General features: G+C 36.0%; 1 protein-coding gene across 2 annotated transcripts; it reads right to left on the bottom strand.

Moving 5' to 3' along the window:
* Positions 1 to 14,741: 14,741 nt before the first annotated feature.
* LOC149797915 (ufm1-specific protease 2-like) lies at positions 14,742 to 61,948 on the bottom strand. 2 transcript variants are annotated; one of them, XM_089962959.1, is made up of 14 exons: positions 61,687 to 61,944; positions 56,526 to 56,664; positions 55,864 to 55,955; positions 50,546 to 50,753; positions 49,545 to 49,759; positions 48,833 to 48,920; positions 38,635 to 38,786; positions 36,984 to 37,086; positions 35,128 to 35,274; positions 30,105 to 30,283; positions 29,182 to 29,280; positions 25,416 to 25,518; positions 21,219 to 21,343; positions 14,742 to 15,478 (listed from the first exon to the last, which is right to left on the bottom strand). In XM_089962959.1, exons 1-14 carry the CDS (start codon positions 61,732 to 61,734, stop codon positions 15,392 to 15,394), a joined length of 1,785 nt encoding a protein of 594 aa, XP_089819085.1. In that variant the 5' UTR covers positions 61,735 to 61,944; the 3' UTR covers positions 14,742 to 15,391. The 2 variants fall into 2 exon arrangements, with proteins under 2 accessions (XP_089819085.1, XP_089819087.1); XM_089962961.1 differs by lacking the exon at positions 21,219 to 21,343 and having other exon boundaries at positions 61,687 to 61,948.
* Positions 61,949 to 72,089: the final 10,141 nt, after the last annotated feature.

Below are 72,089 nucleotides of genomic sequence, written 5' to 3'. Positions count from 1 at the left end.
CCGTCAAATAAATGAATAAATACATAAATAAATAATGCTCATTTCACTCAGTTTTGCTTGTTTTTGTGTGGGATAGGGGTACAGAAATAATATATATCTCAAGCCTGGTGCATTTACATGAATATGAATAACTATGCAAAAAGCGATTACTGTTTACCTCGGAAATAAATAATACAAAAATCCTTTCAGAATTCTCAACAGCTAAGCAGCATAATTTCAGATCACCCTTTCTATGATATTTACACAATGTGGGTACCAACCCTATACAGTTTTGAATTTTGAATTGTACTGAACCTTAAAGATGAATGCATTGAGAATTAAAATTATATCACATTTAAGCCAGAAAAGTCTTTGTGAATGGTAACTTCGACCTTTCTTCTTTTCTCTCATATGTTAGTGTTAAAACTTGAAAGGCTAGAATTTATGACTCATTGAGATTGACCCCGACATTGCTACTCTGTCCTAAGAAAGTAAACATTTGGGCTACCAACCATCACCGCTTGATAGGAACCCATGCCAAATTATCATTTTCAACAGGGAAATTGATATGCCAGTACTTCACAGATTATATGCTGTCTAAGATCTGACGAAATAAATGATTATTTTGGGAAAAATTTAGGAACCACTGTTTACGATTGGCCAGAGTAAATTAAGGCGTACACTTTAAAAATAATGTGAATTTAAAATGACGGCCTTAGTCGAAATTCTTTAGTCTAAAAATCCTGAGAGGAGTGAGTTGCCTAAAAAGAATAGTGCTTTCCTCGTTAAACAAAAAAGGTGTCCAGGCTGCCGTCTTGTAAGAAAATGCAGGGTGTAGTGCTAGGACGCACACATTATGAAAGAGAACAGCATTAATGTAAGCAATTTTAATTTCTCACGTCATTTTCTATTTTTGGTTGTTTGTTTAATGCAAATGTGTCTGATATGGCTAGGATTCATATTATATACCGTTTATTCAATTTCACGGAAATCTGTTGATGCTCGAGTTGTTATGCAGTTTTTCTCTTTAATTGTACAGTTAGTAGTTCATTCATAGCACTGACGATTGCATGCTAACCAAGTTTTCATATGTGTAGGATTTCATAAGGTTATATGAAATAATTTCCTTTGTCTGTTAGGACGATACTATCATGAGTTAACGATAATCGCATATTTTTATCTGATTTTGTAATGTTTAAATAATCTTGCAAGTTATGGATTGCTGTGAGCTAAAATTTTGCGACTTTAATGCAATAGTAATTGAGCATGTGGTAGGGTAGGTACAGAGATAAGGTAACGATAGATATACCGCTTTCGCGTTAATTATGGCTTGTCGTTGTGAAGATAGGTGATGTTTTATCGTATTAGTTCAGAATTTATGCAGTTTGGATAGCTAGTATGCTTCTGAGTAACGTAAGTGAGGGAATTTTATAAACACGTTGAAAGCGGTATATAGAGAGATTAAGGGGTAATTTTGTCCTTTAAGGAACAGCTTTCTGGGTAGAGATGGGACAGTCCGAAGACGGAACTCCGAAAAAAAGGAGTGACAAGTTCAGAATAAAGGACTAGGAAGGCTCGAGGAAATAGGAAGACGTTGATACACGGTCACGGGAGGAAAGTGATCCAATCAGTCGTGGATATTGCGCTCTTTTCACCACTCGTTATTTTGATGAAATAAATCCAAATAAGACACTGCTCTTAAATTATGTTGGTATAATTTAGATTTAATTGGAATTGTCGCTATGAATTTGATTTGATTCAATTTGTTATTTTTCTTGTCTAAGGGGCTCGTATTGCATTATTTCTTCCCAATATTCTTGCTCAGTTCTCTGTTGAAATTCTATCTTTCCACTCCCACTGGGCCGTAATATCGAGGGAGGTAACCCTCTAGATAACGCCAGTCAAATCCAATTAACGAATCCTCTTACCAAGAGGGCGAAGTTACAAACCCATTATATTCACAAGATCTCGATTTTTTAGGTGAAAATCTGGCTAAAGGTCTAAGATTGTTTCTAGCAAGTTTTCGATTTATGGGGGGGGGGAATCGATACAATGTTGTCTTCCAATTTCTTCTGGATAATATAAGGTACAAGATCAAAGATTATTATTTAATGCTCCGGAAGTAATCTGCTGCGCATTAAGCAATGATTCTCCCCTAAAAAGCGTTTGATTCACCTTTTTCTGTGTAAAATTACAATGAGTGTACTTCACTTAAATAATGTATGCCATACATCAAACCAATTTATTCGCTTTTATTGCAAAAATGCCACAGAGGAAATGATTAGTGATCAGAGAAGAGCGAAAGGGACACTGAAATTACAGTTGGTAAGTGCTTTAGCAGCACTAAATGGGATTCCCTTTCTTTTATTGGACTAACAATGGTAATTTAAAATCGTGCATTACTTTATCCAGTTGGAAGACGGAATAACATTCAGTGCTAATGACGCAGCTACCTGCTGTAAACTTACGTTCGATTCTTCCTGTCGATACAAAATGTTTCATAGACACAAAGGTATTTTGCAACCAAAACTGATTTTATTTTAACAAATCTTAATGTATGCTCCTTTATTTCTCTCGAAACAATGTGAAAGACACTCTGTAAGGGAGACGTAATGTGAAAGACATTCTGTAAGGGACAATTGACGCGAAAGACATACTCTGTGAGGTAAAATTAATACGACACTCTGTAAGTGACAATTAATGCGAAAGACACTCTGTAAGGGACAGTTAGTGTGAAAGACACACTCTGTAAAGGAGAATTAACGTGAAAGACATTCAGTAAGGGTGAACTGATGTGAAAGACACTCTGTATGGGACACTTAATGTGAAAGACACTCTGTAAGGGACACTTAATGTAAAAGACACCCTGTGACACTTAATGTGAAAAAAAACACGCTGTAAAAGACAATGTGATGGAAACTCTGTTGGGGGCACTTAATGTGAAAGACACGTTATGTAAAGGACAATTAATGGGAAAGACTGTAAGGGACACGTAGTATGAAAGACACACTCTGAATGGGACAATTAACGTGAAAGACACTCTCTAAAGAACAATTAATGTGAAAGACTGTAAGGGACACGTAGTATGAAAGACACTGAATGAGACAATTAATGTGAAAGACACTCTCTAAGGAACAATTAATGTGAAAGACACATTCTGTAAGGGACAATTAATGTGATAGACACGCTCTGTAAGGTAAAATTAATGTATGACTTGAGCTATTCAAGCAAAGTATACTCCTCTGAGTGCCGATTTGGGCTTGAAACGACTGCAACGGTCTCGTTCTCCATAGTAAGCTATATTTACAGTTAGACGTATAAGGTAAGCGCTGGAAACACTTAAAATGCAAGAGGTTTCAGTAGCCTTGCCTCCTGTCACCACTGGGGGTTTAGTACCACAGACCGCTCGCCTACTTGTATAGACACACACCCCGCCCCCCAAATAATGAAGCTCTGCAATCGCTCAGCATAATTACCATATTTTAAGGGAACTGTATATTACACAAAGATGTATTATTAAAGGGTTTAGCATCTTGCAATACAGTTTTTACAGAGTTTTTGGTAATTACCAATCAATAATGAGTATCCAGTACAGAATATACTTGTAACCAACGCAATGCATGAACCAACCAACATATTCTCATGCAATTTGGTGTGCACACGTATATCACACACACACACACACACACACACACACACATATATATATATATATATATATATATATATATATATATATATATATATATATATATATATATATATATATATATATATATATCTTAATGGGTTTTCTCTCGTCAATGTTCGATACAGTTATGGCCCTTGACAATTAATATCATATCTTAAGGATATTGCTTGTAACCGGCATAGTTAATGAACCATTCAGCATTTTCTGATGCAATTTGATATGATCATTGTCTCATAGCACAGTCTCACATTTACATTTGATGGGTTTAGGTGCGTGTACTTTACTGTGGACAGCGTTAAACCATGTTGAGCAAATAACTTGGTCTTAACATAAAACTTGGAATGCTGTTTGCAATCAGGACAACTCAAGAAACAACAAATTCTGATAGCTAGTTTCTTAGACTTAGTTATACTTTTTTATCGGTTTTGTGTTGTCTACACCAATGTGGACAGAGTTATGTCCCCTGTCAATTAACTTTTACATCTTACATGGGATGTTGTTTGTAATCAATAGCCATTCCAGTGCAGAATGTTGTAAACATTGCTCAATAGATCCAGATCTGATTTTTATGGTTTGTTGGTCTTCCATACAATATTAGTCATAACTTGACAGTCTGTTACTAAAATTAAAATATAAAATGTGGTAAACAATAGGTAGAACCGGATTTTCATGGGGACTTTCCAATGTTCTATACAAGGATTGAAATAAATATGTTCTTTACAAAACTAAAATCAATGATTCAAGTCCAAAATGAACTTGATATTGGATAAACTAAAGTCCAAAATACAACTATCCATAAAATACAATGAATATAAAAACACCAATACAAATTAAATATACATAACAATTCATACCACCTCGCATTATGATTTTACAGATTCACACCATCTCACATCATGATCCTATAGACTGATACCATCCCGCATATCTTATAAATTCACACCATCCTGCATCATGATCTTACAGATTCACACCCTCTCGCATCACGATTATATGGATTCACATGGCCTCGCATCAAGATCATATAAATTCACACCATCCTGCATCATGATCTCATGGATTCACACGGTCTTGCACCACGTTCATATAAATTCCCATTATCCTGCATCTTGATCTTATAGATTCACACCATCTCACATCAGGATCCTATAAATTCACACCATCCTGCATCTTGATCTTATAGATTCACACCATCTCACATTAGGATCCTATAAATTCACACCATCCTGCATCTTGATCTTATAGATTCACACCATCTCACATCAGGATCCTATAAATTCACACCATCCTGCATCTTGATCTTATAGATTCACACCATCTCACATTAGGATCCTATAAATTCACACCATCCTGCATCTTGATCTTATAGATTCCCCCAGTCTCTCACCACGTTCATATTAATTCCCATTATCCTGCATCATGATCTTAAAGATTCACACCATCTCACATCAGGATCCTATAAATTCACACCATCCTGTATCTTGATCTTATAGATTCCCACGGTCTTTCACCATGATCATATAAATTCACACCATCCTGCATCATGATCTTACAGATTCACACCCTCTCGCATCACGATTATATGGATTCACATGGCCTCGCATCAAGATCATATAAATTCACACCATCCTGCATCTTGATCTTATAGATTCCCACAGTCTCTCACCACGTTCATATAAATTCCCATTATCCTGCATCATGATCTTAAAGATTCACACCATCTCACATCAGGATCCTATAAATTCACACCATCATGCATCTTGATCTTATAGATTCACACCATCTCACATCAAGATCCTATAAATTCACACCATCCTGCATCTTGATCTTATAGATTCCCCCAGTCTCTCACCACGTTCACATAAATTCCCATTATCCTGCATCATGATCTTAAAGATTCACACCATCTCACATCAGGATCCTATAAATTCACACCATCCTGTATCTTGATCTTATAGATTCCCACGGTCTTTCACCATGATCATATAAATTCACACCATCCTGCATCATGATCTTAAAGATTCACACCATCTTACATCAGGATCCTATTTATTCACACCATCCTGGATCTTGATATAATAGATTCACATGGTCTTGCACCATGTTCCTATAAATTCACACCATCCTGCATCATGATCTTACAAATTCACACCATCTCACAACAAGATCCTATAAATTCACACCATCCTGGATCTTGTTATAATAGAGTCACATGGTCTTGCACCACGATCGTATAAATTCACACCATCCCGCAGCATGATCTTATAGATTCACGCCATCCTGCATCAAGATATGGATTCACATGGTCTCGCATCATGATTATACAAATTCACATTATCCTGCATCATGATCTTATTGACTGACACCATACCACATCATGACCTTATCTATTCAAGCCATCTCACATCATGATTCACAACATGTCACATGATCATATAGATCCACACCATCTTACATCATCATCTTATAGATCCACACCATCTTGCATCATCTTATAGATCCACACCATTTTGCATCATCTTATAGACCGACACCATCTCGCATCATCATCTTATAGATCAACACCATCTCGCATCATCTGATAGATCGACACCGTCTCACACCATCTTATAGATCCACACCATCTCACAACATCATCTTAAAGATCCACACCATCTCGCATCATCATCTTATAGATCCACACCATCTTGCATCATCACCTTATAGATCCACACCATCTTGCATCATCTTACAGATCCACACCATCTCACATCATCTTAAAGATCCACACCATCTCACATGATCATCTTAAAGATCCACACCATCTCGCATCATCATCTTACAGATTCACACCATCTCGCAAAATCATCTTATAGATTCACAACATCTTGCATCATGAGAAAATGTTACTAGCATCCTATTTTCTGCGACTTTAAAAAAAAATGTTTTGCGAAATACGAGTTTGGGTTATTTAATCATATCACGAAGACTTGGTCAGGATTATCAATTTGTATTGTAAGAATACCGACATCTAACAGGGGCAGCGTATAGTGTGTTATCCTCTGGTATAGTTGTAAAGAACGTACGTACATTTGCAAAATGGTCATCAATGGAATGGACTCTACAAATATTAATTGTATAACAGTGAGGATAACTTCTTGTACCACTTTACTAAAACTAAGCTACTCTTTAAGATAAAATAAATCTATTTCTAAACATTACCAATGATTCTGAGCCTATTCCAATTACATAATTTAATTAAACAACATTCCAAAGTATTTTGAACTTTCTATCCCATTCAGATTGACAATCGACATGCTTTCTTAAACTATTATTTAAAATAGATGCCATAGCAATTTAGTTTGCACCTTTAGCAATTTTACACAGAAAAAGGTATGCTTAAGTCATTTCTAATTAAAATAACACCAATCATCTCTTCTATTCACATATTTAAAAAATTATGTGTGGTCAAATTATGGGTGGTCGAAATGACGAAATTGCGATTCATTTCATTTCAAATTAGAGACAATAGATGGTTGCAAGCAGGGAATTTTTCAGAATTTGATTTTCAATATGGATTATGATGTGACCAAAAGATGAAATTGAAGAAATGTTACATGCTGGACCATTGCATTATTCATTGTTAATGAGTTCGGCTGTGGAATTTTACAAATTGATTTAATAGACTATAAAATAATTTCTTAATTTGGGAATGATCTTGTTAAAACTGAAAAATGTTGTGTTTGAATACTGGCAAGTTTTCATTGAGTAATTGAATCCTGCTTTGTATTCATACATTTAGGTTGTTATCAATTGTTATGTAAGGTACAAGCAATGCACAGTTTAGTAACTGTAGATGATGGAAGCATCATCGTTATTTTGTGCAAACCATCTTTCTTCTTACAGTCACAGTGACCTTGATTTTTGGTCTGTAGAGTCAGAAACTTTTATGTTTTTTCCATAACCCAAAATCAAGTAATCAGAAATGTCTAGTAGATATAAATTGTGGGGAACTTTAGTTATTGAACAAAAACCATTTTTCTTCTTGCTGTCAAAATTATCAATCCCTTCAACTTCTTGATCCCAAAATCGATAGGGTTAATCCATAGCACTTAGCATACCATCAACACAGTTTGGTAACTGTAGATGGAAGACAAATTTGTAACAGCCAGATTGATATCATTACATAAAACCTTCCGTATTATGGAAGGCACATAAAATGGCTACTAAGACCTTTAAAAGGAAAAGTCATTTACACTCCCTGCCCATGGTGACCAACTTATAAGCAGTTTAAACACCCACCCATAATGTCTAAACTAATTTTATCAATAAAAAGGAGTTTGTGTCTGTCCTGTCCCCTCTGTGGCCCTGCCCCCTGGATCGTAACTAAAAAATGTTTGAGATCCTAACCCAAGGTGGCTAAGTGGTTAAGACATTGCACTTGTAACCTTAAAGTTTCTAGCTTGGATTTCCTAATCAGCCTGGATTCTTGTTAATATCCATGGATCTTGCCCATAATCAAACTTCCCCAAGATCTTGATTCTTATAAGCTACAGAAATGATGGTCTCTAGAAGTGTTCACAGGCAATTAAGTGCAACAACAATCTTATTGGTGAATGTCATTCATAATTGAACATATTCCAAGATCTTGATGATATATGATTTCATAATTTTTGTATATATCAAAATCTGCTGAGAAATATGGGATCTAGAGTGTTCATAAGCTCTGACAGCTAATCACATCCAAGATGACCTCATTAATACACATGTAGTAGCTCATTATAAAATATCACAGAAGCTTTGTCATTTGGTATGTGTACATCTTAAGATGGTCATAACATGTACCAAGTTTCAGCCATGATAAACTAAAGGATTAGTTGCTTTGTCAGAAATTTTCATTCAGTTGCAAGATTAAACAGCTGTAACTCGAACAAAAAGTGTTTCAAGTCAGTAATTTTCCAATCTGATCATCTTCAAATGATGACAACATGTAGGCAGTTTCATGGTGATCCAGGGAAAACTGTGAGAAATGTTTTCACAAGATTCTGTCCTACAATGAATTAGGCTCCAAGTCATAAAAGGCAATAAGTCTAATAAAAATCACCAGAGAACTGTGAATTGTTATGTGCATCATTCTGCAGATGGTAATCAGATCATTTCCCAAGGTTTCAAATTAAGAAGTTGTTCTTAGTCCTACCCTTAATGCATATACACTTACTGGGCATTAAAAGGAGAGTTATCTGTGCTGGCAGCTTAGATGCCTGGGTCTGTCCTTACTTCCCTGTCACCCTGCCCCTGGAGTGGTAACTCAGAAACCACTAAGATCCCCACCAAAGGTGGCTCAGTGGTAAGGCATTGGCCTCATGACCAAAAAGCTGTGAGCTTTATTCCATTATCAGCATGGATCCTCATTAGGATGCATGGATCCTCATTAGGATGCATGGATCTCACTCATAACCAAAGTCATCTGAGATCTTGATGATATAAACTTACATACCAATCAATCTGAAATATGTCTTCTAGAGTGTTTATAAACTCAACTAGTCTGATGCTATATGTCAATAATCTGCATAAATGTTGTTCACAACTTTTTTGTTTGTTTGAGATCTTGAAGGTATAAGTGCACATACCAAGTTTAATCAAAATCTGATCAGAAATGATGCCTCAAGAGTTATCACAAAAAAGTGTTGATGGATGGACTGACCATGGATGCATGGTGGTAACATAATCTCACTAGGCTTTTGGTCAGGTGAAACAAACATCAGGAATAGTTGTATTAACAAGATTGTATCAAAGCTACTGAAAAAAAAGGGCAAAAATTGTAGGAGACAACTGATTTGTTGAAATCTGCATATTCAAATGATAATCATACGACTTACAAAATTTCAAAACGATAAAATAAAAAATGTGACATTAACTGCATTCACAAGACTGCATTAAATTACTGGTTAAAATGGGCACTAACTCTTATACAAAACTGCAGGAACAAAGTTATTTGTTGATATGCACCATAATATTTACCAAGCTGAATCCATCAACAACTTCTGGACTAGTTGCACTAAGATGACTGTGTGTCAGATGGACAGACAAGAGGACTGACATGGTTCCCACACTTTTCTAAATATAAATTTCCAGGTCTTTTCCAAGATGAAATTAATGTTTTTAAGGTTAACATATGACCACTACTTAATGGAATTAAAGAACATTTTGGATTATAAAACATGCTTTTTCCAAATCTGAAGATGTTTCTCTTTCAAGACTCCAAAACATATATGTCAAAAAAGATGATCATGTACAAAACCACAAAATGAGTCACACGAAACAAGTCTGACTTTAGTCCTATAAATTGACATTTAAAGCCATTTCAATGTACAGAATACAAATCCTAACTTTGCTTTGCTGACCTGCATTATGTTGCTACATGGAAACAACATAATGAGCATAAATTATTTTGTTTCCTTTCAAACCTTTACTTATAAAGAATTCTAGAGCAATATATGTGCATGTTATACAAAGTAAACATTAACTATTACAGTATGAAAAAAAAAAACAATAAATGCAAAGTATTAGAATCTTATCTTGTAATGAAAAAAAGTTTAACCCTGAATTAATGTGTTCCAATATTTAAAGACATTTACAAAAGGGTTGATTTAAATTCTGACAAAAGACCTTCAAAATCATTTACTGTTGTATAAACAAGGACTGATTTTTCTGTAAAATCAACTTGTCTTCTTGTACTTCAAAAAATCAGTCCCCAAACATGTATTGATACATGGCTCTTATAGTTTCTTAATATATAATAAAAGGGATTAAAATTTCCCATTTCTCCTGTGTTCTATTTAAGATCTGAATCCAATGCTTCAAGCTACTTGTCACTGTGTAATAGTTTCACCCAAAGTTCAGCTCAGAGATTCAAAATTTTTCTAATCCAGGTTTCCTCCAAATATTCCAACCGCATCATTCAATTTGGACATTTAGGATGGAGTGTGGGTTCAGAGCAATTACATATCAAAATTTGTAATCTGCCGTCACCATAAGCTAGCTTACCAGCGGGCCTAGCAAATTTAAACTATCTTTTATCGTTTTACACCTGCATGAAATCGATAGTAAAATTATTTATTGTATCAAAAATGGCAAGTATTATAATCATTATTTCTTTAATCCGCTGACAGACTAGATGAAACTACAATATTTGAAAAAATGACAGTTGTGAGATTCTGTGTGCTAGTACCAGCTCAAATTTCATCAACTCATTAGTTTTATCGTCTTTCAGCAGAACAAAGACATAACGATTTTAATGCTCACAATTTCTAAGAAATTAAATAATTTTCATCGATTTCATGCAGGTATAACTTGTTTTAATGTTTAAGTTTGCTAGCCCAATTCTAAGCGACTATGCTTTAACACCACCATGTTGACTTCTTGTGATGCTAGACTGGTTTTCATACCTTCCATTAAAAAAGAGATGGATATCGGGCTGTCTGTAAAACAAAAAGTCTACTAGATGAATCGAATCTACTGAACGTTTGGATTGTCTCAACAAATATATTTATGGCAAGTACCCAAATGATCCATACTGTAACCTCATAATATTCTGGTTAGAACTCAATACATTTACCTCACAATCAGTTTAGTTATGACTCAATTACATAACTGTTTCGAGCGTCAAGTTGGGGAGGAGAATTTGCGGGGTTTTCCCGACTTTTGCCAATATTTGCAAAATTCAAGGACTTTTCAGTCAGGAAAAAAATTATAATTTCTCCCAACTTTTTCCTGATTTACAGGTAGCATTGGAACCCTGGACTGATATATTCCCCTACATCCAATTAAAAACATTTTATGCAACTCTGTATCAATTTCGTTACGTTTGAGAATTAAAGAAGTATCCCAAAATGATGTTAAAAAATGTCTGTAGGCTTTATAAACAGAGGTGCCAACAAAATGACTACTGAAACCCACAAAAATGTGAATTGTAATTTGTGATATAATGGCCAATCAGGGACAGCTCTGAAAAATATAGTCTTTAAAATCAATTTAAAACATCTTGCTAATATGAAGATTCAAAGTGACCAAAATGAAGCCAGACCTTTGAATATGAGTATTAAAAGACAATAGGGTATAAAGCTAAAAAAACTGACAGCTAAATATTCTAGAAGTCAAATCATGTGTGATCTCATTATTATACAATATCATATTAAATTTTGTTGAGATTCAATAATAACTAGATCTGCATCATACATGTAATCACAAATATGCACATCCCTGTGCTTCAAGCCTGCTCTTCTCAACAAGTTTTTCTTTTATGGTAAACAACAAACATTCCTCTTCCCTCAGATGCAAGAATACAAAGCTTATATCTTGGAAAGGAATGAAACAGCAAGAGTCTTCACTGATAGTTTATTCCTTACCATAACAGTTTTGGAGACATCACATGGTAGTCTACACATACATCTGCGACTTTAAATATTTATTCACCGCTGTTGGCCCCAAAACCCTTTAAACATTGCAAACTTTTTACTTCAAGATCTTCGTTGTTGTTGCTGTTGTGGGGTTTAACGCCATTTTTCAGCACACAATAGACTATGCATGGCGGCCAGTTTTAATGGTGGAGGAAGAACCCGGGAAGAAACACCAACCCATGAGAAGTTACTGGCAAGCTTTCTCACATACCCACATTGGCTGAATCCTTCAAGATCTTTGAGAATTGAACCTAAGTTTATTCATCACCTTATTTTTTATACCAAACCATGTGAATACACCATTCAAAAACGTGACAGTTTTAAAGACTATCCGATCTTCTTTACTGAAAACTCTTTATTCAGCCCTCTAAGATCAAAGATAAATTTCCATGGTATATATGCACCAATTTATCAATTAGTCATGTTTACTTAATTCTCATATGGTGCATGGCCAGAAAAAGACCTAATTTGAAGAATTCTAGTATGTCTTGTAAGGATGTAAACTAGTATTGTCTTGTAAGGATGTAAACTTGATCGACATAATTTTCTGTGTATCCTTATCAAATGCTGAATTAATCTGATTAGTTTTCAAAATAAAATAGTAAACAACATAAATTCAAGAGAGTCCTTGGAATACTAAATGCCTCTTAACAGGTAAGTGAAAATATTAAATGAAATCAATTTGAAAAACAAAAATTAAGCAAAATCTTCAAAATTCAAAACAGATTTTAGAATTATTATTTGTCTCTCCATCATAAATCTTCAGTTTGTTTGCCTAAGCTGTCATGTTTAATTTACTCCCAATGAATGGGCATATGTCATAAGGTAGTGCTGCATATAAGTTTTCAAAGATTTTTGTTATGCAGTCCTTTATCTCTAGAAAAAGGGGGTACAACCATGTGTTTTTGAGGGCTTCATTATTAAATCCTTAATGAAAATGAAGATTTTATTGAGAGAAAAAATACTAGGCTGCAACATGACACTGCTTCACATTATCAGCATGTTTTTAAAAGAATAATTCCCAATATTTATCAATCGTAGATATTCAAAAATTTGCATTTTTATAAGTGCGCATGTTTTTTTTCCAAGTTTTCAAAAATCAATTAAGGGCTTTCCAGTAAAATACATACATGGGACCCAGGGAAGGCACTTTTAAAGTAGGGTACTCACCCATAGATGCAATTTAAAATTTCTTATCATTTCAATATGAACTCTGTGAAATCAAAGTACCTGGCATATATTTTTTTAAAACTACCTTCCCTTGGTACCATGGATGTTTAAATGGAACAGCCCTACTAAACATTTAATGTTTCTCACGTTTTTATTTTACAGCTGGACTGATCTTTTTACAATTCTCAATCAAGGAAAATTTTGATTTCTTGATGATTGCGGCACTGTTATCAATATGCTCATCACTGTCAGTGGAACTATCTTCATCAATGTTAGTGTAAACAGATTCACCTTCTTGATTTTCTTAATGTTTACCTGAACATTTTCACTCTCAAAAGATATATATGTGAAATTTGGGCTTCTTAATGATTCATGTGGTATATCCGTGGCACAATGTATGCATGTGAAATTTGGGCTTCTTAACGATTCATGTGGTATATCCGTGGCACAATGTATGCATGTGAAATTTGGGCTTCTTAATGATTCATGTGGTATATCTGTGGCACAATGTATGCATGTGTAATGACAGCAAATCAGAATTCAGTAGTTGATAATTTTGTCAAGTACTGTGTACAGTCCAACCCATCTTGAGCAGTCACTCATGTGAAATGACCATAATTATCTTGGTACATGTGTGATCACTACATGCCAGTTCACTTTTCAAAATTGTACATTTTTCTATTTGCAATAAGGAAGTATTCAACTCAGCTGCTTGTATATTGCAGCTGGAGTCAGCTGTCGCAGAAGTAACAGACATATTCCAAATATGGAAAGTGTTAGCCCATTAACTGACAGGTAACCTTTGTTCTAAGACTTGTGACGCTATTTAAGTTAAAACATTGTTCCCATCAATGTATTTACTATAAAAATGTGGTGCTCTATTCCTTAAAAATGTTGAACCACAGAATATTGTATATAAATAAGTAACTGTAGCACTGGTACATTTACCCATTCTTGAATTAACAAGGGTAACCTAATGATTAAATACATGTTAACATTTCACCACAAACTTGGATGATATTTAATGAATATCTGGTATGCACACAGTGATTTTTTTTTCCTCAGACCACAATGCATTTTGTGAATGTAGATTTATCCAGACTTATTAATAATATTACAACATTTTAGGATTCATTTTTGTTCTTTATTTTCGTATAATAATTATAATCCACCCATCCAACAAAAAAGTGTCTGAAAGCTTATTTTGATTTTTAAATTATGAAGAATATTATACAGAGCATACCATAAGCATGATCCCAAAAGCTTGTATAATGTAGTAAACACAGACAGAATTTGTTAAATGGGCAAAACTTTGATAGACTAAAGCAAATATGAAGTTAAAAAAATTGTATTACTCTTTACTGCAAAATGCATTTAGCATGGTCACCAGAGCTTACCTGCCCCTCAATAAAAAGGGGAATGTGGAGAGCACTACGAGTTTTTACCATAACAATAAATTTAAATGCAATATCGTGGCTTTAATAAAATTCTTAAAATAACAATGAACAGATTAACAAAATAAAATTATGCTGACAAATTGATTGAAGGACACTGAATATAATCATGACAAGGAAATGTTTATACATCAATTTGCATGTCTGTATCTAGACAATGCCTTTCTTAGGAAAACAAATGTTTTATGTCAGTGGTCAGTATGAACAAGTAAATGATTTAAAATGTAAGGAACCACTGTTTGGTTATAAGAATGAGTATGTTCCTGAATGCCTAATCAGGAACTTTAACCAAAATTTAAACAATACAGTGTCCTTAATTGCAAAGAAGGCCAAACTCATCTACATTTGATTTTCACTTGGTTTATGTACTAATTTCATGTAAATTTGTGGACTTGACCAAAACACTGATAAGGGAAATAACTGAGACACTATGTCAACTGATTACCTTCATGCTTCTCTGGGCAATGATGGCAGTTTTATTCTTTATATATTTAACTTATAAAAAAAAAATTCAATGGTGAACCACTCAGAGGTTCTTAAATCCTAAGATGTAAGATATTATCCCATAAATTAATATACAAAATATATATCAAAACTGAAATTTTCTATAAAGACATAAGAAAAAATTATGTGCATGGTCAGATAACCACTGCAGGTTTTCAAATGACTATTGGTCTCTGAGGCATACACAGGTTATAGTGAGCAGTCTTGTCCCAGAACTCTGGCCCTTTCCAGCCACACCAACCCTGAAAATATTGGAAAACTTTGTGAGAAAAACAATTTTAGGTTTTACTTTAAAAGAAAATTCCTTGAGAATTCTGGCCTGGCAGAATCTTTAAATTAAAAAAATAAAGTCCAAGTCTATGAATAAGGATAGGCTAAATACTTTAGAATCAAACATCTTGGAAACTTATTTGATATGGAACGACCTTAAAAGTATTAAAACAAATATCTTGGAATTTACAGTAATCATGCTTGCAAAATGAGCCCTTGCAGTGCCACCATAGTGATAATTAAAATAATGATTTAATAACTGCAGCAATAATGAATGAAATTAAAATTAATGAGCTTTTACTAAAGTGCCAAGTTCACTACACATAATTTGCCCAGAAGGGCTTTAAACAGAGCATCTGTTGAAAAAAAAAACTTGTTTGGAGAAGATGGGCATTCAGGGGCTGTAACTTTTCAATGTGATGTTGATTGATTGATGGTTGATGGCATTTTCAACACAGTTGATGGCATTTTCAACACAGTTGATGGCATTTTCAACACACGCTGAGGATATGGGAGCTAAGTGCCCTTGCAAAGGACACAATGAGGAGCCAACCTAAAGAATCCCGATCCCTTGGATTGTGATTCTAATTTTTCAAGAGAAAAATGTCTGGAGTCCCAATTTACATTAGGAGAATAGGTAACTGGAGGAGGATATACAAAAGCATTCAACCTCTACCATAGGGACTCTTCAAGAGAAAAATGTCTGGAGTCCCAATTTGCATTAGGAGAATAGGTAACTGGAGGAGGATATACAAAAGCATTCAACCTCTACCCTAGGGACTCTTCATGAGAAAAATGTCTGGAGTCCTAATTTGAAGAATAAACTGCTCTTCAAACATTTAGTCAGCAGAACCAATGGCAAGACATTACATCAATATATGGATATCAAGAAATTAATTATATTTTCTTACTGATAAAAAATACAGGCAAAAGCATTAAACCCCCACGCACAAGAAGGTTGTGCTTATGTCAAATGGGGCTGGTGGTCATATAGGATGCAGTCACTGGGCCCACTAGGTTCAATTCTCATAGTTCTTGAAGAAAAAACTTTTATTTGGTTTACTGTGCACAACAGCCAACAGCTTTCATGTCTCAGATCAAAACAATGCAAATGAGATAGTTTCATTCTCAAGATCAAAACAATGCAACTGAGACAGTTTCAATCTCATGATCAAAACAATGCAACTGAGATAGTTTCAATCTCATGAGCAAAACAATGCAACTGAGATAGTTTCAATCTCATGAGCAAAACAATGCAACTGAGATAGTTTCAATCTCATGAGCAAAACAATGCAACTGAGATAGTTTCAATCTCATGAGCTGGAGTTTTTATGAGGAGTATCTGGTTCTTTCTCTGGGACTTCATCAAAAGAAAGAGACATGCTATTATAGTTAAATATTTAAAGATATGCTTAGATTATTGAATTAGGAGTCTGGGGATTGTGTTTTTCTTGAAATTGATTTGAAACATATACACTTCTCATAATTAATTTCCAGTATGAAGTCAGTGTAATACCAATAGTTAGCTAGGAAGCTGAGCTAGCCACCCACAGCAGTAGGCACAATGAGAATGTCTGAAAAACATCCTTTATGCTGAATTGCATCAAGCTGTTTAGTACAGTGTTTTTGAAATTATCACAAATGGACAAGGCTTACATTTACATTGTGAGCACCTTTGTGTGTCAAAAATGAAAAATGAATGAGTGAATTTGGTGCTGGAGTGCTTGTACTTCTTTTTCAGTGAGCCTACATTGACTTGTCAGGGCAAATAAAAGATACTCTTATCCTTTCTTTTTTTTATAGCTATCTCAAAATATGTCCAGTTGTTACCTTGCTGGTGTACTCTAATTTTTATAAATTTTCATAATAGGCAGGTTGATGGTTGGTTGGTTAATAGGCAGGTTGTTGGTTGGTTGGTTAATAGGCAGGTTGATGGTTGGTTGGTTAATAGGCAGGTTGTTGGTTGGTTGGATGTGTGGGTTTAACACCATTTTTCATTACATGATAGACTATACAGTGCAGCCAGCATGTTTGGATGAAGAACCTGGGAACCACTCAGCCACCCAGGGCCCCTTAGGCAGGTTGATGCAGTATCAAATGTGTGCATAAAAACTATCTCTTCAATCCATAGATGGGAAAGATAAAGAAATTTTGTATTTCTGGGAAAACTGGATTCAAGAGGAAGCAGAACTTATTTCCTAATGTTAATGTGATTCGAGAATGTATTTAATGGAGAAAATTGACAGCATATGCGCAAAATGGAAAAAGAAAACATAAATGAATATCATGAATGGATTTGATAATCAAGCATATCAGTCTTTACACCGTCTTTTCACCCCTTAAAATTTGCACTATAATTGTTCTCATCAAGGCAGGAAAAAACAAGAGTCCCTCTATGGGATCGATGCTCTTTGGGCCAAAATGATAAGCCAGAAATGCACAGTAAGTTAAAAGTTTCTTTTATACTCGGGCAAATTGCAAAATTCTGTCAATTTCTTTTAGAAAGAAAAAAAAATGTTGATATGGGGCAATCATAGAGAATATCAATCCATGCAAAAGTGTCTCTGAGCCTCTGTCACAGTGACATTGACCTGTGACCCCCAAAACTGACAGTTTATCCTTGCAGCAAGGGCGAGTAATTCACAAAGTATGGCATTTGTACATGGAAGAGAACTAGAGTTATTGTACAGCAAACATTTTCTTCTTTAAGTCAGTGTCCTTGACCTTTTCAAAATCAATGGAGTTCTTCTATACCCAAGTGCAAGCCATCCACAAAGTTTGGTAACTAGACAATGGACAACTTGAGCTATGGTGCAGAAACCTTTTTTCTTGCAGTCACAGGGGTCTTGAACTTTGAACTCAATAGGGTTCTTCCTTACCCCAACCTGAAAACAATAGGTTCATTCCATACCCCAACTGCAAGCTTTCCACAAAGTCTGGCAAGTGCAGATGATGTAAACACCTGCTACTGTGCCATTTTCATTATTTCAGTCAGTGACCTTGAATTCTGTAGCTTTTTAACCCTGAAAATAATAGGGTTCATCCTTGCCACAACTGCAAGCCATCCACAAAGTGGTAACTGTAAAGGTGGACAACTTGAATTATTGTGTGAAAACCAAACTGAGAACATGCAGCCAGACATACAGCATAACATTATGGTTGTTGTATATAAAAACTGAAAATCTGCTATTAGACAAAGGCCCTAAAATCTAATCAGGTCATTTACATATGCGCATAAATATGCCTGCCAAACCTGTATACACTGAGTGTTCTTTGTGCAATCATGTTCAAAAACTTTTCATTTAAAAAAAGCCTTAGTCCAACAAAAATAATGTTAATGTTACATTATAAACCCACCAAATATTTATTAGACCCCTGTGAAGGCACTGTGCCTTAATACCCAAGGGTCTTAATGGTACTGATCTGTGGTCAAGGTTGTTGTTGCTATTTTGGGTTTAATGCCATTTTTCTGAAAAAGATAGGTTATACATGGCAGTCAGTAAACTCATGGAGGAAGAGCCCACAAAGACCCTGGTAAGTGCCTCTGACCCATCAGAAGCTACTGGCATTCTTTCCCACAAACCCACAATGGCCGAGCCCAAGAACTGAACTCATGCGGACAGAGGTGAGATGGCAGTGTTCTGTAAATGTGAGCACTTTTGACCACTCTGCCACCCAGTGCCTAGACCTCTGTTCTTGTCAAGGAGTCCTGAACAAAACCTACTGTACAGAAATCTTTTTATTTCTTTATTAGATTTGACATAACTTTAACCTTTAGTAGAAATGGAAACATGGGGTTGAAATGTATTATTATTGCTCAGCTGAAATAAGTTAAAGCTTTAACAAAAAGAAATCTTCCAAATATCAAACATTCAATCATAAACCAAGAAACTATTTTCACTTACATGATATACAAAAATAACCTATGTTCTCCAGCAAGTATTATCAAACATTACAACCCTTTGCCAATCTTCATGTGAGAGATTTGAAAGACTGCTGTCACAATAACCACACTAGTTGTTAGATTGGCACCTTTTTAACTGACTTCAAGAAAAAGTAATTTTAATTTGTCTTCAGTAGGACAAGATTTTTTAATATGGTGCCATGGTGGCATAATGGCTGTTAGATCAGCACCATTTTCTTTTTGGACCAACCTGACATTATAAAAGTCTTGTAGTCAAAACCCCATGCTGACATATTCAGGAGAAGTAGAACTAACAAGAATGTCAATATGGTGGCCATACTGGATGTAGAAATAGTGCCATATTAACCAAGGCCCAACTAGACTTCATTTGAAGTCTTGCAGTGAAAATCCAATGTCAGTATGATTTTCCATTCAAGAGGAATAGTGATAACATTTTCAAGATGACCCCTGTGATGGCCATTTTGTCTAAGTGGCAATATTTTCTTTGTCTCATTACAGTCTTGGTGTGAAAACCCTATGACAGTATGACTTTCTATTCAGAAGGAGAAATGGGAATAACATTTTAATGATAGCCACCATGGCTGCCATACTGGATGTCCAGGCAGCACCATTTTCATTTAAGGCCAAGCAGACCATGAAATGAATAAGAATGTAAAGTTTCATATGAGGTAGTTTAAGAGAAGCAAAAACAAACTGGTGCCAATGGATGGATGAACACACAATGGATGACAAATGATAAACTTCAGGAAATTTCCATAAGCTATTCTGAGCTATGACCAATGGAACTAAAAGCCACTGCCTTTGATGTGTGTGTGTGTGATTAGGATTTTTAATATAGCTTTAACAATTTTTCAGTCATATAGCTATGATGTCTGCAGTGTGGCAGTTTATAGTGATGTCTAGCACTGGGGCATCATGCTGCAGACATGTAGCATGATGTCCCACCCAGTCACATTATCCTGACACCAGGCCAACCAGTCCTAACACTAACCTCTTAATGCTGAGTGCCTAGCGATACAGTTGTTAGTACCATTTTTGTCTGTCTCTGGCATGACATGGCCAGGGTTCGAACCCACGACCTCCCGCTTCCGAGGTGGGCCTTTGATGTGACAACATAATCACAGTGGTAATACCTGTACAATAACTGATTGGAACAAATATGAAATAGCAATTAAATTTGCTGACAAATGTGTGTGTGTGATTTTGATTTTTTATGTAGTTTTAACAATTTTTCAGTCATACAGCTACAATGTCTGCAGTGTGGCAGTTTAGAGTGATGTCTAACACTGGGGCATCATGCTGCAGACATGTAGCATGATGTCACCCAGTTACATTATCCGGACACCAGGCCAACCAGTCCTAACACTAACCTCTTAATGCTGAGTACCTAGCAAGGCAGCTCTTAGTACCATTTTGATAAGTCTTTGGTATGGCACAGACTGGATTTGAACATGCGACCTCCCACATCCGAGGCTGACACTCTAACCACTTAGGCCACCAGAATTTATCATAATGTCAATACTGTCTTCTGCATTTTATGCATTTGCTCTCATTAAACAATGCATGTAATTAACACAAAATATGAAAATTATAATTCTCTCCCCTTAACACTCAAGCAAATGATAACAGCTTTGGTAAATGGATTTTCATTTGATTCAAACATGAAAAGTAAAGGAAATGATGGATGGAAGAAACAAATGCAAAATATTAATGCTTTCCTCAGAGCATCAATAAAATAATACCAAAATATGTGTATCAACCTACAACTTTTGACCTCTGACACAAACCTTGTCCTGAATGATCTTGAGATCCTCTGCCCCTGTGTAGTGCGGGTCCAGTATAAGAAAGGTCACGTCCCCTGTGACCTCATTGAAATCCACTCCCAAAATGGTATGTGCAAGAACTCCACCCCCTGATAAAGAACCAAAGATTACATTAACAAGTGATTAAGTACATATTCAACATATACAAAACAACAAATGAGTTTTCAGGACTCACAAAGATTATACTGGCAGTAAAGCAAAATGTAAAAGGAGCTGGCCAAGTAATCTGGATTAAAGATTTTGATATAAAGTTAATCCCCATCAAATTTTTTCAAAATTTGTCCCATGTCTTTTGCAAGAGTCTGGTACGGGTTTTTGTATTTTCATTCAAGGCATTTTAGGGTGAATTTGTACTCTTCATATAATTGTAAAGTCTTCCTCAGTTCTGAAGATGAAAAGGTCAAGGTCACTTCTTATGTAGAAGAAAGAAGTTTGGTGGTTTTGTTTTAAGTAACAGCAGTTACATGGTGGACAAACAATATTTATATACATTTGAAAGGACAAAATTTAAGTGCCTTAGGTCAAATATGAATGCTTAAGGATTTTTCATTTTGGTCACTGACAATATTTGATGGTGGATTGGACCTATTTTATTACATAAAAAAATAGGATTGGTTTGCCATTAGAATGATCTTTGCTACACTGTATCAATTACTACATTGTACTGAATGCTACATTGTATCAAATGCTACACTGTATCAAATTCTAAATTTTCATAGTGATACGGGCAATCTTCTCTCTACAATGAGCAAAATGAGTATCAAGGCTTTTAACAGAGTTAGGTGTTTCAACTTGCACCACTTGAGGAAATTACATTTTTTAGTAAATTATGTTTCCCTGAGAATACTTACAGAACCTCATCAATGTTAGGAAATAAGCTCTGCTCCCTCAGTAATCAGCAATCCTTGAAAGATGAAAATTGTATCTCTCCCAACAGGAAGAAATAATTTACTACTTACCTCCCCTTACCACTCCTAGGTGGCTACCCATCAACTGGTTGTTATCAGATTAAGCTAAACAACACAACAACAAGGATGCGAACATTTGCAGCAATGTGTGGGAGGGTTAAATAGCAAGGTGATCAGATACATATTCTTGGTGAAACATAATATACTAATAAGGTTACATTCTCTACAGAATGCCAGATCACATCAATTTTTAGAGAAAATTATTGCAGGTTTTGGGTTTTGTGGGTTTTAAGATCATTTTTCAGCAAATTATAGGTTATACAAGGTGCTAGTATATCTGGTGGATGAAGAAAATCAATGATCCATGGGAAACTACTGGCTAGCTTTCTCACAAATCCAAGTTGGCCAAGCTGGGACAAACCCATGCGGTCAGAGATGATGTGTGAGTGATCTGTAAAGGCAAGTGAACAATGGGTGAATTCACAATAAGAAGGGATCAACAGTTAACTATCTCTGGTGCCCACTTGTTGAGTAACCAACAGACCTCCTTCTGCAAAATCTCCACCTTCCCTAGATTGGACAGCATTTCCTTCATGGAAAGGAAGATGCAGAAGTGGAGGGACTGGATCAATAAAATTTGAAGTACTTCAAAAACAGCCTGGGTTACCTTTTTTATTTTGCAGAAAATGGCTAGTCCAAGTCTTCTGAAAATTATGGATTCCAGTTCAAACAGGCACACTGTCTGTGAGTGGCAAGTCAGTGAACACTGTTTGGGAACCTGATAAACCAGAAACCTTGCTTCCTGTAACTGAAATGCCTTCAGAGCTGAGGTGCCTGCTGCCACCTGAAATTAAACAAAACAGTTGCAGTTTGGGCAACGTTCAATCTCATCTCTTTTTGCTAAAGAGTGTGTCTCTGTTGTGACAGACTAATTCGGCCCAAATACCAGTGAAGTCAGCTAGGCAAGGGCAATTTTTGTGCTGCTTGCAACCATAAATCCTCAATTCTATCACCAAACAGCAAATGCATAACAAAGGGCATAAAAAAGAAAGTCCAGGAATGATACAGCTTCAATGGTGAGGGCTAAAGACAGACATCTTGTCTAACCAGATCAAATTTTGCAGAATCTGTCTGGTAGGCCAACACTAACCTCTTAATGATGTACCAATGAACTGTGCATGGCCACTGGGTCTTGAAGCTGTCTCTCTACACAATGTAATAAATCAGTGACTTGACCTGACTATGGTAGCTGTTTGAATGTCAACTGGTCTTTCTTTGCTGACAGATCCACAGATGTGGAAATTGTCAGTTGTCAATGGCAGCATAGACGGAGGTGGACAGAACTCCGAAGCCAGAATTCAGGCATAAGCCAGAGAATACCTTTGATCAATGAACAGAATGCCAAGTCTTGTCTGACATTATTTTTGACTGAGCATGGAAGATGACCAAGTCCACAAAGACAGAAGAACAGTCTGTGGGTGTCAAAGCCTGCAGAAGTGGCCAATTTCTGAAACTATATCTCCTGATGTTAATCAGGTAACTGTTGATAGTCTGGAAGTGGTACAAAGCATCCTGGAGTGTATATGTGTGTGATTTTGGTTTGTAATGTAGCTTTTAAAATAATTTCAGTCATGCTGCTACAATGTCTGCAGTGTGGCAGTTTATAGTGATGTCTAGCACCGGGACATCATGCCACAGACATGTAGCATTAAGTCCCCTCCTCCAGTCACATTATCCTGACACCAGGCCAACCAGTCCTAACACTAACCTCTTAATGCTGAGTACCAAGTGAGGCAGCTGATATGACCATTTTTATAAGTCTTTGGTATGACTCAGTCAGGTTTGAACCTGTGACTTCTTGCATCCAATGCAGACACCCTAACCACTTAGGCCACCAGACTTGTCCCAAGCATCCTGGATCATGATGGACTGTGATGGAGCTTGGGCAGAGCTGTCCAGATTCTGTATGCAATACTTCTTGGAGTCCTTTAATGGAGAGTTCATTCTTTTATACCAGTGCCAGGAATACAAAAAAATCCAAGTCAGAGCCAGTGCTTAGACTAGGAATTACGGTTGTCAGGAACTATAATTGTCTTGAAGCCTGGACTGGGTATATCACTGTACCTGGTCTCAAGAGCTGCAGGAACAGACAGATCAAGGCTATGTCAAAGCTGGTGTCATCCATAGTCAAGTCTCGTCTAATGTGACGGTTCGGAATTTGCATTCCCTGGAAAGATTGCAGGAATATGCTATAATGTCCTTCACTGATCCAGACTGGCCACCATACCAAGAAAATACTGGTCCAAAAGGAACTGTTTAGAAGATCTGTTCCCATCATGAAGTAGAGAACAGTGACTGAGAAGACTGTGATGATCTGGCCTGCTTAATTTTCTCCTGGCCACCTTCAAAGTATCTGCTAATAGGAAAAGTGTTAACTTAGGCAGAGTCAGCAGCAATAACGATTGAGTCTTCATCCCTGCTCTCTCACTTGCCTCATTAATTTGTTTGGTCAAGACAAGCTGCCATACATTTTCTATCAAGTCTATACATTACAAGTATGGCCCAAATTGCACCCCCTACAAAGAAGGCAAGTATCATGGTCATCTTTGCCCACTGATAATGCTTGCACCCAGTACACTGTACCATGTCATTGTACTGAGACCTATATTTATTGTGGAATAAAACAAAGGAATATTCAGGTGAAATCAGTCAAGCATCAAATACACATGCAGTGAAAAGGATGCTATTAAAAAACACATTCCTCAATAATTATCTTTTACATATAGGATCTTGTATCATGTAACAACATGACATAATTCATATACCAGGTCAACTACTGATATGAAGAACTATTGACCTTAAGGCAGAGGTTTAAAATAGTGCTGACCTGAATATCACAAGACAATGTTAGACTAATAAAGTATGAATTTTTTGTTGATGACAGAATAGTGAGAAATGGAAATAAAGACTGGAGTATACTTCCCAGCTGTGAGATAACTCCACAGATTCAGTCAAATGATGCAAGGACATTAAGTAAATTTGACTTTGCATGGTTTCAGAATGATTATGCCTCCTAACATAAACAGAAGTAGCAACTAGATAAAGTGTCAATCCATCTACTTGTCATACAATTTTGGCAATTTTGTTACAAAAGACATACATGGGATTATTGATTTTGTGAGGTAAGGTCATACTCCTAATGCAATATGATCTGCATGTAGATGGAGAAGAAACCAATAATTGATATCAGTACCAATCATAATTGGTGTTCCTTGTGTAGAAAAGTGCACTGCAAGTTCTCTTCCCTTGGATGCCAACTCAGCACCAGAATTGACTGCCAAAATCTTCGAAGTCACCTGTGAAAAATAAACAAGATTTTAAGTTTACATTCATGATCATACATCATTAGTCTCTATAAATTTAATTTCTCTATTTTACAAGGATTAACAAGCAAAATATAGAATAATTAAGGTTAATAAATTTTGACTGATATTAGTATGAAATGATTAAATATGAAATATGCTGGTTTTTGCTTAAATAAACAGTTTTTGTGGTATAACCTGAATTACATTCAGAAACCTGTGCTGTTACAAATAATCCTGAAATCATAATTGTATCTTATACTAGTTTAGTTCAATATCCAAGATATACAAAAGACCTAATATACAATTAATCAAAAGTAAACTGTCTCATGACTACGGCAGGTAAAAGAAAGCTCATTTGGGGGGGTAAAACTAACTTAAATTATGCAGTGTTTCAGTCAGGTTTGAGAAGTTAGGGCCAATTGGCCCTCTCATTTTGAAAAGTGGGCCAATGGTGTAATCATAATAGTCTAACCTTGGAATCAGATGAAATCAATGACATGATTCATTTTACCTTTATTTCCATATCAAGCAAGTTCTGGAGAGTATGTGAATGTTGTTTTGCCAGCTAATGCCTCATTCACAATCAACTGACAGCAATGGCATCTGAAGGGCAAGCTTTGCTAACATTGTCACATTTGGGAAAGTCTATATGGTTTGTCTTTTTCATTTTCAATAGGTCTGAAAAGCTATTCCTGGAGTACATTTTGATACAAAACCATCTTGTTCAAAAGTGACCATTTTTTCTATATGCTTCATCATCCACAAGTTATTTTTATTTAAAGTCCTATCTGCCACCATCTTATCCTTCCCACAGAATTTCACAAGATGGTCCAAATTACATATTACAAATGATTATTTTTCTTCATGTGACAGAAGATGCATTCCTAAAGATCTGATGGCAAAGGCTACTTCAGTGGAATTGCTAGGGAATCATTTGCTTGAATTTCCAAAAACACAGTCCCATAATAATGTCTTAGGCACTTCTATCATTTGGAATATTGTCCTTCTCTGACTTGGTTCTAAACTGAAAGAACATCGGGGGGGGGGGGGGGGGGGGAGAGGGAATTTGGTAATAATAGTGGGGGGGGGAGGGAATTTGGTAATAATAACAGGAAAGTATTAAATAATTAAATTTTGTTATTCACCCCAAAACTACATTTAAATAGCAGGAATACACTGCATGTTATTATTACAGTGCTGACTCTTCCCAGCCTGGAAGGAGGTATATGGTCTCATTGACCATGAAAATGTGAAAATACTATCTTTTGCTAATAGGGTACTCTACTGCAGACAGGATACTGATGTTCTGACAACCTGCTGGGCTGCAAAAATCAGGCCCATTATCCCTGTTGTCTGCCAGTGTTATGTATATTGAATTTATAATGTGTGCATGACTTTAGTCCATGATTGAGGTTTGCAAGTTTTGCCTAACTGACTTCTGTCATGCCTGTAAGTTGTACACAAAATGTTCACTAAAATTTAAGTTCAAGACCACGTTTATGAGTTAGTGGAATTTTACCTTAGAATTCATCAGTTTTCCAGAACATTCTATCGTGTCTTGGGTCAAGTTAATATTAGCATATGTAGGACTTGGTAAACAAATTCTTTCATTCCTGTTTAATATCAGTCTTCGGGAGTCTATAATCAGAGTTTGTTGTGTTCAAATATAATTTGAGAGGAATTATTTATTTAAATTCTCAATGGAATTAAAAAATGCTTATTAACTTTTTAGACTAAAACTACTTTGGGATTATTGAGAACTCATTTAAAGACATCCTGGATTATATCACTGTAGTACTTCAGGACATTCAGGATCAATGGAATTCATCTGGAACACTCTATACTTTTGGACTTGTGTCAGAACATTCAGGATTATTTGGGATTTAATTAACCATGCTATCTCTTCTGAATTTCACTTAGAGTTCTACAGAAATAAATTATGTTGAATTTATGAAACTTGTCGGTTTTACTTCTTTCTGTTACACAGCTGAAGGCCACTTGGTATGTTGCAGTCTCCGAGAATGACCCCCTCTAAAGCATTCTATACTTTGAAGGAAAGAGAAGGGGAATAAATGCCTCCTTTGTGTCTGAGATTCACAATGACTAATGTGTTGTCCATGGCAACCATAATAAACTTGTGTCTTATGAGGCAGACAAATCCCTATAATGCTAAGAAAACAACTAACAATCCTTAACCTGATGATGTGAATTGGAGATTTCTGCTGAGATCACAAGCCCTGAAGGACTACCCTATGTGGCTCTAAGTGAGAACCCCAACCCATACTGGAGGTATCAGTATCAAGGAAAAAGGGAGGTTATGCTGCATGTACTGAACTCTGGCCAGAAACTTGTCCTAATTTTGTCAGCACTCAGGTGGTAAAAAAATTCTGGCCACAATGAAATGCATGCTCAAAGATGGTGTTTTGAGGTCTCCACACTGCAAACAGCATAAGCTGCAGGGAATTTATATAAAGTATTATTTTGGGAACTAAGTCTGCTGCTGGTCCCCAGAAATGATATGCAAAGATAAGCATATAATGAAGTTTCCTAAACACCCTTGTCCTGAGGGACAGTGTCAGTGTGCTCTAGTTGGGGTGGGGGAAGGGAACGTGATCTTTCACTTGACTTGTGATGAAATTTAACCCCATGTAAACATAAGTTTTAGAAGGAATCAGATCTGATTTATCCTAGTTGGGGGATAAACCCAAGATGAGTTATTGTCTTCCAACAGGTCCTAAGCAGATCTGAGAACATTGTTTATCAACCAGCCATTGAAATAGTGGATGAAAAAAAAACGTAGCAATCTTAAGTGAATTGCTACCACTCCTTTCACACTGGTCAGAAAAGGAATAAGCACTGATTCCTCTAGGGACTGGAATGCTGGCAACTTCCTTACTTGGGAAAGCCCTCCCTAGACAGAAGGGGGTATAACGGTGAAGAGCAAAAGGCAGGAGACAGCTGACTTCTTGTTGCAGCTATGAAATTGGCAGCTTTCTGCTAGATTCAACCCCTGTTTTAACCACAAAGTGCAGAAAGGGCATCTGTCACGGTGAGTGCACTTGGCACATGACATATAGGTGTGGTGGGTCTTCCCAGAAACATGTTTATGGCCATACTTTCAAACTTCTTGTGGCATGATAAAAGATAAATTTTTTGACATAAACAATGACTTTAACAAAATTTAGAGAATGATACCTACTCTAACACTGGTAGCAATGAAGGGATACATTCATGAAAACACTGCTTCACTAGTGGAAGCATATAAATCAAAAAAATTACAAAGGGGAACAGAAAAGAGTCCATAAATGCAAAGACTGGGGAGAAAAATTCAACTGCTACACAGAAATCTGAAGACAGATAAATTATGCTGCACGAAGACCAGGGAAAAGAAGGATGATATTCTGAATATCAGGAGAATTGACCTTGGACCTGGAACTAACACAAGGAAAAGTGAAAGTAACATAATAAAAACAGGTAATGTACAACAGCTGTTAATGTATTTGTTCTCAAAAGAGCTAGTGGCTACTGGCATTTTCAGGATAAATGTCATAACTATTCCATCTGTTGGGAATAGCAACTTTAATGCAGTACTACCTCATTTTATGCTACATACTAAGGGTCCAATAAAGGTAAGGTACACGACACAAGACTGACCCCAATCAAATGATCCAGGCAGTAGCTGACTTCCATCGATCCAATCCATTTTCTTGAACCAATAAAGTTTGACTCCTTGTCTCCAATGTCCACCAGAGCCTGAAAATACAATTAAGATGGATCCTCAAACCAGCCTAAGAGTCACAAAACTGTCTGAGCACCAAAACTGACCTCAAAACTATAAAGTTAAAACTCATGCTTGGAGCTTCACAGTATCACTGATATTTGGCATAGATTTTCAAACAAAATTAATCATATGATTGTGAAATTCTGACTAGTCTTTTAGGGTCTTTTCATAGCACAACATGATGATTATTTAGTGCTCAGGCAATCAGAGTTAAGTCCCTTGCCCGAAGATGTACCATGGTAGCCCGAGCTAATCTTAGGAGAGGATTTGAACCCAGACCTTACTGGCCATGGCATCTGTCTCCAAAAGTCACCTCTTGCAATAATAGTAAGCCAATTCTACATCCCCAAGCCAAAGGGGGTTTGAAATTTTTGGAATTCTAACCTTACTTGAATCAAAGTAAAATGACCAAAATGTTAAAAATGTAAACAAGATTTCAATTTTTGACAAACGGATATGATGCTAGTGAAAGTACTATATCTTCCAGATAAAGAGGATATGGGTTCTGCCCCAATGCAAAGTATTTAATCTCAGCTGCAATGATGAATCAAGCTGGTACCAGTAACTGCTGAGTGGTTAAACAGACACAGACTGGCATAAAATCCAAAAGACATCTGGTACTGTCATTGCTTCAGACCACATAAATTATGATAATCTAGTCTTTTGCACCTAACCTGAACTAAAAAAGACACTTATATTTTGATATCATGCTCTTTAGAAATTCATATTAAGAAAATGAAAAATATTTTTAATCATGCAACATTGAACAAACACTATCCAAGTAGCACTGGGATACCTGTTGTATTTCTCTGTGAGTGGGTATAGGCCTGTCTGTGTAGCCCTGAAACCTGAACCATGACACTAGGGTCTGGAGGGAACGGTAAGCACAGCCCCACTTGTCATCATCAAATCGGTCCTGCATGTAATGATGATATGTGTACAGGCCTGATACTGTGTACACCTTCCCATCCTTCGCTGGGAGAATAAAACAGAACTGGGTTACTCATTGTTCAAGAAGAAATGTATAAGTTAGATATCACGTTATGACTTAGTTTGTTCTTTCTTAAGGTTAATCCAGGATGTTGAGGGATGTATGGAAGGACATATGTATCAGAAACATCAATAGGCTTCCTTATTTACACTTACTGCAAGCCGTCCACAAAATTTGGTCCAAATCTGTGGTCTACAACTGAAAGCAGTGGTTGGAAACTGTTATTTGTTTCAGTGACCCTAACCTTTGACCTTTTATACCACCAAGCTGATTGATTCTTCCATATCACATGTGCAAGCCATCCACAAAGTTTGGTAACCACAGATGATAGAGAACTGTGTGGAAATAAATCATTTCTCTTCTTGCAGAGTTACCTTGACATTTATCCCAATGACCCCAGATCAATAATGTTCTTCTTTACCACAAGTTCATATCATCCACAAAGTTTGGTAACTGTATGGTAAAGAACTGGAGTTACTGTGCAGAAATCATTTTTCTCCTATCAACTGCACAGACCTTGACCTTTCAGACACTAGATCCCCCCCCCCCCAATCAACAGGGTTCTTCCTTACCCAATGTGCAAGTCATCCACAAAATTTGGTAAATGCGTATCATGAACAACTCAAGTCATTGTACAAAAACCATTTTTCTTCTTTTGGCTAAAGTGGCCCTGACCATTGACTTTTTGACATCACAATTGATATGTATCTTTCTTATCACAAATGCAGATGGTTGACAACTTGTGTTATTGCGCCTCATCCGAACTGGTATATGATGGTCAAATAGATGGATGGACACCATAGTACACTTTGCATTAATTGTTACGACTAACACTAAAACAGTGACTTCAGAAAAAGCAATCCCTATATTTCACCTAAGCTTCACAGGCAAGAAAAAACCTGGAATATGTGTATTTACCATATTTATCTTGGAAACAACAAATTAAACTTGGTTTTAAAAGTCTACTGCATTTAATCCACAACTGCATAGAATATTAAATGAAAATCATGAAAATTCATTCAGGACACTTTATGTAAACATACATGAGATCCAAGGAAATAGTCACCATTTGATGCAGGTTTTAATGCTTTTTTTAATATCATTTTCATATGATCTATGTGAGTTGTAACATATATCTGATTTAATTCATATTTATTTTAATTTGACTGTTTGTTTGTCAGCTTAAAAATTTATTTTTATTGTACATGCTATTATATTATAATCTTGTTTACGTGACTTGGAAATTTTTTCAGAAAATCTGTTTGACCTAACTCTAACTGTAAACACCTAAGGCTGGCCTGGTTCCCGACCTTAGATAAAAATTAGTAACAGTGACAACAGTCACATGAAGAAGTTTTTTTTAAATTTACTTTTATTGTGAGAATGATACGGGTGAGATTGAGGCTGTGTTGGATATGTGAACCTCAACTTGTAAATAGTTTTTGGTGAAGTAAACAACTTTTTTAAAATTTTATTCTCCTAGTTTATTAAGGTCATACTGGGGCAACATGATTTTTTATATGTAAACATGATCACGTGACCCAGTTTACATGGTTCATTGTGTTTCTGTATTCATTGTGTTGGGAGTTATGCACGCGTGTGATATCAGTGTTATTTGTGTGGCACTTGTGCCTATCCATTATGTGTGGAGTTCTGCACGCGTGTGATACCAGTGATCTTTGTGTGGCACTTGTGCATATCCATATTTTTCATAGCCATACATGCATTCAGTTTCTTTATTCCTGGAGGTGTTATTGCATTCTCATGGAATTCTACCCATTTCATGGATGTGATCATCTTGCTTCTCTCTGAATTGGATATGGTAACTTAGTCGTTTCCATTCTCAAATTCCCATAGTTCATCTTTACCGTATTCCAAGACACGCATGGAACCATTCCAAGACATTTTTGACATTTTATCATAATTCATAGACTGATTGCTATATGCTCGTATATCTTTCTTTTACATTATTGTTAATATGCGGATGTTGTATAAACATATTTTTTTCCCTCTTTTTCTTCACTGAACACTGAAGGCTTCCCAACTATTAATTCTTGGGGGACAACATCTGCTGCACATATGTTTTCTTTGGGCATTCACTTCATTCCATTCCGTTTATTCACCCAAGAATCTAATGTCAGCACTATATGGTGTATTCAAACTAAACCACTGAGTGAAGTGCACACAGTTGCCGCTGTCATCCCAACAAACTTCGTTGGATAGCCCAGTCTTTGCTGGGCTCATTCAGTTTCCGCTGAAGAAACTTTACTCAAGGGTTATATATAACATTCTGTCAGGGAGTTTCACAGACCAGCTGTGACCTCTGTACAACTACGTTGTGCCATTCAGTAGCCGCTGAATCACTCACTGACAGAATGAACAAAACAGTTTCATAAGTAGCAGCAGATAGTCCTCCTTTGGCAAACAGTATAATTATAAATAAAAACTTAACTGGATCTGTGTTTTTGTTGTGTATAAATTCCTAGTAAAATGATTGGTTTTTATTAAGGTCATACTGGGGCTACGTGATTTTTTATGTGCAAACATGATCACGTGACCCTGTATTTTGCAATTCAGGCATTTTCGAAATTGTGCATTACTTAGTTTTAATAGTGATGCTTAGAGAGAGATCTGTCTGGGCTTAAAACACTTGATGTCAAGGTGTTCTTTTGTTGTGTCAGTTTGGAGTTATTTTAATGTTTATTCTAATTTTTTGGATTAAAAAGGATTAATTCTTTTTTCTTTCCTGGAAATATATGCATGCTGATACAGAATTTTTGAACAAAGACATTTCTCAAAAATTTTATTCGGATTTCTAACACCAGAGTGTTATTTCTTGTGTCTCTACAAGGAACTGTACACTTCAACACTGTACAGGATACAGCATACGTCATCACCTTCCATCTTGGATTCTTTGTCGGGACTCAAACTTGATTTCATTAGAACATTTCAATAACAGAACTTCTAAAATTGTATTCGCTGATTTTTCTTGGATTATTTTTGGATTTGATTCTTTTAACCATAAGCTCTTATTTGTTCATTTTTACAGTATTTTTCCAGGGAAATAATTTGTAAAATTTTTCAAAGCTTGTTGTTTTTAATATTTCTTGTGTTATTGTTTATTCGAGCATAAACACATAACATAAGAGAGTATCATGAGTGACCTCTCATATATATTTTAAAAAGTGCCATTTATGGGTACCATGTATATTGAAATGGAACAGCTCTCAAGATTTTATTTGCATTTAACTGTATTAAGTTTAAATCAAGATTGTAAATAAAGAGTTCAACAAAATTATTTGTCAATAAAAAGTTTGCAATATGCTGTATTAAAAGTATATTCCTATAAAGAAAAGTAACTCTCCAAAAAAGAAAAAGAAAAACAAGGAAATGCAGAATAAAAGAAACTATTTAAAGTATAGACCAATACACAAAATAAAGTGTTTATATTTGTGTACAGACTGAATGCAGTCTAAAATGTAAAATATGTTGTTGATGCTTACTGTCCTAACATTAATTGATTATCCATAATATTTAAATGTCTTCTTTTACTATTTACTTTCTTCTTGCCATCCTTCCTTTCTATGATTAATCATTTAATTGGCAGCAAAATTTACCTGATAAGTCTAAATATTTAAGTGGACAAATTATTGTTTACAATTCTCTCTATCAATAACCACATATAAACAAATAAACACATACAACCTTAATTAATTTTTAAAAAAGGATATGTTCATTATCTGGACTTTAAAGTAATATAGGATTTAAGATTATCATCTGGACCTGACAGTATCATATCATGGGATATATGGTCATCATCTGGACTTTACAGTATAGTATTATGGGACTGAAGGTCATTATCTGGACTTTACAGTATAGTATTATGTATGGAACTGAAGGTCATAATCTAGACAGTATAGTATTATGAGATGTAAGGCCATCATCTGGACTTTACAGTATATTATTATATGCCTGAAGGTCATCATCTGGACTTTACAGTTTAGTATTATGAGATGCAAGGTCATCATCTGGACTTTACAGTATAGTATTATGTGCCTGAAGGTCATCATCTGGACTTTACAGTATAGTATTTTGTATGGAACTGAAGGTCATAATCTAGACAGTATAGTATCATGAGATGTAAGGCCATCATCTGGACTTTACAGTATTATGGGACTGAAGGTCATGATATGGACTTTAGAGTATAGTATTATGAAATTTAAGGCCATTTTCTGGACTTTAGAGTATAGTATTATATGATTTAAGGTCATCATCTGTACTTTATAGTATTATGGGATTTAAGGTTATCATGTGGACTTTACAATATAGTATTATGGGATTTAAGGACATCATCTGGACTTTACAGTATAGTATTACGGTATAGTATGATGGGATTCAAGGTCATCATCTGGACTTTACAGTATAGTATTATGGGATTTAAGGTCATCATCTGGACTTTACAGTATAGTATTATGTTGTTGTTGTTGTTGGGTTTAATGCCATTTTTCAGCACATGATAGGCTATATATGGCGGCCAGTATTAATGGTGGAGGAATAACCTGGGAAAGCCCCCGAAAGAACCACCGATCCACGAGAAGCTACTGGCAATCTTTCTCACATTCCCACATTGGCCGAATCCAAGACTCAAACCCACTCAGACAGAGGTGAGATGGCAATGATCCATAACGGAGAGCGCTTTAGACCACTCAGCCACTCGGGGCTATAGTATTATGGGATTTAAGGTCATCATGTGGACTTTACAATATAGTATTATGGGATTCAAGGTCATTATACATATTCACAAGGAAAAGAACAATAATTAACTTACCTTTTGGTGGAGGTATTCCAACATGAGGATTTATCAGGTAACCTAAGGCATTTCTCTCCTCTGGGAAAAGATATTTGTTTCCTTGCCTGAACAGGGGTCTATCACAAGGCAATAGAAGTAAATCATGCAATTCCTTCCTTTCTATTTCTACAAACAAGAAAATAAATATATAACAATCAGCAGAGCTTTAATAAAATAGATTTGGTCTGTTCCACTGCTGTGTGCTTTAAGAAATATGAATATATGCATTATAATATATTATTATCATTATTATTATTACTGTCATTGATGTCATTAATAAGCTACTTCCATACTTTAAGTAAAACCTCCACACATACAATGGACAAAGTACAATGTCTAGAATTAAAGTTATTAAGCAAAAACCCTTTTTCTTCTTTCAATCAGTGACCATGACCTTTGAATTTTTGACCCAAAACCTTGGCTTCTTTCTTACCCAATGTGTATTAAACTCATCCACACACGTTTGGTGAAGGTACATGGTCAAACACACTATATTTCATTTGCAGACACCTTTATTCTTCTTTCATTAAGAATGACCTTGGCCTTGCACACTGAAACCCATAGGCTCCTTTCTACCAAGTACAAGTTCAATGACTAGAGATGGTGAAAGAACTAACATTATTGTGCATAAATAATTTTCTTCTTTTGGTCAGTGTCCTTGACCTCTGACATTTTAACCTTGAAATCAATAGGATTTTTCCTTACTCCAAACGCAAGCCATCCACCAAGTTTAGTAATTTTTAAAAAAAATGAAAAGTGCACACAACAACATAACATGACATGATCTGTCTTATGGCAGTGGTGTACAAAAACATATTCAGATTTTTAAAAAACTTTTTTAAAATGTTGCCAGCTGTCTAGGGTCCCTGACATTCTAGATTCTGGACATTTGTTCTGAGTACTCTGAATAATGGAACACCTATCACATTTGTGTAATTATGATTTAGGTGTGCACATCAAAATACCAAGGACTCAAACTATCTACATCAGAACAATATAAATTATCTGGACACATCCAAGGATAAAAAAAAATATTTTGGATAATCAGTAGTCTGAATGGTCAAATTCTTGTGGGAAAAATTAATGGTGAACAGAATTATCTGGAGTAAATGTCCAAAAATTGTGTATAACTGTATTTGTATCATATTAATAATGATACTTTAATACAAAAATTCATGATAAAATTTTAAGTTTGCATTTCACAAAAATTGGACGGCTACTCAGATCATCCATGATAGAAAGATAACATAGGTATAATGGATTGATATTCTTAGGTTGGTGTTAAAACAGAAGTTTCAGAAGGTTCTGACTGATCAAGGTAAATTCAGCTCTTATTTCATTCTGTTCATGTCCTTTCTTTACTACCTGTTCAGTCACCACTGATTGCTGATCAATGTGTAACTGTACAAGTTTCAACTTAAAAATACCTTTGATTGGACTGTTAGAAGTCCTGAATAGCTTCTGATTTTTTTAATAGAAAGTACATATTGTCAAAAAGTCACTCATTCTGCAATAAACAGGTGTTGGAATAAACTATTTTCTCTATGTATTTGCTGTCTTCCTCTCTCTCCTAATTACAATTATATTTACTAAAAATGAAAGTTCAGTTGTTCATAATAAGACTTGTAATTATAACTGTACAAGATTATAATCAATTTTGCTTTTTTTAAAATTTATGTTACTATGTTCTATGTTCGCATTGTGGTCAGCAAATTAGTTTCATTTACAGATACATGGACATTGTAATCGTTACTAACTTCATGGGATGATGTAGTAGGCCATACGAGAAAACATTCCAGATAACTGGCATGTGGATAATCAATGTTTTACTGTACCAAGTTCTTCTTCCTTAACTCCCTTGGGATAGCACACAGTGAACAATGTTCCTTGTCCATCAGGATGGAAATGGAAGACCTCTGGCAATGGGAAACTGTCACCCTAGAAACAACCAGAATGTAATCAGTGATTACAACGCTTGCCTCTATGATGATTTTATACTCTCCTGCAGATATTGTAAACATTAATTATCATGCTGAAAACGATTCTGACTAAAGTGATCTTGAAATCTGGCTAATATAACAAGTATAAAAGACACAAAATGATATAAAAAAAGAGAAAACATTACATACAAAAAATATGAAATATTGACTAATAAAACATGTATAAAAGACACAAAATTATAACAAGGAAAAAAAATTACATGAAAATAATATGAAATATTAGCTAATATAACATGTATAAAAGACACAAAAAAAGAAATAATTATATATGAAAAAAGATGAAACACTGGCTAATATAACATGTATAAAAGACACAAAATTATAAAAATGAGAAAAAAATATTGGCTAATATAAACATGTATAAGAAATAAGAAAATTATAAAAAAGAGAAAACAATTATATGTCATAGTACTTTACTTTTGTTATATGGTGTGGTACTAACAGAGATTCATACCACCAATCAAGTTTCATGATTCTAGAAAAACACTGCCAGAAAGCAAGAAATATAGATGACAGTGACTTAATTTTACAATGTGGGTGTATTTTACTTAAGGATACATCCCTTATCAAGTTTCTTTATGTCAGGTAAAAGATCATACAAATAGGATGCAAAATAACCGATGTGGTAATGAGCTCAAAGCTCAATAATGTGAATGTATGTACAGTGTTAGTCACTTTATCCCCCACTCCAAACTGTTACCTATGACCCAGGAGGAAAACAAATGGCTGAGCTGTAGTGAAGCTTGTGTATGATTTGGATTTTTAACATAGCTTTTAACAATTTTTCAGTCACAATGCTACAATGTCTGCAGTGTGACAGTTTATAGGAATGTCTAGCACTGGGGCATCATGCCGCAAGATGTCCCACTCAGACACATTGTTCTGACACCAGGCCGACCAGTCCTAATACTAACCGGTTAATGCTGAGCACTTCATGAGGCAGCTGCTAGTACCATTTTATAAGTCGTTGGTATGACTTGGCCGGGGTTTGAACCCACTACCTCCCACATCTGAAGCGTAGGCCACTGGAGCAGTGCTGCAATGAAGCTGTAAAATGGATATGCTTTTGTGGATGCCAATACCTGGGGATATACACAAGTTCTCATCAACTGAATCAGATCAAGCTCTAAAACAGTTAATTACATTATCATCCACAAACTCCACTAGATGACAGAGATCCGATATAACTGACAACAGCAAAGTCATGAGGAAGGACCAGACTGACACTCTACCAACTGAGCTACCATAGCTACAACTCCAACCCCCATGAAAGATGCCTGCAACATTGTACACATATACATATATACATACTGTCCACAAACATACAAAACTCAAATGTTTTCTGGGCAAGTACAAAAAATTATGGCATCTAAAAGACTTTTAAGTAAAAGATTCACCAGTAAAGCAAAAAGGAATATAAATCTTTTTCGATGCGAACAAAATCTCTCTACAACAGATACGTGTTTATGACATTCACTAAATGTACCTTGCTATGCTGTATTAGACAAGCCTCCATGGCATAGAGTTGTCTGCACACAGATGAAGCTAATATTTGATGGAGGTCTACCACTGGCGTGTCAAAGTCGACTACAGCCAGTGCATCCACTGACAGAGACAAAGTGACACTCCTAAACGGTGCTTGAAAAGAAAATATGCATATCAATAGTCATGCAGCATATCAACAACCAAATATGAAAATGTAAATACAAAAGGTGTAATTAATCAATGAACTTAATTTATTTACTTTGTAAATGAGTCAAGTCCACCTGCATACACAATAAGACTGATCTGCCATTGCATAATGTGCTGACAGATGAGAGTCTATGTTGCTTGTTGTAACAAACTATACAGGCCAGAGCTGCTGCTGCATTATGTGATAGCAGTTGGACTTGACTTGTAAGCAAGTACATCTGGTACCTAGTCATGTTCAATAAAAAAAAAAAACATGATAAAAATATACAATGATATCATTTATTATGGAGTCAATTTTAAAGGGAACGGAAAGAAGATCCCGTACTTAAAAGACATAATAATTGATGACTTCGAGGGAAAAGATCGTTCTCTGACCTGATAAGACAGTGAAGTATTCACCATAAATGCCATGCCAGCATGTTTTCTTATGTGTATTAAAAAGGTAAAAAGTACTCAAACTTATTTATGTTGGTATGGGAAAAAAAAGTTGTCCAGGTTGTTGCTAATTTGGCAGAATGAAAGTTTCCACCCTACCTGCAAATTTTGACTCTCTGATAGGATTTCCCTATACCAGATAGTGCATTCTATGGATACTGTCATTCCCATTTGTGAATGCAAGTGACCACTACATTGTGTCATTCCCATTTGTGAATGCAAGTGACCACTACATTGTGTCATTCCCATTTGTGAATTCAAGTGACCACTACATTGGCAGCAGTGGCACCATTTCACAAGTTTAAATGTAAGCATCAAAGACAAAGATTTTCTTGTGTTGCCAAAAGCTTTCTTTTCTTATTCACCATGTTCCGTGAAACACTAGTTATATTTTGCATCTAGAGTTATTCTACTATGAACACTATGGACAAGTGATATTTGAACAATCCTATTGTATTCACAATAAGCCATTATGATTAAGATGAAAAGTCATCTATGATAGCAATGTACAGACTAAATTGTTTAACTATCTAACAAGAAGCCAAATCAAGGAGGCATGTCCACTACTGTTACCGTATTTACCGGCCTATAAGTTGATGTGGAGTATAAGTTGAATCAGCAAATTTTCCATCCTTCATTAAAATATAAGTCGATGCTGAATATAAGACAAGGCCAGTTAAATACCTCGGATTGTGTTTTTCACTTCATTCCACACAGCATTGTGAATTTGATCCTATCTGTAACTCAATAACTTTGCCAGTCAAGAACATTAAATGTAACTAAAAGTACATAATTTGTTTCACACAAAGTATTTTAAATGTATTATGTACTTTTAGCTACACATAATGATGCTGACCTGAAAATTTATTGTTACAGAGAGGATAAAACTCGTGATGCTATGTGAAATTAAATTATAATAACTTCCGGCTTCATAAATATTACAAGTATCACTGAATGCTATTTCAGATTACCAGCAATAGCGAAATTGCATCACTAATACTAAAATCCTTTATTCAGTTTGTTTGTTGGTTTTTTTTGTTGGGGGGAAGAGATACAGAGCGAATGATGCATATGTATTCCATCGCCTTATTCTTCTTGCACCTTGTGATCAAAATAAAATATGGTCCGATATATGAGAGCGAGAGAAATTTCAGCTCTTCGTGGATACTTTTTTTTTTACCTTATTGCTCCCCCCCCCAAGTTGCCAAAGCTTGTCAAAGAGAGAAAACATTAATAAATGAAATAGTAAATGTAAACTTTGAAAATATATACCATACTCCTTCAGGGTTTACACATTCACAATAGTTATATCCATATAGACTTCATTAGGTTAAATCCCAAGAATGACTATTTTGCATGCTGTCTAATTTTCTTTGCAAGTATAACAACCTCTCCATTCCCAACAAAAAAAATTTTGTTTAAAGTGCATGTACTCTTTCTCTACTTAGGCGTCAATTGTTTTTGATCTTTGCTCATGCTAGATGTACTTTAAATTGCTGTAGGTTCTGTCAGCAAGTTAAAAAATGTCACTGGATAAGAAATTTACACGAGTAAACACCTGTCATTTCCTTCATTATATTGTACGGTATTCATAATACTCATGGGTAGCATTATTTCCCTACTGGTAGGCTCGCTGATCTGATCTGGTCTGCCAAATCTTGACCTCAAACAGGTGTCAGCTTGGAATGACTGAATACAGAGGTAGCATATTTAATTATCATGTAAATACCACTATAAAACCATGTGATTCTTTAAATAATGGAAGTGACAACAAAAGCTAGAAGGAAACACTTACCTAGTGGTATAAATTGATAATAGAATATGGTACTGCACTTGTACACGATTAAGATCAATCAGGTAAGTGAACAATACAGATTTACAATCATGACGACATCTGTCTGTCTGTCTCTCTCAATTGGGAATATGTTTTATTTGATCAATAGATGCAAGAAGAAAATTGTGATGGAATATATCTTTGTCATGGTTATTAATCTTCTAACTTGTGAATTCTAATGCACATATATGTAATCAAATTTAAACAACATATATTACAAACAACATACATTACTGGTGCATGCTGCTTTAGCTCAATTACATCTGATCTATGTTAATTTATAATACTGACGATCATGTAATTGTTTAAAATACTCACTGTGGGATCCTATATTTTTTCATACATGATCTCTTCCCCAAAATGAAATATTTTGTACACATTATTTTTCATTCTCTTGCAGAATTATTTTCCATACGAAAAATATGACAAAGCAATTCAGATGACATAATCCACATATAAGTTGATTCTGAATATAAAAAGAAGCCGAGATTTTCTAGTCAAAAGTATCGTCTTATAGGCCAGCAAATACGGTACAGTTATCAATTTGAACTGGTGACAAGATTCATAAAAATTAATGTCAATAACTCATAAAAATTCATGTAAAAAATGACCTATGTAATGTTTAATATAAGTAATTTTTATCTACTGGTTTGCTGATATACAAGTCAGAGATGACTGAAGTTATTTATTCAAAAGTAATTGGTTCACATATTTATTTAAACTTTTGACTCATATAAGTAAATGATGTCTACTACCATGTATGCTCGTTCTAACCAATCTTCAAATTCTTGTATGACAAGCTAGAATACCTTAATATAAACCATGTAATAGAAAATCAGCTATAACCCAACATCAGCTAATCAAATATTAATTTTGCCCCCCCAACCGACTTTACTAGTGGCATATTTTAGCAGTTATGACATTGGTTTTTTAAGCAAAATGTACACGTTTTACAGTTTATTTTATTTGATTTTTACAATTTCTTTCAACCTGTAACCTTGATTGTCTACATACTATTTTTGTTCCTATTTTTCCCTATTGCAAAACTAAAAAACATGCTTTCAATTTTAATTGGCATGCAGTATTATTAGCTTATTGTCTGTTCATCTTAAGTGCCTGATTTAGATACAGTGTGACCCTGCTATAGAGCGCTCCATTATAACACGAATTCGGATATAACACAGTTGTAGTGTGGCTCCCAAAATTTCATATACATGTATTTTTCTTGTACACAAAAAAATCTGTCTTAAAAGTACGAAAAAAAACGTAAAAACTTTATTATCATTTTGGGGAAGAGATCGCGTATGTTGTTGGTGTGGGGTTTAACGCCATTTTTCAGCACACAATAGGCTACACATGGCGGACAGTATTAATGGTGGAAGAAACCAAGAAAACCCCGGAAAGAACCACCAACCCACGAGAAGCTACTGGCAAGCTTTCTCACATACCTACATTGGCTGAATCCGAGACTCAAACCCACACAGACAGAGGTGAAATGGCAGTGATCCGTAACGGAGAGCGCTTTAGACCACTCGAGGCCCAAGATCGAATAATGAATAATACAAGACGATCGGTGTGTGGCTCCTGAAATTTTGTATGTATTTTTCTCGTACACAAAAAAGTAGTTTCTTCTTCTTAAAAGTACAAAAAATAACGCATAAAATGTTTATTCTGGGATCGCGTAGGTCTTCGCCAATGTCGCAAATCTGGATTGTTTTTCCTTATTGGCAGCAAAACATACCATGTGGTGATTTTCTTTTATTGGCAACGCTGATGGCTGTTTAAACTTTTATATACAACCATTGGTTTGGAGTGTAGAAATTCAGAGGCCACATGAAAGGAAGCCACAAACTAGATATAAAATGCACTGAAATTTATCTATTGTTTCATAAACAAATTCTTTGTCCATATTGACAAACCATCTAAACAGTGCATTGTTATATTATAATCCGCTTATCATGACATCTAGCATGAGTACTGTATGTTGTGAAATATCCGCTTTTTTGTTGTTGACATTTCTGGTAATGGAGATCAACCGGACGAGGTATTATCTTGTAATCTATCTTTCATCGTATTTTCGGCCGCTCGCTAGTAATTAATATATTTACAAAGACTGACATTTGTATGTGGATGGTAAGTAAAATTCCTCTTCTTTTCACTCAGAATTAAACCCTTCAGAAAACTCACATTTTCTGTAATAATCCCTGTCATCAAACCTGAACACCTGTGTCTCTATCATCCGTTGACCCTTTCTTAATTTTCAGACGCATGTGTGGAAGGCAGCATCACGCTGCTACCACAAATGTAAAAATTAAAAAAATAAAAACTACATCTTACTTATTGGTTTATTCAATAGGCATGGAGGGACAAACGACGGCCTATTCTTTTTATAAAATGTACCCAGATAAAATAGTTTGCTGAAATTTCAAAGGAAACAGATTGCCTTTGAAGCACCTATCGTTATGAAAATGTACTCAGCAAATGGAGAAGAAACAAAATCGGTCTCAATCATGCAATATGATTATCTGATCTTGCCACCGCAATAAGAAATGGGCATTTGTTTCGTTCTCCAAAGATGTCCTTTAGCGGTGACTTCAATAACGCATGCACCCTTCATCAAAGAAAGCTGACTACAATCTTTCAATAAAAACAAAGAACTTTTCATTAAAGGAAGTCAGTAACAAACTTAAATGAAAGTGATGGAATCTGATGGATTTTTGCATTTCCAACAGCGGCTTAAAATGCAAACTTTTACCGACTTGGGACATACTGAAAAGTAAATGTGCTTCGTCATTTGTTACGTGATTGCGCTATATTTTTCCACTAAATTCAGACCAATATGACCTGTGACAAAATTATTGAATATTTTAAACCTGTGTGTGTGCATATTTTCAATGGAATCAATTGTATTGTGGATTCAATGTATATGATGAAGTTCGCGGGTGAGTACATGGTATTGATACAATTCATGCTATACATTAGACATGTATATATAAACAGTATTCACATATATGTACCAATTCTTGGTTCTCTAAATAAAGTAAACTATTATATATGTCTTTTCTGTTTTCACTACAGGTGTATTTCTTATTTAATATGCATCGATTTAAGATGGTAACTGTGCCAATGACGCACGTATTTTACCGCCCACATTTATTACCTACACCCCTTCCCCACAATTTTTTTTGGGTACATGCATAATTTTCTTCAGCTAAATGACCTGGTTGCTTATAACACGGTTCAGTCTATAATGGCCGCTATCACTTAACTGGCTTGAAGTAGCTGTTCCCTTTTTTATTGCCGTTTTCATGATATTTGTGCTTGTTGCCTTTTTTCATCTACGTTATTGTGTTCATTATGTATTGGCTGTTAAATTCACATGTGTTTCTTCATCTCCTTGTTTTGGAAATGAAAGCAATCAGACTTTTTCTCAGCTGTCTTGCTCCACTGTTTTTGACCAAACAGCCATATGTGATACTCGCCAGTCAACCCGTTTATGCTACGATGGACCCTCATTAATTGCTTTAAATGACCAATTCTTGGCTCTCCACACTACATTGTGCTCTAGACTAAACGAACTGGGACTACATTCATCATTACCTAAATGTAAACAGAAGCAAAAAAAGAAACGTTGTTTCAAAGCTGGCCGACGTAGAACAGGAAGAAGAATTCCAGCTATCTCTCTTATTTCAGCTCAACAATTTAAAAACCAAAAATATCGACCGTTAATTTAGATAACCTAATTCAAAATCCCTATTAATTCGTCAACCTTTGTGTCAACTATCCAAGAAATACCTCTGCGCATTGCATTATTCAATGCCCAGTGAGTAGGACCAATGGAAAAGCGCACAGAAATAGTTAATTTTATCAACGACCAGAATATTGACAGAAACATGGCTAAAAACATCAGGCGATGAACCCAAGTATGCAGATCCAACACCCATTGGTTACTCGATCAAGTCATTCCCCCATAATTCTCGCGGAGGTGGAATTGCTGTCATCACAAAGAACTCCATGATAAAACGTCTTAACCACACCACAACATTCAATTTTGACCAAACATCATTTGAACTAGTCCAAACCACACCCACACTGGAGCAAAGGTCAGTCCATTTTTTCTGCCTGTACCACCCTCCTCCTAGTAGAAAAAACAAGCTGGCTGACTCTCTCTTTTTGGAGCAGTTTCCGAATCTCGTGGACTACGGAAATTCGATAGGTAGCAACCTGGTTATTCTTGGAGAATTCAACTTTCACTTTGACTGTCCTGGAAACTCAAATACATCAAAATTCAGATTCCATTAATGTTTTCAACCTCAACCAGTCAGTTAACCAACCTACCAATAAACACGGTCACATTTTAGACTGGATTCTTCACAGACCTGATGATAACATTCTACGGTCCTCCCTGGTGTCCCATGACCTTGCATCAGATCACCTCTGCATTATATGCCATCCCTAACCCTCCACCTTTATCTGCTACTAAGATAAACCTCTGTATGATAAATAGAACCAAACTAATGCACGACATCCAAGCTAACTTAACAACTTGCTTACATCCTACCTCAGAACAACTCGATAACTGTCTGCGTTCACTGCTTGAAACAGGCCCCTGCTACCAAGTGCAGAGTATCAATTCAAAAGTTTTCTCCATGGTATAGCAGTGTTAGGGACCAGCTTCACACTGCTAAAAGAGACCGCTGTAAAGCTGAGAGGCTTTGGCTTTCCACCAGACTCACTATTCATAAACAAATCTATGAAGCCGCTAAGAAGAATGTCACAAATATAGTCCATGCAGCGAAATCAGCTAACTACACTAATACAATCATGGAAAGTTCCAGCTGCAAAGAGCTCTTCAAGATTACTAACAAGCTAATGTCAAGGGAACAAATCTACACCACTTCCAACTGCCTTCTCTCCAGTTGACCTTCCAGACATGTTTGCAAATTTCTTCCATGACAAAGTACAAACCATTAGAGATAAGCTTGACACCACAATTTCAGCTGACTCGTCGTCACCTTACAGTTGGGATACAGAATTTGAGTGGCAACCATTAGCAGCATTTGAACCTGTCTCTATCGATTTCGTATGTACAATCCTGATGAAGAGTGCACCAAAGTCATGTGATCCAATTCCAACATCACTGCTGCTTGAGTGCTTAGATCCAGTATTGCCTTCACTAACTGATGTTATTAATACCTCTCTCTCATCCAGGAAATTCCCATCATTTTTCAAAACTGCCATTGTAAAGCCTCTGCTGAAGAAAACAACACTAGACCATAACGATTTAAAGAACTACCACCCAGTTTCAAATCTCCCATTCATATCAAAAATCTTAGATAAGGCTGTTCTATTCCAGCTTTTATCTTACCTAAATTCAAACAGTCTTTTTAGCAATGTACAATCTGCATATCGCCCTTGCCACAATACTGAAACTACTCTTCTAAAAGTAGTTAATGAGATTCTCTCTGCATTTGATAGCGGAAAGATTAAAGTCCCCACTCTCCTTGATTTGTCTGCAGCATTTGACACAATAGACCATGATATATTACTTCACCGTCTCCAGCATGTATTTGGCAGTCATGATACAGCCTTACTGTGGTTCAAGTCCTACTTGGTCAACAGGACACAAATTGTATCTGCAAATGGAATACACTCCAGCACAGTTGATCTATGTTGTGGTGTTCCATAGGGGTCTGTTCTTGGACCTGTTCTCTTCATTCTGTACACTCACTCGCTCTCAAGTGTCATAGATCATCATCCAGTGTCTCACCAATTGTACGCTGATGACACCCAAATATACAAATCTAGCCACCCAAATGAAGTTGATGCTACCATCCAAGGTGTAGAGAGGTGCATTTCTGATGTGAAATCATGGATGACATGTAACAAGCTGCAGATGAATGATGATAAAACTGAGGCCATTCTGATCACAGCACAAAGACTTTCTCATTCACATCCTTTACCTCAAACAATAAATATCAGCAGCACCAACATTAAATTCACACAATCAGTACGAAACCTAGGTGTTACTCTGGACAGTACTCTCACACTGCACCAGCATGTCATGAACATATGCAAGGCTGCATATCTTGAGCTGAGATGCATCAGCTCAAATCGCAAATATCTTTCAGTTGATCCCACTAAAACACTTGTGTGTTCATTAGTACTTTGAAGACTGGACTATTGTAACTCAATTCTGTCTGGTTCATCTCAATATCTGCTCCAGAAACTTCAAAAAGTTCAAAACACAGCTGGTCGGATCATACTTAGAGTACCACGATCAGAACACACCTCCCTGCTGCTCTGTGGCCTACACTGGCTATCCATTCGATCCAGAATCAAACACAAAATTTGTTCTCTGTGCTACATTTCACTGTCAGACTCTAGTCCAACACACCTATCTGACCTCACCCATGTGTACACACCAGCAAGATGCTTACGCTCCTCTTCTGACAATCGTATACTCATTATTCCCACTATGAAAACAAAGTCATATGGATAGCGTTCTTTTGCATACCAGGGCCCAGCAACATGGAATGAATTGCCCACTGACCTTAGACACAAAGACACAGTGATCACATTCAAGAGGGCTCTCAAAACTCACTTATTTCGACTGCGAGAACAAACTTAAAGACCTAATAATGTTTCCTACCTTAAATATTCTCAGCATGTTTTTAATGTTTTCTAATTTCATGATGTTTGTTTTTGTAATATCATTATATGTTTTTTATCTTATAGGTGTTGTCTAATGTTGTAAAGCGTTTAGAGCTTCTAAAGATTAGGCGCTATACAAAGTTCTCATTATTATTATTATAATGCAGTTGGGTTCTATGGCTCCCAACTACCATGTTATAGCGGGGTCACACTGTATTAATTTTGTAATCTTTGCTTTCTTATACCTCCATCCACTATCAATTAAATATAGATGGGAGTTATATATCCTGATATACCATGTTTGGTGTGCCAGTCTTTCTACTGAAACTTGTCGTATTACATGCTCAAGCATTATTGCTAATTCATTGGGGGGGGGGGGGTAATTTTCCCATTTTGGAAAGAATGAAACTGTCATCAGTATTTAAATCTGTGAATTAATGGGTTCTCATTGACCACTGTTTGCTGGGTCTGCAAAGTTGGCAGTAATCACAAAGCCACAAAAATTTATGACTCATGCCTTGGCAACATGTACCATATATAGTCACAAGTCATATCGAACTGTAAAATGAGCAGGCCCAAATCTGCTATCGCATAATGTAGTGGTAGATCTGGGTCTATGAGGGTAATCAGCAAATCACACTACATAGACCCTGATATGCTTGCACATTATTTTATGGCAGATCAGGGTCTACACTGCAGCTGGACTCGAGCAAAGACATACAGCAAGGCTTTACTCATCCATATTCATTCATTTACACTCAGTATCGGGGCCGCAAGTGGCCAAATGGTTTAAAGCGCTCGCCATTATAGATCATTGCCATCTCATCTGTCTACATGGGATCAGGTCTCAGGTTTGACCAATGCAAGTATGTGAGAAAGCTTGCCAATTAGTTTCTCATGGATTGGTTGTTCTTTCCGAGGTTTTCCTGGGTTCTTCCTCCACCATTTATGCTACCCACATATATAGCCTATCTTGTGCTGAAAAATGGTGTTAAACCCAATAACTACAACAATCAGTATCTTTTCTTCGTTTCATCAGAAATCATAGTTCAAGTCATGCAGAACTTACCTTGGCTATGTTTAATAACTGGAGAACAACTTGGAATACTAGTATCAGGTCGGCTACAATTTCTGTATATTTCAAAGGATAATGAAACCTATGAAAGAGAAATGTTTTCAGATGATAATAATAAAGTAGATAGATCAAAAAATATTTGTCACATAGGAAAAAATCTCATAAATGAATTGTGCTTATCATTAAAAGCACTTGAGTTTATTGGTTTATTGTTTTATGAAAGCAAGCTGTCCAGTGAAATATCTTTCTCGAGATTGATATTTATTCTCATAAACAAAATATTAGTGTGGTCTAAGCCTGTGGATTTAATATATATATATATATATATATATATATATATATATATATATATATATATATATATATATATATATCTTTCTCATTATGTAAAATAAATCTTCTCATTCAACAGCTGTCTGTATTTACCATAGTTATCTCAAAAAGTGCAATACTAAGTCCTGGCTGCTACTGGAAAATGATCGATATGTTTCATTACATGTCAATAGGGTAAAACCTGTCTTGAAAGACCATTGCTATGAGAATCCTCCTGTCTTGATTCCAGATTCCTAGACCACAGATTTCTTGATTATATAGATATGACCTGTTATTAGAGTCCACCTGTATTGAGAGATCATATTTTTTGGTCAGAAAGTGTGGTCTTTTGAGACAGGTTCTACTGTACATGTATGACTAAAGGGATCTTTACCAAACCCCTGCTCTGTCCCTTTTTCCTTTTCTTGCTTTTAAACTCATCCTCCAAAAGGTCACAGATGTCACTGCATGTGGCTGCTTCATTAATCCCAAGGGAGCTGCTACTGGTAAGAATCACAGGGGTTGTTTCTAGATGGAACACTGTGCTGTCTGATTGAATCTGACTGCAAAGGGTCTGAATCTCCTGCTGTAATGTCTCACTCCATAATGCTTGAATAGAAAAAGAAAACTGAAAATGAACCTTCCTTCTTTTCATGCAAAAGACTACTACGAATAATAAAACAATCTAACGTCACCTATATTAAACAATAATGAACTTTTTCTGAGTCATACATATGATCTAAATAAAATTATACATCTCTTAAAACAGTCAATATCTTAAAAGGTCATTCTTTTTTACTTTCCTAACTCCTGGGCTTGACCAATGTGTGTATGTGAGAAAGCTGCCAGTACCTTCCCATGGGTCAGAGGTTAATAATGGGGTTTTCTCAGGTATTTCCTCCACCAATTATACTGGCTGCCATGTACAGCCTATCTTGCACTGAGAAATGGCATTAAACCCAAAATAACTACTTCCCTGATGTGGTTGTTGACGGCAGTTCTATGTTTTAATGCCATTTAATTTTCATAAACTAATGAAAATCTGCATTTATGTATAATTTTTGCAATTTGCTCACTGGCACCACCCATACTGTAAAACTCTTATACCATTAGTGTTCACAGAAATTTGTAAAACAATTGCAATTTAAAATATTTAGGCTTCAGTAACTTAGTAACAGTCAATTTAACTTTTATTTTTCGTCCTCCTCAAGACAGCATATCAAGAAACTAACATACTGACTGATAATGGAAGAAACATTTCCACATTATACATCTTGGGCTGAAGAGGCTGACATAAGAGATGGAGTGGAAAAGGGTTGGGACAAAGGCAAAGGGGCTCCTCTGATTCTACCTAGTTGAAGAAAAATCCAACCATGTCACTTTACAAAAACTTACCATTCTCTTTGTCCCAGGCAAATGTGACTGGTATATGACATCTGACTCTAGCTATCACACAATCAGAGAGTGGACCCTCTTCATTAATGTGTACACCTGGTTTCTTGATAGATTTATCAGGTAGGTAAAGGTAGATATTATCCTCTGTCACTTGGGAAGCATCTTTTCTAATGTGGCACACCACCACTGTTTCTGCTTCTACTTCTTGCTGGAGAGAATTTTAGATTGCAGATAACGTACTTTTAAATTTAATTAAATTTTAGTCAATTTAAAGAGAAAACTGAATTTGCATAACTATTTTTAAATGATGAAGACTATGATAAGAGGTGTGCTACAATCTATCATTAAACTGTAAAAGATTTATTCTCCATTAACTTTTTGAAAAGCTTAAATTATGCTAAAATGTAGCAATTTAAAATTAAATACACATAAAACCAATATTACAGTGTGATCGCGATTTATAGGTGGGTTACGTTTTTTGAAGCACGTACAAAATTTGACAATCGCATAAATTAAGATACTTTCTCTGTATAACTTCAGTATGTTAAAATTAAGGGATCCTTCTGCAAAGTAGATTAAAATAATAAATAATAAAAGTTTTCATAAAAAGCATAGGGAAACAAACTTAAAACAGGAAACATAAAAGAAAAACATGAAATTGTGAATTTTAATCAATAGAACATATGTACATGTAATTAAAAAACGAAAGCTGAATTGGACACTAGTGTTCATCAAGCCATGTTGCCAACATCCTTTCCATCCTGTCCATTATGTTGGGGCGGATACAGCAACTTTTCTGGTTCGAAAGGGAGGTTCCAGCTCTCACACTTGCTTTTATTTTTTCAGCACTGTCAAGTATATGTATTGTTCTACATGTACTTTCACTAAGGTTCAAAGAATGCTTTATCATGGCATTACTCTGACCAGCTTCATACCTTTTCACTACTTCAAGTTTAACCTCTAAAGAATTAGCCTTCCTTGGTCTCTTTGGACTATCACTTGATTGTCTTTTAGATGCCATCACTAATTACGTTCCAAAATTGTAACGAACAAATTGTTCATGTACATACGTAAGCAGCACTGAGGCCACAATAAACAGAATGGTGGGGCCATAAGAGCTGTGCATTGTGGGTGATGTTTGACTGTGATGGTGGCACAACCTATATGTATGAGAGAGTTATCTCAATAGTAGTGATCTTTTTTGCCTTATCCCCCATTTTGTGTTATTTCAAATTCGCGTAAATTGCAATCACACTGTATCTGAACTCCACAGATGGTAAATACCATACACATTTGCATATAAGTTGAGTCTAACTGCAAACTGTACAGACCCAGGTCTGCCACTGCATAATGCATCACCAGATCTGTGTATATGCAGCTTGTTGGGAGTAATCAGCAGAGCATGCAACATTGACCTTGATCTGCAGACCAGGGTCTATGTTGTTTGCAGTTGGTCTCCACTTATAAATGAGTATATACAGTACTGTATTACATTTCTTCATGATATGGTGCAATTCACTGAACAATAGGGCCAATAAGACATCACAGTGCTCAATCAGTTTTCATCTGATTCTGATCTGGCCAAACATGTATGATGCCATTAGTGCCAACAGGCAATCTTACTGTGATCTGGCCAAACATGTATGATGCCATTAGTGCCAACAGGCAATCTTACTGTGATCTGGCCAAATGTGTATGATGCCATTAGTGCCAACAGACAATCTTACTGTGATCTTTTTTTGTGGCAACTGGTATGGTCCACTGTCTTGCACCAAGTTGTTCCAATCAATATATGAGATAGGCATGAAGGTTTTCACAGCTGAAAAGAAACAGGCTACTTAACATGCAACTTTCTGATAAAAACCACTCTCTATCACTTGTAAAAAAAATGATTTTCATTCTTTAACTTACAGTTTCAGTGAAATAAGGTAATGATATTTCACCTTCTATTCATGATATAAACGTCTGAAAATACCTTCTATCATTCATCTAATGAACAACATGACTCTACATAAAGAAAAGTTGCCAAGTCTGCTCTTCTTAATTTCATGCTATGAAAGTCTGAAGAAACAACGCCAGTAAAGTGTTCACAAACTGCACCAGAACATAACAAACAGTCAATATTAATCCCTTTAAAGAGAATAAAATGAATGAATTTCTCAGGCCATTTATCTGGCTTCCAAAATTTTTTGACTACCACCTTAAAGCTGTATTAATATTTGTGTGAAATCATCTCTAGTGGAAAAAAGCAATTCTCACTTAGAGAACAATTTTTAGATAAACTTCTATACTATATTCTCAGTGACCAAACAAAAAAGACTGGTCAGGATAACTTTTGTTTATTGAAAATGAAAATTTATTAATACAAAACCTGTGGAGTAAATGTGTTGAAATAATTATTAATGGAAGAAAACTTCTAATCTGAATTGATTATGTATACCCAAGATATCTTCACTGGATTTTGGTAAAACTCTCAAATTCACATGTACAAGTAAATTGGGAAAATATAATACTCTTTGGGGATGTCAACAAGAACACTGTGGTATGAAGCAGATGTAGTAGCATTATGAATAAAAAACTTTAAATTTATATCATTTCATCAATCAACCCACAATATTTATCAAAGCTCCACAATGAACTATTTACTATCTACATGTGAAATGCTAGATTACTGTAAAAAAATTGGGTCTTAGATCCTCGCTGTTGTAGTCATAATGCTGTTTAGAGTTCAACCAACTTTATGAATGTTTGACATAACAGCTTTAAATGAAGGTGTGTACTAAGTCTGGTTATAAAGAGCCAATTGGGAATTTCCATATCTTTCGATTCATGAGCAGGTCTGTTAAGATCTGGCAATATTTGAGCAGCAGCCAATTCCAGCTTCACTGTAAAAAATATAATGATTGTTCTCAAGACTCTTTCAGGATAGTATGCATACAGCATGCCAAAACCTCACAAGCTAGATGCAAATACTTAACCAAAGCCAGTAAGGACAAAATTTTAGTCATGACTGGCTTTTTTGTTGTTGCAAGGTTGTGGTACTAATAGAGAAGCATATCATCATCAGTTTCATTATTCTACCAAAAACAGTGCACAAGACATGAACATCAAACACAAAATTTAAGTCAGTGAAGCACAAAATATAGGCCATAGTGACCTATTTATCCCCTCACCAAAATGTTAGGATAGTATGTTCAAAATAAGTAAAACACCTATGTGGTCATGCCCTAAATCCTAAGCCAGTAATATGTGGACTGGAACAATTAACCCTTTTTCTTCATGAGTGGTGATAAGAAATAAGTAACTTTAAGATTAAAGCATGAATAGCCAGAACACAAAATCTAAGCAAAGTAAATGAAGTATTAAATATGGATCACACTGACCTATTATTGACATAATGGTGTAGTAATCACAAAAATGCATTCCCTCAGCATGTTTTCAGGATTCCAGGTACAACAGTATGCATACCAGAGGTCAAAGACCTATGTGCTCAAGAGCTAAATGCAAAAACTAGTAAAATGTGAAATACAGGTCATCGTGACCTTTTGTTTTAAGGATGTGGTACTTGAGGTACATACAATCATATAGTGTGATGATTCTAGCATTTATCATGATGTATTACAAAGTTTCATAATTCTATAAGATAGTGTCTGATTACTGTTAACCCTTTACCTCACAGAGCAGTTACCCAGTGCAGTGCGCTATAAATAGAACACCTGTTACCTATTTGACTCCACACTCATAGGCCTGCCTGTTAACTGTTAAGCAATGTAGAGTATGTTACGTTTAATGGCAATTTTAACCATTTTACATTTTTGGTACACATCTATTATGTGTCAAAAAATTTAAGAGTTAAACCCGATTGTTATAGCTATGTAGTTATTTTTCACAGAAGAATTTTGTATGTGCTTTAAAATCTTGAGCGAACTCATTCACCGTCATGTCAGTGAGGCCACGTGACCAACCGTAGCTGCCATTTCTCATACTCGAAATTTACAAGTTTTTTGTCTGCATATACATCACTAAGTCATCTGAATTTGATGATTTATAAAAACTAATTGCTGCCTAAATCAATATCAGAGCCTTTACCTAAGTTATTGAATCTTTCATAGTTGTGATTCTAATTGTGAAAACTTTGTAAGTACTGAATGAGATCAGCGACCTCCATTCTTGGAGAGTGGAGATTACGACCCAGTTACTTTAAATAGCAGATATCAACCAGAGCATAAACAGTGACCATGTGATCTGACATAATTGTCATTCGCAGAAATTAATGTAGTATCTAATAGGGGGTTTTCCCCAAAGGTGGCGCTACGAAAACCGGCTTAAAGTGGCTGAAGTTTACGGCAGGTGTCAAAAGGCGCTTCCATGCGAGTGGAGAAAAGATGCCAAAAGGCGCTTCCATGCAAATGGAGTAGAGGCATCCAAAGGTGCTTGCATGAGGGTAAAGGCTTAAGTGAAAATTTAAAAGAAATAAAGGAAAATACTTTGTTTTGGGTTGTTCTGGGAATTCAGCACATCCTACAATGGATCTATGCAATTATTCAAGCAATGCTTATTCTGCAAACATGAACTCACTTTTATATTTTTCAGCTTAATTGTACATACATATGTATATTACATATTGCATCAAATACAATTCTTGTAATAAGTCACGTAACACAACATGGCTGGCATTATCCAGCTCTAAACATCTGACAGGTGTCCTTTGCACATTATATATTAACTTTTATTATGTGGAGGGGATGTGGGGCAGGTCGCTGAGTGGTCTAAGGCATTTGCCTTTTCAGATCACTCACACATCACCTGTGTCATGTGAGTTTGAGTTTTGGCTCAACCAACATTTGCATGTCCGAAAGCCAGTCAATAGCTTCCTGTGTGAAATCTTGATCATCCATACAAAGACAATTTAAACATAGAAAGTCAATTCCTGATCCCATCCCACTTACAGAGGCTAAATAGGAATTCCATCATTTTTGGCAGGACCAAAATCTAACAGTACTACAGAGATAATGAATGCGTGGTTTTGTGGTCTTTAACAACATTTTTAAGCACATGATAGGATAAACATGGCTCCCAGCATATCTGGTTGAGGAAGAACATGTGAAGAACCACCAGCCCACTGGAAGCCACCAGCAAGCTTTCTCATATACAACATGCCGGTAGAGCCAAGACTCAAACTCACATGGACAGAGGCAAGACATTTGTGATCTGTAAAAGTGGGCAACTTTGACCACTCATCGACATGGGATCCACGCTTGGAAAGATGAAAAGAAAAAAGGCACAAATTATCTGGTATTTTCCTTAAAAAGATTTACCAAAAGATGCTGAAGCTTCTGAACTTCTTTCTTCACATTGCTTTCTTTGGGTTCTGACTTTGCTTGGTACACAACTCCACATATCTGAGAACCTGGCATGGAAGCAAGATAATGTATACATAGTATAATAGTATGCTTTTATTTTGTTTGACAAATGAGAAACTCGTCATAAGAAACATGCAAAAAAGCAGAATCTGCCCCGATTCTTTCAAGTTTAGAGAGGGCAAATAAATGAAGATTAAAACGTACTTTTTTTTAAAAGATCGTAAAATTAGATCTTCTGATTTTACTCATGCCATTTTATAATGTATGTATAAAACTCTGATTTTACTCATGCCAATTTATAATGTATGTATAAAACTCTGAAGTATCAGTTTATAACTTTTGATGTATAATGGTCATGATGTTTATAGTTCAGGCAAAAATGTTATTCTCAAACGGAAGAAATATAGTAATGAGCACAAAATTACATTGTAGATTTATCTGTTCTGAGTAATATATAAACTAAAAAAAATAATAGGAAACCTTATGAAAGAGTTACCACCTGACAGGCCAACTCTCATATCCAGTCAGTTTATTTTCTTATAAAATTCAAAAAATTTCACCTACATTAAGTAAGTTGTTAAAACATGCTGCACAAAAGTTTAAATTAACAACCATACCTCCACACTGAATCAGTTCAAGAGTATGGACAGTGTTGTTTACATCCTCTAGAGGACAGAAAGCAACTGCATGGATAATTGTTTTGTCATCAGTCACGTTTCCAAGAAGAAATCCAGATGTAATCTTACCAGCACACTCCTGAAACATAAAACGTTCATTAATTTTATAAATACAGGTAAACCACCGATCTTCCAGTATCCTTTGTTCCAAAGCCTTGTCTGATTAACAGTTTTGCAAGACCAACCAAGGTCACATAATAATAATTCAACAAAATAGGTATAAATGAAACTAGGTTTATTAATTACTGTACTTGCAAAATATGTTGCTGTACTACCACTCCCAAACTGGCAAATTTTAGAATTTTACTGGAACTGTGGAGTTAATCACAAAGGACTGGAAGCTGCAGGCTTCACCATCCGGGGTACTTTAAGTTGAAGCCACAGGATTTTCAGATGTACTGCTCTGATGCACATTCTTCTTGGCTATCTTTTTAAACATTTCATCCAAGCAAAGTTGTTTTATGTGCTTTGATCCTTCCAGAAATCTCAGAAACACTTATTTATGCATATTTCTATGCAATTTTTTTTAATCTGGGACGTAGAAAATCACTCACGCAGGAGTCCTCCGTATGTACTTTTTTGTTGTAAACAGGAAACTTTTGTGACACAATAAATATGTTCTAATCACTATGAAAAATAAAACGATGCTTTTATTTAGGTTAGTTCCTGACTTCCTCTGATCAAAGGTTGTTGGCTTGATTTGATGAAAGTGCATGTGTTATTTAAGTTGCAGCTAAAGGCTCTCTTTGAAGGACCAAACCGATACCCATTTGTTATTGATGCAGCAACATCAAATAACTGTAGAACACTGAGACAGAATTTTTTAAAATTTGCTTAGCATATATCGTTGCTTCAAAGGTAATCAGTTTTCTTTGAATTTACAGTAAAAATATTTTTCCTGGTACATTTTATTCTTCTAAAATTGCCATTGTCTGGTTGACTATAGTCATTTCCCATTCCCCCTTTCAAAGGTGGTTGATTGTAGCTAGTAAGTTGCATGGCTATTTTCATTATATTACAGCATACAGTACCAAGGTCAGACATCTGCATAAGGAGATTATGATATAACAATACACTGTTAGGGTGGTTCGAAAATACAAAACATGGATTTGTATGTAACAATAGATTCCAGTGCATTTTCATATCCATGTTATGTTGCCTTTGAATTTTTCCAATCCAAACCCAAGACCATATAGCTTTTATCAGCCAAAAATATTGTCACCAAAAATATTGCCAGATGGTATATTTTGTCTTTAACAAGGAAAACAATCACAATTTTCAACATTGGCCCAGTGCAATCCCTGTTATTGTGTTAATTTCTGATTGTATCCATATAAATATTGCATGCGACCTTGAAATCAAGACACGTCGAAACTTGGACAAAATTCTGTTTGCAAATTTGGACAAGTATTTTGGGGTTAAATGGAAAACTGATGAATATTTTAATGAGATTCAAAACTGTGCTTAAGTTGCTAGAACTGATAGTTCAGATGGGACAGTAGCCAAGTGTAATAAAGTGTGTGATGCCTGGCTTAGAGTTTGGAATAAAAACTGTCCTTGGACTGACAAAATTCATTCTGATGGATAAACAAGAGCTATATGCCAGTGGTGTAAAGAATGTGGACATTAAACTCAATGGCAACTACTGGTTCTTCTAATCTGCAAAGTTCCACATTTTCTAGGTGTTTGACTTCAAGTGACCACCTACTTTTTAGGTAGTCATTAAATCAATAACTGCACACTAAAAGAAGCCTGTACAGCTCTAATTCAAGAGTACAGAGATGTATTTGCACACTTTGCAGTCCTAACTGTAATTATGTTGGTGTCACTAGTGACATCTGTGGCATGCCAGAGAGGCTTCGGTGTGCATAACAAAATCAAGATGAAGGGAAAGTCCAGAATAAAACATGAGACCTTAACACACTTGATGCGAGTCAAAGAAGAGGGACCTAGTGTGGAGGAATATGATCCAAAGCCACACATCAGAAACCATTCTAACATAATCACAGTGGTAATCAAGCCATTTTTATTAGCACGGTATGTTACTGGGTAAATTTCAACACCTTTCAAAGCCCTAGGGCATTTACTTTTTCCTACTGCCAGTGGTTTACATCTGTGCATGCCTGCTGTGTTTGAGCATCCTAAGATGGCAACTCTATCCTTAGCCTGTTTGAATCCTGTGAGCCCTTCTTCGTCCTCTGTTGTAACAGTCCTTTTAGGTGTGCATCGCCACTACAATGCAGTTCCATCTGCATTATACACCTGCTCAGGACTCAAGCTTATGAAATTCATCCAAAAACTCAGCAGCTCCTTTGTAGTCTGCAGTCGGCAGTCTGTTTTTCTCCACACACTTTATGCATGGAATTCCATGGGCCTAAGTCAGTTCCCTGTGCAATTCCACTTCACTTTTCTATCCATCTAAATGTTGCCGGTTTATTGTCACTCAATCTTTCTTGGTAACTTTACAATTTTGTAATTTTCAAACCTTCTATCATATCAGTTCTAAAATGTCTGCTTCAGCCATTCAGAATGTTTATGAGTTATTGCTTTTGAAACAGCTCCATTCATCCATAATGCTTTTGGGGCCCCAAGTGGCCGAGTGGTCTCAAGCGCTCACCGTTCCGGATCACTGACATCTCACCTCTGTCTGCGTGGGTTCGAGTCCAAGGCTCGGCTAGCGTGGGTACATGGGAAAGCCTGCCAGTAGCTTCTCGTGGGTCACTGGTTCTTCCCTGGGTTTTCCAGGGTTCTTCCTCCACCAGTTATACTGGCCGCCATGTATAGCCTATCTTGTGCTGAAAAATGGCATTAAACCCTAGATCAACAACAACAACAACAACCATAATGCTTTCCTTCCTCTCACCAGACATAAGTATGCACTAATTAATCTGAAACGACTAACGGATGAAAGAAAGCAACTTGGTCTACTTTGTCCTCAGCAAGATATAACCAATAATGTGTTAGAAATGCTTTTAAAAAAAACAGGAACAAAAGACAGTCTTTATGCACAACTGCCATTTATCTTAACTGAGAAAGACTATTTGAACTGCAGCCAAGTATCACATCTGAAAAGATTTTACATTTGCAAAACCATTCACATAATTTGCAGAAAGATATTTCATTATTTGTATAGCTGTGAAGAAAATGCATGAACAGCTTGCCTAATTCACACAAGAGTTGTGTACTTAGTATGATGGCCATTTTTTCATTTAAAAAAGAAAGCTCTTAGAAGATTTTAAGTTCGAAGTATACTCAATTTTACTATTGATAAACTATAATTTAATTGTTGCATGTAATTATTGGTAAAATTGGTACAATGTTATGCTTTTATTACCTTAGCATATGCAGTAATACAAATTTAAACATATATTACTAGTCCTAATCATATCTTGCAGAAAATAAGCCACAATGACCCGCAAAAAATGTGATTTAAACAGATATTTCAATATTTACCATTGTCTGCTATAATTTATATTTCATATTAAACCTGTTATCGTATAATTGCTATTTTATAAAATAGTACCTATCTATAACTTGATACTGTGCTAAAAATGTGTTGCAACATCGCAAAGAAATGGACATAAATGTAAAATGTAATCAAATTTTCAAAGTCTACCTTGACAAAATGGTGTGGAATCCAATATGAGCAAGGTCACTACAGACTCATTCCAAATGCCAACAATGGGCTCAGTGCTGATGCGCAAAGTCTTCATACAAGTTAGTATACTGCCATATGCACTGACATGTCCGAAACAAAAACACAAGTTTGTCTGAATCCCACATTTGCATCACTAAAATAGCTTGACCAGAGCTAGGGTTTAAACCAAAACTACCTACATCAAATATGACTTCTTGTTCATCTTTTTATCTTACACCCGTGACTTGAAATCTGGTTCACGAATAGTACCTTACTGTCAACGGTTTAAGCAAAAGAGCCTGTTATAACCAACATTAAAAAAGTTCAAAAAAGAATGAAATACCTTACACGTAATGATATCGGTACTGCAATACAGATGTTGTTTTTGGGGTGGGGTGGGTGGGTGTTTTTTTGTCGGGGTGGGGCGACTTTCATCGTTTTTGATAAACGAAACAAACTGTGCTGCTACTTGATTGAAGTATATGACAGACCAACAAGTCGATCTCCACTTTTTTCTTACATTTCTGGTAATGTCTGAAGAAGAAAAAAGCGGCAATTTAATTGTTAATGTTGGTCTAAAGACAATATGGGGGGCACAATTTACCCAAATATTACACAAATATGGCCAAAATACTGTCCAAATAACGACCCAAATACTGTCCAGAAACAAGCATGTGATGCATTTACTAATAAAGAAATTTTTTAATTCACTGCAAAGTTAGGTTCTTGGTCAAAATGAAATACATTAAATTACTAATGCAATTAGAAATTCTTTGTACATAATCTAACGAACATATCCAATTATCATTAGCTCAGAAATTATCGACAGAGTCAGAGACGACATATATGCCCATAATTTGCATACTTAATTGTAGATATCTATATTCTAGAAGAAGTATCTATATTCTAGAAGAAGGTTCATTTTTATTTGTGGACACACCTTTGACCTTTGATTTAGATATAATTATCTATTGTCCATCACCCCCTGCCTCTTTGTTCGAAACATTCAAAGACTTTTATGTGTTCGTGTTCCCACCTTCTGATATTTATGTGGGTTGTTTTCCGTAAATAATCTGAAAGAATTTTGAACAGAAACTGTATTTATATGATCGTTTTTGTTATGTTGGTTTATCTTAATTTGCTACTTTCTTGGATTTATCGTTCTGACGCTCCTGTACATACAGGCCCCTTATTTCCTCACAATACTTTGTAGCTTTATTCTATAAAATTAATAACTTGTTATATGTTATGTACTATCACCCACTGACATATCTGTCTTTGGGTATATTTCATTATTTGGACCGTATTTGGGTAAATCGTGCCCCCAGCCAATATGGTTGAAGAATAACTACTGAAAATGCAAGCTATTTCACGTTTCAACAAACATAAAACGATACAAATTTAAATTATTTCTACATCTCGTGGTGAATTAACATTGCTTCTAAATAAATATCAAGAAAATACCGAAATTAAATTCAACACTCCCCGTTGAACGAATACGTTGACATCCATACTTGAGACTGGTTTCAAACATGGAAGTAGACTGGTGCTCTTGTCCTTCTCTTTTTTAAGTGCGCACTCTACCTATGAACATCTGGCAGGTGTAAATTTGTTTACATTTGCAACATCCACAAAGGTGAGAATGTTGGCATGTGTCACCCTCGTGTAAATTTCTTTGGATATTGTACTCATGGAAATTATACATCTAACCAGAATGACTGCTTAAATGTGCTCCAAGAATTAGCCTGGATAAGCCTAAAGGGTGTAGTTTCGTCATCTTAGAATTTCTCAATCTTGGGAATACATTTCAAGATGTTATTTGCCATAAATGTTTAGTTTTAAAACAAAAAATAGCAGGCTCGACTGATTTTCTTCGCAATCAAAGACAAAGGTCTAAACAGATAAAAACAGTCAATCACCTACTCGAATGAGTCAGGTGTTTGATTTGTTGAATATCAGTTATGACGTCAGTTCGAAATTACCAATAATCTATATCCCTTATTATAGAATCAATTATACATCAAAATAAAGGGTATTAAAGGCTCTTTTAACAATGAATACTATATCTGAGGTCTTTTATAAATAGCCATATAACCAATGAGGAAAACCTGGGAATTTCTTCTTTCAAAATCTAACCATATGCAAATACAAAACTGCGGAGCGCTACCTTCAAACAAATATGCAAATTTATGCAATTAGTTATTATTTTCATATCATCATGCATGGTGTTCTAAACAAAATGGTACATTAACATGCGTGTTATCATGAAAATTATGCCTATTTTGCTCTTGTTACACAATATCCCTTGTGCCAGTAATACATGTGCAATGACCTTAATTATGTGGAAATTAGAAGTCTTAGAACACAGGAGTAAAATCCACGTACATTTAAAACTGTTGCATTAAGCGAAAGAAAAATATAGTGAAAATACTTCTTTTCATTCATTCGTAATGATATTAAGAAATAAATAATGACAAAGCAAATTAGCTTTTTTCCATATTCTTGCCTTAAAAGAATGGGCAAATATTTTAACCTTTGACCTCCATGAACCTTGTCTGTTCCATCATTTTTCAAACTTAACAATTTACTAGTGACATCTCTGGAATAATTGTAGCAAGTTTCATGTTCCCCTCTTTCAGCATAACATTGGTTGCTACGTTGATAAAATGCCATGTGAATTTTTAAAATAGCTTGTGGGGATGGGCTTGTGTGGGACTTCAGTATTAATGAATACTGTTGAGGGGTGGGGTGGCACTATACTTATTCAGAAGGATTTTGCTGATGCTTGGGACTTAAATGTTTCAGTTATACAAGCCAACAGAACATTCATGCCCAGCTAGTACTTTTATTTTCAGCAATTTTTTAAACATCCTTTCAAACATATAAATGATTTCAGATCAATTTCAAGTTTTACTATTCGATTGGTTGATTCCAAACCAGCTACTTCATACATTGAGACACATCGTGTTCTTTTGATAACGAAACAATAGTCCTGCGAAGGGAGTGTCGCTTCGCTGGGCGAAAAGAAAGTCTAAGAATTCAGTGTGAGATCATTTCTTCCTTTAAGTGCTATGTGTTGAAGCCATCTCTTATAATGAGATTTTTAAATTATCTGCTGTTAAGGACATATTGGATGCTAGACTGGCACATTTTCATTTAGGACCAAGTAGACATGTTTTTAAGTTACTTTAGTGAAAATTCCAAGTCATGATAGCTATCTGTTTAGGAGGGTAGTCACAATAAGATTATCAAGATATCCGTCATGGCCGTTATATTTGATGTACTATTCGCCCATTTTCATTTAGGACAGAGAAGGTATGACAAGAAGTCAGCTAAAAGTGAAAACTCAATGTTGATATGGCCATGCTTTTAGGAGGAGTACAAACACCTCGATGGAAACCATGGTCGTCACATTGAGGGTCAGCTTGCATCATTGAAAAGATTAAAACAAGATGGCCGCTATCGCTTAACCGGCTTGAAGCAGCTGTTCCGTTTTTTTATTGCCGTTTCATGATATTTGTGCTTTTTGCCTTTTTTCATCTACGTTATTGGGTTCATTATGTATTGGCTGTTAAATTCGTATGTGTTTCCTCATCTCTTTGTTTTGGAAATGAGAACAATAAGACTTTTTCTCAGCTGTCTTGCTCCACTATTTTTGAACAAACCGCCATCACGTGATACTCGCCAGTCAACCCGTTTATGCTACGATGGACCCTCATTAACTGCTTTAAATGATCACTCATTGGCTCTCCACACTACATTGTGCTCTAGACTAAACGAACTGGGACTACATTCATCATTACCTAAATGTAAACAGCAGCGAAAAAAGAAACGTTGTTTCAAAGCTGGCCGGCGTAGAACAGGAAGAAGAATTCCAGTTATTTCCCTTATTTCGGCTCAACAATTTAAAAAGAAAATCGACCGTTAACTTAGATAACCTAATTCAAATCCCCATTAATTCGTCAACCTTTGTGTCAACTATCCAAGAAATACCTCTGCGCATTGCATTATTCAATGTCCAGTCAGTAGGACACCGGAAAAGCGCACAGAAATAGTTAATTTTATCAACGACCAGAATATTGACGTATTTTTCCTGACACAAACATGACTAAAAACATCAGGCGATGAGCCCAAGTGTGCGGATCTAACACCCACTGGTTACTCCATCAAGTCGTTCCCCCGTAATTCTTGCGGAGGCGGAATTGCTGTCATCACAAAGGACTCCATGTTTAAACGTCTTAACCACACCACAACATTCAATTTCGACCACACATCGTTTGAACTAGTCCAAACCACACTCACACTGGAGCAAAGGTCAGTCCATTTTTTCTGCCTATACCGCCCTCCTCCAAGTAGAAAAAAACAAGCTGGCTGACTCTCTCTTTTTGGAGCAGTTTCCGAATCTTCTGGACTATGGAAATTCGATAGGTGGCAACCTGATTATTCTTGGAGATTTCAACTTTCACTTTGACTGTCCCGGAAACTCAAATACATTAAAACTAATAGATTCCGTTAATGTTTTCAACCTCAAACAGTCAGTTAACCAACCCACCCATAAACACGGTCACATTTTAGACTGGATTCTTCATAGACCTGATGATAACATTCTACGGTCCTCCCTGGTATCCCATGACCTTGCATCAGATCACCTCTGCATTATATGCCATCTTGACGTATCAGTCCCTAACCCTCCACCTTTATCTGCTACTAAGAGAAACCTCCGTATGATAAATAGAACCAAACTAATGCACGACATCCAAGCTGACCTAACAACTTGCTTACCTCCTACCGCAGAACAACTCGATAACTCCCTGCGTTCATTACTTGACAAACATGCCCCAGCCACCAAGTGCAGAGTATCAATTCAAAAGTGTTTTCCACGGTATAGCAGTGTTAGGGACCAGTTTCGCACTGCTAAAAGAGACCGGCGTAAAGCTGAGAGGCTCTGGCTTTCCACCAGTCTCACTTTTCATAGGCAAATCTATGAAGCCGCTAAGAAGAATGTCACAAATATAGTCCATGCAGCGAAATCAGCCCACTACACTACTATTATCATGGAAAGTTCCAGCTGCAAAGAGCTCTTCGAGATTAACAAGCCAATGTCAAGGAACAAATCTACACCACTTCCAGCTACCTTCTCTTTAGTCGACCTTCCGGACATGTTTGCAAACTTCTTCCGTGACAAAGTACAAACCATTAGAGATAAGCTTGACACCACAATTTCAGTTGACTCGTCGTCACCATACAGTTGGGATACAGAATTTGAGCGGCAACCATTAGCAGCATTTGAACCTGTCTCTATGAATTTTGTACGTACAATCCAGATCCAGAGTGCACCAAAGTCATGTGAACTTGATCCAATTCCAACATCACTGCTGCTTGAGTGCTTAGATCCAGTATTGCCTTCACTAACTGATGTTGTTAATACCTCTCTCTCATCTGCGGAATTCCCATCATTTTTCAAAACTGCCATTGTAAAGCCTCTGCTGAAGAAACCAACACTAGACTATAACGATTTAAAGAACTACCGCCCAGTTTCTAATCCCTCATTCATATAAAAAAATCTTAGAATCTGAATTCAAACAGTCTTTTTAGCAATGTACAATCTGCATATCGCCCTTGCCACAGTACCGAAACTACTCTTCTAAAAGTAGTTAATGACATTCCCTCTGCGTTAGATAGCGGAAAGATTACAGTCCTCACCCTCCTTGACACAATAGACCATGATATATTACTTCACCGTCTCCAGCATGTATTTGGTATTCATGATACAGCCTTACTGTGGTTCAAGTCCTACTTGGTCAACAGGACACAAATTGTATCTGCCAATGGAATACACTCCAGCCCAGTTGATCAATGTTGTGGTGTTGCACAGGGGTCTGCTCTTGGACCGGTTCTCTTCATTCTGTACACTCACTCGCTCTCAAGTGTCATAGATCATCATACAATGTCTCACCAATTGTAAGCTGATGACACCCAAATATACAAATCTAGCCACCCAACTGAAGTTGATGCTACCATCCAAGGTGTAGAGAGGTGCATTTCTGATGTGAAATCATGGATGGCATGTAACAAGCTGCAGATGAATGATGATAAAACTGAGGCCATTCTGATCACAGCACAAAGACTTTCTCATTCACATCCTTTATCTCAAACAATAAATATCAGCAACACCAACATTAAATTCACACAATCAGTACGAAACCTAGGTGTTACTCTGAACAGTACTCTCACATTGCACCAACATTTCATGAACATATGCAAGGCTGCATATCTTGAGCTAAGATGCATCAGCTCAGTTCGCAAATATCTTTCAGTTGATGCCACTAAAACACTTGAGTGTTCATTAGTACTTTCAAGACTGGTCTATTGTAACTCAGTTATATCTGGTTCATCTCAATATCTGCTCCAGAAACTTCAGAATGTTCAAAACACAGCTGATCGAATCATACTTAGAGTACCACGTTCAGAGCACACCTCCCCGCTGCTCTGTACCCTACACTGGCTATCCATTCGATACAGAATCAAACACAAAATTTGTTCTCTGTGCTACATTTCACTGTCGGACTCTAGTCCAACATACCTATCTGACCTCACCCATGTGTACACACCAGCAAGATACTTACGCTCCTCTTCTGACAATCGTATACTCATTATTCCCACTGCGAAAACAAAGTCATATGGACAGCGTTCGTTTGCATACCAGGGCCGAGCAACGTGGAATGAATTGCCCACTGAACTTAGATACAAAGACACAGTGATTACATTCAAAAGGGCTCTCAAAACACACTTATTTCGACTGCAAGAACAAACTTAAAGACCTAATAATGTTTCCTACCTTAAATATTCTCAGCATATTTTTTTTAAAAAAAAAAATGTTTTCTAATTTCATGGTGTTTGTTTCTGTAATCATATACTTATGTTTTTTATCTTATAAGTGTTGTCTAATGTTGTAAAGCGCTTAGAGCTTCTAAAGATTAGGCGCTATACAAAGTCCTCATTATTATTATTATTCTTATTACTATTATTATTTTCATTTAGGACCTATATCGATACTATAAGAACTCTTCCTGTGAAAACGCTTTGCCAAAAATGGATTTCCATGTAAAAGTAGCAGTAATTATTTTTACAAAATGGCCAGTTTGGTGTCCATACTGGACGTCAGGTCAGCACCATAACAAGACGCCAATGAGGTCTTCTGGTGAAAACATCATTTTGATGTCATTTTCGGCTTTAGAGGAGAAACGATAAGATTTTCAAGATAGCTGTCATGGTGTCCATATTGAATAATATATATGCACCATTTACATCTAGGATCTACAAGACATCATAAAAAGTGTTTTGGTGAAAGCACAACGTCGATATGATCAACAATTAAGGAGTAGTAGAGACAGCAAGATTTTCAAGATGGTCATTGCGGTAGCCTTATGGGGTGGGGGTCAGATCAGCACCAATTTCATTTAGGACCGACCAGACATCATCAGACGTTTCTCGCTGAAATTCCCATCTTGATATGACCATTCATTCACGAGCAGTAGTAACAAAGACTTTCAAGATGGCCACTGTTGTATCCATAATGGGCGGCACTATTTTCATAGGACCATTGTAAGAAGTCTTTTAGTAAAACAAAGCATGTTGGCTCAACCATACATTTAGACGTAGTGAGTTCTAAATGACGCTGTGGCGGCCATATTGGATTTACAAAGAGTGCCATTTTCCTTTAGGATTAAGTAGACATGAGTGGAACACTTCTGGTGATTTTTCATTCAGAAGGAGTAGCTATAACAACATATTCAAAATGGTTGTTGTTGCAGACATATTGGAGATCAGATAAGCAAATTTTTCATTTAGTACCAACAAAGCATCATAAGAAGTCTTTAACTGGAAATCCCACGTTGATATGATACTCCATTCAGGAGAGATAACGATAACAAGATTTTCAGGATGGACACTGTAGCGGTCAAAGGTTTAAGAGAGCGAATTGTTTTAGCTTCACAATGATTCATCCAAAGTATGAAGAAATCTCATCAAGAGGTTTAGGAATGATGAGCTAATGAAAAGTCTTGGAGTAAAACCTTAAAACCGATTTATATGAATGTAACCTTTGATTATGCTTAGCAGTTTGAATACAGTTTCACCTCACATGAATGTAATGAGAGTCAATCATTGCGATGGAAATTGACAAATACAGTGACTTTTTCTATTCCCTATGGGCCAAAACAATTTGTTCGTCTAGCTTACGGCTTTGTCGTATTTTTAAATCAGACTTCTTCCGCACTCGTTTAAATCCGGCTTGTAATCAAACATGAACAGACCGCTCCGGTGGCTTAAGTGGTTAGATCGTTCGCCTCGGATGTGGAAGGTCGCGGGTTCAATCCCCGGCCGAGTCATACCAAAGACTTATAAAAAATGTTACTAACAGCTGCCTTGCTAGGCGCTCAGCATCAAGAGTTTAGTGCTAGGACTGGTCGGCCTGGTGCCCGGATAGTGTGGCGGTGTGGGACATGATGCTACATGTCTGCAGCATGATGCCACACTGCTAGGCATCACTTCAAAGTGCCACACTGCAGACATCGTAGCGATAAGTTGGAAAATTGTTAAGCTACGTTAAAAAAAAAAACATCCAAATCACGCATCTAGCATAAACGCTTCAGCTTCAAAATTAGCAGAATTCAGTATATTTTACCTTGTCACTGTTCTGCAAAGCAATTGTTCCTACAATTATTTGCCTTTTTCTAGACAAATGTTTGAGGCAATTTGACCGTCTAAACGTTTATAATTTGATGTCAACCATGTGAGACGAGATTTTGCTTTAGAAAGCACTGTATTCCCACTTAGTGCATAGTTTCCTATTTGAAACATCTTCGTTATATTTTTTCTTGCACAGGAGTGATGTTCTAAATGAAATGTGAATCCATATATAACGAAACTGTGAAGTGCAACCATAACAAATCCCGAGGTCAAAGAGTCTTAGGTTCATACTTCAACAAAGTATGAAGAAATTTCATCGATGGTTTAGAAAGTTACAAGCAAGCAAGAGTCCCTCAGTGGGAATGATGCTCTTCCGGCTGAAAAGAATTTTCAAGAATCCAAGATATAGGATATCCACAGCGGATTTCGGTCTGCTCGCTCGATACGGTCGGATTGATACATGGTCAAGGAGCAAGGTGTCACTACGTCTGATGGATGTCCACGTCGTCTGGTGGATGTCCGCTAATCCTACTGGACATCCACTTAATCTAGTGGAACTACGTCACAGATTTTATTGCAGTCGCAGTGAGTTTTATAATTTGATTATATTCGCCCTTCGAGTTGACTCACCAAATAAACAGAAAGAGAAACCCAGATGCCATAAAAACGATCGTGGCAGGTGTCAACTTCGTACCTTTACCTGTAAAAACTATACAGTAGTAGCATTGCCTGTGGCGTTTATCAGTGATTTAGTTAGGGAAACATGCAAATGAAAGTAGAAAAAAAATACGTTTTAAATTTCTTGGATATCACCCCACCACTGTCCAAGACAATGAGCACATCAGAATAACTACCTAGCTACAATTAGATGTTCACGTATCGGTGAGGACATGCACACAAGCGGAAATGTACATACTGGTCTGTATCAAGCGGTAACTTTTCATTTATTTCTCAGAAAATTGTGTGTGTCATAGTTTCCCTCTAATTTCCATATTATTTATTACGCCCCCATTTGAAAGTTATTGAAAGGAATATAAAAAACGAAAACGACAAGCCCCACCTTTTCGCAAACCAAAATAGGTTCATATACCGTGAAAGAGTTATCATTTACCGCATTCATCCTTTAAAAAAGAGCTAATACAAGTTCTATCAAATAAACGGCTTAGTTTAATTTATTGAGGGGTCTTACGTGGATGATTAGTCTCAGGCCCTACCCTTTACACATCACTGACATCTCACTTCCGTTCACGTGGGTTAGAGTCTCGGCCTCAGCCAAAGTGGATATGCGAGAAAGCTTGTCAGTAGCTTTCCATGGGTCGGGGTTTTCCAGGGTTCATCCTTAAACATATATACTGGCCGCTATGTATAGCATATCATGTGCTGAACGATGGCATTAAATCAGCAACAACAAATGTTTGTAGCTGAATAAATGTTGGAGATACGTGCGGGAATAAGAATTTTTTGAAAATAAAGATAATTTATAATATTTATGACCAATAAAATGTATAAACGAACGGCATACTGTTTCTTAAGCGCAAATGCACGATGAAATACAAGGGATATATCATCATGTTATAATTATTTCTCAAGCTTATTAGATAAGAAGAACGACGTGCCGTCGTCTATTGACACAGTATGTACAAAAATACGCATTGTATGCATGAAAAGTTCAGCTGTAGCTTTATCTGTAGATTTTGAAAATTGCTGTGATTATTAGACAGTATGACAATATTTAAATTCGACGAAATTTAAATTGACGATTTGAGAGTATAATAATTCTTAAATGCGTGGAATTCATCTGTGCTGTATTGAAGGCTGCGCCCTATTAATGACCATTCATATCATCAACGGCTTGATTTCGTTAATATTTCATCATGAACCAGACAATGAGTGACAGTCTAATTTTGAAGTTAGCCACTACGGTTATTAATAATGTCAGTATGAAGGTGCCAAGGTTCGATGTTAGTTTTAACAATATTTCAAATGAAACGTTAACTTCTGAATGGATATGTTTCTCGTTGTCACAAAAATAATATTAGAAAACAATATAACAATCTATTAGCTTGCGAAAAATTAATCTTAGACTTGTAATATGGACTATATATATACATCAATGAGTAAAAATATTTTTTTGATTTTAAAAACGAAAAACATCATAGATATAAAAATACACGTAACTTAGTCAACCACCCAAGAATTAATACCAAAGGTGCCACAATCAACATGAAATAATTCGGAGTTATAACCTCTGAAGCAAGAACCTCTTCCACCTTAGTGTGTGTGTGTTCAGCTTATGCATACTACAGTACAAATTAAACAAGACACCAGTCCCTAGAACGAAACCCCACGCTGATACGAGGTTAAAGGAGCAAGCACGAAGTCTCAGAACAAACAGTCTTAACTTTCTAATGATTAAAGGCAAGTATGAAGGAATTCTATCAATATAAGCAAATGAAAAAATACAGCCATGAAAATTTTGTACTACTGATCTTGAATCAAGGTAAAATGGTTAGCGGACATGTCGTAGAATGTATTGTCCGAGCTTTAGAATGATTCACGCATACTATGCTGAGGATGTATGAAGAATTTAGAAAACATTCGCATATGAAAACCTTTAAACAGAAACTGAAACTGCTGACGCTGATGCTGCCGTTGGAAAAATGACTACTATATTTCACTTCAAATTAACATGGGCCAGGCAAAAATTATATATACCTTTTGTGACCATGCATTAAATATCAAGCATATATCATATAATTGATATATTGGAATTGCTTTTATTCTCTACTGTAACCATGGTAGATGCAATGATATGCAATTGCCGAATTCATGCAAAGTGTTAAGAATTCATAAAAAAAAACAACTTAATGCAACTAATTCATCATATGTGTTAGTCATACTTTCATTTCCTTGTAAACTTTCTCGTACACATAGAAAACTTTCCCTTTTTCATCAGTGAAAAGAATTTCCTTCCTTCATTGTCAGTTCTACAAAGAAATACATGAGATCTATTTACAATATTCTCTCATACATTGCATTCATCTCCAAAACAAAAGGAGCCAAAACTTAAACCAAGCTAGCAATAGCAGTGATTTGTTCATATGTGCACCTTTACATAATCATCATAACATATCAGTGTGTGTGTGTGTGATTTAGATTTTAAACGTTGCTTTAAA

Source organism: Sinohyriopsis cumingii, chromosome 6 (genome assembly GCF_028554795.1).
Source record: "Sinohyriopsis cumingii isolate HCF-2022 chromosome 6, ASM2855479v2, whole genome shotgun sequence".
NCBI lineage: Eukaryota > Metazoa > Mollusca > Bivalvia > Unionida > Unionidae > Sinohyriopsis > Sinohyriopsis cumingii.
Note: the sequence above shows the minus strand (reverse complement) of the source record. Positions and strands in the feature narration are given on the sequence as shown.

Coding starts and splice junctions, on each gene's coding strand:
- LOC149797915 (XM_089962959.1), bottom strand. CDS start 61,734: ATGGATGTCAACGTATTCGTTCAACGGGGAGTGTTGAATTTAATTTCG. Junction 48,921..49,544: donor AGGGACAGAGCAGGGGTTTG/GTAAAGATCCCT, acceptor TCTCTTTCATAG/GTTTCATTATCCTTTGAAAT. Junction 29,281..30,104: donor CTCACAGAGAAATACAACAG/GTATCCCAGTGC, acceptor TTGTATTTTCAG/GCTCTGGTGGACATTGGAGA.